The 72,089-nt window shown below is 34.8% G+C and overlaps 3 protein-coding genes across 5 annotated transcripts in view; 1 reads left to right on the top strand and 2 right to left on the bottom strand.

Annotated features, from left to right (window-relative positions):
- The window catches only part of LOC114358010 (uncharacterized), a 14,156-nt gene extending 1,570 nt beyond the window's left edge, over positions 1-12,586 (top strand). The window contains exons 2-3 of the mRNA XM_028311869.1: positions 4,667-5,688; positions 12,106-12,586. Coding sequence (XP_028167670.1) covers positions 4,667-5,131 — 465 coding nt within the window. The 3' untranslated portion in view covers positions 5,132-5,688; positions 12,106-12,586. The remainder of the gene's footprint in view (positions 1-4,666; positions 5,689-12,105) is intronic.
- Positions 12,587-23,468: 10,882 nt separating this feature from the next.
- Positions 23,469-33,902, bottom strand: LOC114358052 (THAP domain-containing protein 1-like). Of its 2 annotated transcripts, XM_028311927.1 has the most exons (3): positions 33,727-33,902; positions 33,093-33,294; positions 23,469-24,313 (listed from the first exon to the last, which is right to left on the bottom strand). In XM_028311927.1, exons 1-3 carry the CDS (start codon positions 33,876-33,878, stop codon positions 23,867-23,869), a joined length of 801 nt encoding a protein of 266 aa, XP_028167728.1. In that variant the 5' UTR covers positions 33,879-33,902; the 3' UTR covers positions 23,469-23,866. The 2 variants fall into 2 exon arrangements, with proteins under 2 accessions (XP_028167728.1, XP_028167720.1); XM_028311919.1 differs by lacking the exons at positions 33,093-33,294; positions 33,727-33,902 and adding an exon at positions 26,260-27,121.
- Positions 33,903-39,085: 5,183 nt separating this feature from the next.
- On the bottom strand, positions 39,086-41,346 carry LOC114358039 (uncharacterized). Of its 2 annotated transcripts, none has more exons than XM_028311904.1 (2): positions 40,745-41,346; positions 39,086-39,699 (listed from the first exon to the last, which is right to left on the bottom strand). In XM_028311904.1, the coding sequence occupies exons 1-2, from the start codon at positions 41,321-41,323 to the stop codon at positions 39,334-39,336; spliced, it is 945 nt and encodes a 314-aa protein (XP_028167705.1). In that variant the 5' UTR covers positions 41,324-41,346; the 3' UTR covers positions 39,086-39,333. The 2 variants fall into 2 exon arrangements, with proteins under 2 accessions (XP_028167705.1, XP_028167711.1); XM_028311910.1 differs by having other exon boundaries at positions 40,757-41,338.
- Between the last annotated feature and the right edge of the window lie 30,743 nt (positions 41,347-72,089).

Raw genomic sequence — 72,089 nt, 5'->3', positions numbered from 1 at the left:
TTTTAAAGATACGAGTATGTCTGTTATAAAGTAAATTATTCTGAACAACACCATTATGAGTTGAAGTATGTTTCGTAGTAACAACATTATTAATTAAAACAATATGATCAATGAATGTTATGAAGAAAAAAGATCTGAAAATAAAAATTATGTATTTTAAATGGTTCTTGGCAGTAACAGTATTGATTAAAAAATTATGATTACTAACTGTTATGAGCTCCGTTGGTAGTAATAAAAATTTATGAATAAAAAAAGTATGAAAAATAAAATTATGAAGAGAGATTATTATGAACACAAATCGGTAGTAAGACAAAGAATAGGATAAAGAATTTTATGTGAGCCAATATAGAACCACTGTTCACTGTATTAGGGCAGAGCACACACTAGCTCGCTCGGTTCGCGTGTGGCGAAACGTGAAAACAATTGATTTTAGACTTTTCAGTGTCTACAGTTTCTCTCTTTATCTTTCATGGATATGATACGGTTGTTTGATCTTTTTTTGTCAGACTGGCTGTCCTTTTCATTCAATATACATAAAGAAAAGGTTATTATAGTGTTATCTTAAGTAGGTATTCATTTTACTTGAAAATATGTCCGTAACCGGTGGCTTGCCGGGCGACTGATATTTATTTATTGATTCAATAGCCCGTTGCGTTGCTTGCCGCGTTGTAATCTATCTCCCTTGCCCTAAACTGAGTGAGTTCCTAGCCTACTATAGCGTGGGTTCGATTCCCGTGTATGTTTGAGTTCCTACTTTTGTAAGGCTGAGTTGTACCACCTAACTTTAACGGTAACTACTATGACGATAACCGGTGCTTTTTGTATGGAGTTTGTCAGATTTTTGACGTTTGTCAAAGTTAAAGTAAGATGGTGCAACCCACCCTATAAAACTTCTATTGCAATGTGGTTTATTTAGTTTGAGGATGCAGGTTTGGGATTTTTAGTATTTTTTTAAATAAATGTCTTTGCTTTCGTTCTTTTCTTTCTAGGCATTTAGGGCCCCAAAATCGGCTTTCTTTTTACCAAAAGCGAGATCTTTTAATAAGTTAGGGAGGATGCGGTTACGCCGGTCACCTGCTCTTCCTCGTGTTACGGCAAAATGACCAGGTACTGGTTTGCCGAGGAAATCGGTAATTGCATCCTCCCATTTAACAAACATCTAGTTTTTCAACGAACGGCGAATTAATTGCCCATCTAGGGTTCACACACGAACTTTTTAAATACCAGTTTTATGATAAACTATGTTTTTCAGCAGTTCTTTCGAAAGTTGTCACGGTTTATAAGCACAATAACTACAGTCATACAAACGAGGGTCTGTCTGTCTGGCCCAACTGGAAGTCGAACCTAATACTAGTGTTTACTGAAGACGATTCAATGCGCCATTAGACCGTCAAACTTCCTTTCGCGCACATAACACGCTAGTAACTGGCATTACGCCATTCACTGGCGGCGAGCGCGGTTCCGGTATTGACTCTTAGAGAGGTTAAGACCCAGTTTCACCATACAATGTTAACTAATTAACACCCCTGTTAAATCATTTAACAGACTGTTAAGGTTATTGAATGTCCCACCATGTTTTAACGAATGTTTAATATCCGTAATCCGTTGTTAAACTTAATTGCTGCTCATTAGGTCCGTTAGATGGGTAACAGGCTGTTAGTTTACTGTCACACAGGAACAGGATCGCAATGGCGTACAATTTTACTTTCGAAAACGAGGATCCTTTGGAAGTTTTAGACAATTTGGTCTATACAGTGTGTTTGGGATAGGGCTAGCGATAATATAATTTAAGGCGATGTTATTATGTAAATTTTATCGACAAAAATGTTCCCATAATATGTAGGCCTACCCCCCTCCTCTTGGAATGGGGGAAGGGCTTAATTTTTGAAATTTATTTCTATGTGACTACACAAAAATGTTATTTATTTCTTATGTGCCCGTCAAAACTGCACCTGCAAGCCCCATTTTATAAAATTTAATATACTCACTTTACCTAGCCTATACATTTTTGAAGCTTGTAAGTTCGTAAGAAGACACCCTGAATTTTACTCCCCTGTTAAATTAATCAGACGCAATAATCGTTATCAAAACAAACTGAAGGTACCAACTACTAAACTCGAATTATACTCTTCCGCGCCACACTCAATGTTAATAAAAATATATAACCACATCCCAAATGAAATTAAAGATATAGATAAAATATCATCATATGAAAAACAATTAAAGAAGTTTCTCACTCTCAAAAGCTATTATTCCATCTCTGAATTTTTTAATGAAAATATTATGTAGAATAGAATAGAATAGAATAATTGTTTATTTGCAATGGTCTGTCTTTGTTTATATAATAATAATAATTATGTAATTGTATAATTTAATAGTATTTAATTTTCTAATTTTAATGTTTATTTGATTTTATAATTTTAATGTTTATTTAATTTTATTTTAGGTAATAATTCTCTATTTTATTTAATGTTATTTTTAAGTTTTTGCAACGCCTTCACTGGGCGTCACATGTTCAATATTATGTTCCTGTCAACCCTTACCCATGTGACATGCAATAAATAATTTGAATTTGAATTTGAATTTGAATTTGAAACTGAATTTTTTGACAAAAACTAAAATTCATTATTTTTTTAAAGTTTTTTGGTCATAATTTTTCATTTTTAATGACACATAATTATTATTGGTTTACAAATGCAAATTTTTATTTATCTGTAAGACGGGCACATAGGAAATACAAACAATTTTTATGTATCCCAAACACACTGTATAGTACGACGACCCAAAATATTTAAAAGCACGGCGTCATTATTCGAAGAATATGTCGCACAAGATTTCGACTTTCGAAAGAATCTGTTTTGGATGTGTTGGAATCCATTGAAGACAATCTTGCTCAAACTCACAGACACAGTCACACAAAAAACAAATGTTTGACATTTATTCAACCAGCAGAATGAAATGCAACCCGATTTCTGATGAATTCTACAAAATACGTGGTATTTAAATCAGTCGCCTTACATGTCACAAAAATATTATACGACTGAAGAGAATAGTGCTCGTTTTCGAAGCAATTCTATTACATACAATGACATTTTGTTTTGGTCGGTTTAGAAAGTGAGTGAATGATTTGAGACTCCATTCACTTAATGTATGATTTCGTAATGGTCTGTTAAAATAATACCATGGGACACGAAAATTTAACAGTGCTGTTAGCACCCCTGTTAACTTTAATGACTGGTTAAGTAATGTCCCATTTAGAGAAAACTAACAGAGTATGGTGAAACTGGGCCTAAAGCCGTCTTTTAGTACCTAATAACGAAAAAATCACAGAAGATAATGTTGTCTGGTGACGAGTCTTCCAGCGTTTGGCCCACTTTTAGCCTGGTTCACGGGCCAAGTCGCTAGATTGCATTTTTAAATATTTTTCCAGTAACTGGACCCACTCTAAAATTCTAGTAGGTGTTTAAATTACTGAAACATTGAAGGTTGGCCAGCCACGGGCACAAATCTAGTGAAAAACTCTGCTAGATTATGGTTTTACTGGTACTATATCTAGTTGTTAAAAGAATAATGGTACAGTAATGTTATATTTTATCAGTAACGTGCCAGCCCTATCACGACAGTAATTAAACACTGTCATTAACTCGAAAAACTGGTCGAAAGTGACTACAATCCGATTTATTAACGGGTCTCGAAATGGAACTTGAATAACGAGATTGTGGACAATATGTGAAGATGGCTTGCTTGCATTCACAGTGGGGCTGTGGTCAGCAAGCAACATGAAATAATTACACAAAATGTTACCAGAACATCACAACTTACCTAGTCCTAAACCAAGCTTAGTTTGTTGGTACAAAAACGTCACGTGACATTAGAATTTGAAACCTCAACCGCACAACTGGCATTTTATATCGGTCGTTGTGGATAATAAAAAAGAACCACTAAGTCAGGGTACCATGATACAACATGCTGTCTAAACTTATGTACTGTATGGGGCACTACCATAGGCACTAGTCTATGATAGTCCCCAGCTCAAATGAATACTCATATTCTTGCCACCCAGGTACTTACCGGTTAATGATATAAAACTTACTGTTTGAGTTCTGCTCAGTTCGAGGTGAGCCTGCTATATCCATTCAATTATACTGTTACGGTGTCGTAATGGCGTCTTATAATTTTTGAAGACATGTCACGGTTTTTTGGATATTTAATTAAAATAATGACACCCCTATAACTTACCCATTATTGAATAGCTATTAAATGACTGAATTCCTTAATTAAATACGAGGTATTTTTATTGACCTTTATACGCAACGAAGAACTTAAGTAACCTTACTTCTAGGCAGTTTAAAGAAATATGTTTAAACTGCCTAAAACTACTTTTTCTTATTCATGTATTTTACTTAACTAGCTTATGCCCGTTTTCACCATCAATTCCTAATTTTTAAGTGACCCCTGCGAAAACAAAATTTATACATATTATGTGTTACCATAGGGGTCACTTCAAAATTAGGGATTGATGGTGAAAACGGGAATTACTCTTATTTATCTACCTTAAATACATGTTATCGTTTCAGTCAAATGACGTCCACTTCTAGGCAAAGGTCTCCCCAAATGTTCATCTAATGTCATAATAAAAAAACTAAAGTTTACCTTTTTTCCACAGTCGGTGGAGGTGAAAACCCAGAGGGAAGAGTCCGAGCACTCCTCCGACAACGAATACGGGAACCTCCACGAGGAGATCGTCATCAAGCAGGAGCCCGTCGCCGACCCTGAGTACAAGAAGAGGAACCGCCACTCCAAGCCCCGGCTGACCAAGCCGATCAGGAGGCGGTTCGTTGAGAAGGTGTCCACAACGGCCAGCAAACTCGACAGCAGACTACTAGAAACCCTTAGGTTGCTGAGAAGGTCTGATTTGTCCAGGAAAAAAGACGAATGCGACAGCTTCGGAGAGTACATAGCGGATTCCTTAAGAAAACACGAAGATAAAACACAGTCTATGATTAAACAGGCCATAAACAACATCCTATTCGAACAAGAGATGAAGAAGTATAATACAAACCAGTACACTGTGGTCATCAATGGCTGCCTCGACGAGAACCCCCTGACGTTGGACCAAGATGACAAATGATACCTAATGAGGTATGGACCGCAATTCCTTCGTAAGCTCGATCGAGTCGAATTACTTAGCGCAAGATAAATTGGTCCGTATTAATAAGGCACGATTTAGCTTGCGGTAAGATTGTGCTCAAGCAGCAAGTTAGTAAGCAACTGAATGTTTAATTGATACTGAGTTTTTGTATATTCCAGTAATTTTATTATTGTTGTTGTATCTTCTTTTGACATCAACTTGTGTTTATAGTATGGAGATGGCACTAAAACTGATTTGCTTACATAGTCACCTACTTGATAACTTCACTATCATTGGAATATTCGGAAATAAATGTTAGTATCATAAGTGTAACAAATTCTGACGAAGAATTACTTTAATTTGATTACTAGATTATAAGGTCACCTAGTTAGTGTTATAAAATTGTTTTTTTTTATGGACGACTTGTGCAAGATTGTGATAGTTTCGCTTATTTGTAATTTGACTGAAAAGTTGGTCAGAATTGACCACATTTTTATTAATATTAGAACTGACAAAGTTTTATTAAAAGCAAAATTCTACTGTTTAAAAAAGTTGAGTAGCNATTAAAATTAAAAACATAAGTCAAAAACTAATTGAAAATTTTAGTCAAATTAAAAATAAAAAAATAAATTAATATTTAATTTTATTAAAACTCAAATATAGTTTAAATAATGACCCCCACTGTCAAATCATACGACCAGCTGAGTGCAAACTGATTTATTTTCATATAGAAAACTACCTGCTACATAACACGATAATATTAAAGTAAAACTACCTTCTATAACTATAATATTCACAACTCCCCTTTTTTACTTATTATTCCAATCCATCATCCCCTCAGACAAATTAAATAATAATTATCACCTAACTGAAGCCACATTTGACTACAACAAACAAAATGCAACAAAAACAAGACACCCGATAAACNTGAGTAGCGTGTCAAATCATACGACCAGCTGAGTGCAAACTGATTTATTTTCATATAGAAAACTACCTGCTACATAACACGATAATATTAAAGTAAAACTACCTTCTATAACTATAATATTCACAACTCCCCTTTTTTACTTATTATTCCAATCCATCATCCCCTCAGACAAATTAAATAATAATTATCACCTAATTGAAGCCACATTTGACTACAACAAACAAAATGCAACAAAAACAAGACGATAAACTATGTTCTAATAGAAAACAATGCTTAAATTTCACATTTTGAATTTAAAGTAGTAATTAATTACATATTTTTTTTAATATCAAGTTTAGTCATTTAATAAGATATTTCAATTATTTGACCTTTCTTAATCAATTTGAAAGTAGGTAGGTATTATTAAAATTATCTCATGCAACATCCAAATTATAATACATTATCTTATTTATAATCTTAATTGTAATGAAGATAATTAATTACATATTGTTCTCATTATTTCTTTAGAGAAATAAAATGGAACTTAATAATAGCAAACATATTTATTATTTTTATGGAAAGCATTCCGATTATTATAAATTAGTCACAATTAGGATAATTTAATTATTGTGCATAGCGTACTACTACAATAAGGTTGTAGTAGTAGTAGGTATTATTGAATTTTATTAAAGATAACTTACTTCATAATGTACTTTTACATGATAGTAAATTGATAGTAAATTTTATTAAACAGCATTAATTACACATTATTAAATAAATAGATTCCAAATACATTCAACAAATTTAAATTAAATAATACATTGTAAATGTTGTAATATGATTTTAATAATTTAATTGCTTTTTATTTTTCTTTTTAACGTGCAATAACTGTAATAAATAATTTTAAATATGATAATTCTGCCTGGAATAGGTACATTTCTCGATGCAGGTATTGTTGTTAAGGTCTCTGCTCACGGCTCGGATACGCCCACCGATCAGGAGGTCTCACTGTCCTGCCAAAACGAGTTTTATGATAAGAATCATAATTACTATTTAGCGACACTTGCGATGGGACACAGGGGTCAGGAGGCGTTATATCTATATCATCGTATCGGTTGCTATGATCAAATGTATTTCCAGTTTCCTGCCTATGTTCCGAATCTTTAATTAGCTGACGCCTATTTCGCCTAAGGATATTACCTGATGTCATCTTAATTAAGTATGACCTAGGACCAACTATCTGACAAATCACCCCATTCTTCCATCCACATTCCATTCTCACTTTCACTTTCGTTCCAACTTCGAATGGTTTCAAATTCCTAGATTTTTTATCATAGTATTCTTTTTGCTGAAATTGACGTTTTTCTAAGTTATTTTTTACATTTTTATGAATTTTGGGTTTAAGTAACTTTGGGTTGCAGGGTAAAATACTTCTTAACTTTCTACTGTTAAGGAGTTCAGCTGGTGAGGGCAAATTACTATCTAGTGGTGTATTCAAATATTCTAGAAGTGGGATATTTAAATCGTTTTTATCGAAGCTAGATTTCTTTAATATTGATTTAACTATTTGAACCGCCCGTTCAACTTGGCCGTTAGATTGAGGATATCTCGGCGATGACGTCACGTGATGAAAATTCCACTCCCTACTAAATACTTTAAATTTATTCGAAGAAAATTCGGGTCCATTGTCAGACATAACTATCTCTGGTATTCCCTGTCGACTAAATATTTTCTTTAATTTATTTATAACCATTTCTGAAGTCAACGATTTTAATTTTTCAACTTCTATAAACTTGCTATAATAATCGATAACTAATAAAAATGATTCAGCTCTGAAATGAAAAATATCTACACCTATCTTTGACCATGCCCTCTCAGGTATATCGTGCTGAAGTAAACTTTGTTTAGAATTTTGTTTCCTATAGGCAAGCTTGACAGTTTGATAAATAATCAAGTAACTGTGTATTCATGTTTGGCCAATATAATATTTCTCTAGCTCTCAATTTACACTTTTCAATACCAAAGTGACTCGCATGAATATTTTTTAGCATTTCCGATCTTAAACACTTTGGTATGACGACTCGGGTACCTCTCCACGCAATATCATACGCTATAGATAACTCATCCCTGCACTCCCAGTATGGTTTTATAATATCACTTACGTCTTTCTTAGTAGCTGGCCATCCCTTTAACCTTTAACCGACGACGTGCGGTCTCACAGACCGCTCCGGTTTTTGAAATTTCTGGATTGCAATGTTCTACTTACTCCCGTGTCCCGAGCGTCTCAGTACCTTCGAGTTTAGCTACCCATACGCCATTACAGGTAGTGGTTACATCGATGAGGGCAGTTTTAATAAGATAATTCGATTCAAAGTTCAACAGCGGTCTGTGGGACCGCACGTCGCAGACTACGTAATATTTTTGTACTATACTAAAACTTGCATTTTTGTTTTAGACGACTGATTTTGTGTAAAAATGATGGATCCTGGGCCAACACAACCTAGAGAAAGACATTTCCTACTGATATATTGATATTAGGACATAATATGATGTAAAAGATGGTAGTCTGTAAAAAAATACCGCGGAACGGGTGGTAAAGCAAACAGTGACATTATTATTGGCTCTGACATGCTAAATCAGCCTGATGTCATTGCACCAGCTGCAAAAACGACGCACATTTTAGTCCACCTAAATTGCAAACGAAATTATCTTACAGGTGTTACCTATGCATACCGAAAATGCTTGGCATGCGGTAAAAAAATATGTCCAGATTATGCCTAATGTTTACCCTACGTCAATTTTATTTTGTTAATGGTAATGTACGTATCATTTATTTTTATTTTATTCATTATGTTCACTATATTTAGGAAGAAGTACAGTTTTTCTTGATTTGGTTAAAATTTACAAGTTTTAGAGGTATTATTGAGCTCTTGTGTAATTTCAATGAAATTAAGGGTAAAAAAAGTATTAGCTATATGTAAATTAATAATATACATTATTTCCTCAAAAATTATTAGTACGTTTATTTGTTATACTATAATGTTCTCAAAAAATATAAAACCAATATACTTTTATACAAAAAATTATTATTTTTTGAGTAAACAGTATAGCGGTCTCACAGACCGCACGTCGCAGACGACGTGACAAAAAAATCACGTCGTCGGTTAAAGGTTAATATAACTCTAATTAACTCCTGTAATTCTTTATCTTGCTTAGTAGCTTTTTGTATTCGTATGAAATGAGTGTCGGTCAAAGGGTTACTCGCGAGGAGCGCACACACCTGAGCCTGTATGTCCAGCTGGTCGCGCGGCGCGACCACGTCTGGCGCGCGGGCTTCCACTGCGCGTGACAGCGCGTCAGCTATGTACAAATATTTGCCCGGTTTATATACCAATGTAAATGTATACGGTTGCAGTCTTAATAACATTCTTTGCAATCGCGCGGGAGCATTTGAGAGTGGCTTATTAATTATGCTCACTAGTGGCTTGTGATCTGTTTCTATTGTTACGTCATGCCTACCATAAATATACATGTAGAACTTTTCACATGCAAACACACAAGCATAAAGCTCCTTTTCTATTTGAGCATACGCCTGTTCTGTTTTTGTTAATGATCGTGACGCATAACAAACTGGCAGGCCGTCCTGCAATAAACACGCCCCCAAACCATTTTTACTGGCGTCTACTGACAATGTAATAGGTTTTTTTAAGCTATAATATTGTAATACTGGCGGATTAGATAAAAACATTTTAATATCATTGAAACACTTCTGATGCCTATCCTCCCAGTGCCAATGTACGTCTTTTTTCAATAATTCCCTCAATACACATGTTTTTTCTGACAAGTTTGGTATAAAATTGCCAACGTAAGTGACCAAGCCCAAAAATCTTTCAAGATCTTTTATATTTTTTGGTGTAGGCATATTTCTAACAGCACTTATGTGTGATTGATCGGGATAGATGCCGGTTTGAGTGATTTTGTGCCCTAAATAAGTTATTTCTGTTTGACCTATTTTGCATTTTTCTTTGTTTAATTTTATATTTATTTCGCGGCATCTTTGCAACACTGCACGTAATCTTTGATCATGAATTTTTTTATTACTGCCATAAATTAAAATGTCATCAACAAATAGGGTTACTCCTTCTATGTCATCAAAGTAATTATAAAGTCTTTTATGAAAAACTTCAGATGCCGAAGAAATACCGAAGGGCATTCTTAAAAACTTGTATCTACCGAACACTGTGTTGAAAGTACATAAATTACTGCTATCTTTATTTAATTTTAATTGCCAAAATGAGTGTTTTGCGTCTAAGGTACTAAAGTATTTTGCACCCGACAATTTAGCAGTGACTTCATCAAGGGTTGGTAACCTAAAATGTTCCCTTTTAATGGCCTTATTTAAATCTTTAGGATCTAGACAAATACGCAGATCGCCGTTAGGTTTTTTAACGACAGTCATGCTGTTTACCCAGTCTGTTGGACCCTCAACCTTTTTAATTATACCTTGTTTTTCCATCTCATCTAGTTTCTTTTTAACTTGTTCGCGTAAGACAATTGGTAATTTGCGCGGGGAATGAATCACTGGTAAAACATCCCCTCTAATCTCTATTTTATATTCATCTGGCAAACAACCTACCCCTTCAAATACATCCATAAATTCATCCAAAATGCATTCATCATTCTTTCCATTTTCTAAAGAGTATATTCTTTTGATTAAATTTAACTCATTACATGACTGTCTCCCTAATATTGGAGTAGATTCAACGTCTGCTATTATGAAACTCAAAATAAATACATTTTCTTTATAAAATACTTTCAAATTGCATTTTCCTATAACTTCTATTTTCATTCCAGAATAACCCTGTAATTTTATAGATGTTGTAATTAAATCACTTTCTAAAATACCAACTTTATTTAAATATTTTCTCGGTAAAACGTTAACGTCTGCCCCTGTGTCTAACTTGAACGCAATTTTGCTATTATTTATTTGTAAAGTAACTAACCAGTCTTTGTTATTATTGACAGTGGTTACCTGATCAGTGGCCGACTCCTCCTCTACGGTATAAACTTTACTTGTACACACTCGCGAGTAATGGTTCATTTTGCTGCACTTATTGCACTGCTGTCCATAAGCTGGGCATCGGTTATACCCATGATTTAGACCACACCTTGAGCATCTTTTTACCGCGGACACTGCCGTACTGCGGTCCCGCGCACGAGTAGGCACTGATGACGTTCCCGAACGACTGCCGCTGCTACCTGCATTCCGATTTTTGTTGTAACTTTGACGTTTTCCTCTCGCACTCGCATTTAGTACATCAATGTTTGCCTCGCTTTTGTTTGTTTCATAATCTCCGTTTTCTTGTTTTATGTGTCCCGCCTGCACACGTGAGATCTCTGCCAGTCGACATATAGCCATCGCCTTCTCCAGGGTCAGATCTTGTTCCCTCAGTAGACGTTCACGCAGGGCCGCATCTTTCAAGCCGCAAATTAGGCGATCTCGAACAAGATCTTTACACAAGTCTTTGAACTCACATTTACCCGCCATCTTGTTCAGCTCGAAGACATATTGCTCAATCGATTCTAAGTCTTGTTGATTTCTTATGAAAAACTTGTGTCTTTCCACAGTTATATTCCTTTTCGGTAGGAAAAATTTATCGAATTCTTTTATTAAATCTTCAATTGACGTAAATTTTTCGGTAAATTGATCATAAACTTCTCTGCATTTTTCTCCTATGATGTGTAGTAATATGTTTATTTGTACCTTCGTTGGTTTTTTATCCAATTCACATGCGTCGTAATATATCCGGAACGATTTCTTCCATTTCTCCCATTCTTGACTTAAATTTCCCGATGTAACGTTGAGTAAATTATTTTCAAACCGAAACGGCGACGGTGGCTGTAGCACTGATTCCATATTTAACTTTATTTTAATCCTGCCGGCTGCGCCATGTCAAATCATACGACCAGCTGAGTGCAAACTGATTTATTTTCATATAGAAAACTACCTGCTACATAACACGATAATATTAAAGTAAAACTACCTTCTATAACTATAATATTCACATAGCGTACCTACTTGCATTTTATGTTATTCTTTAGTTAGCATTCTAGGTCTGTCTACGCCTACGGCTAGGTCTTTCCTGCTGTTCCTAGGAGCAAGTTGACATTTCTGTCGGACCGCCATTTACTAACAATAATATTTGTATCTTACCTAAACTACATTGTGATCGAATAAATATAGTATGTATAGTAAGTACAACATAACAAGTGACACTTGTTTATAAATATTTATACACTGTCCAACTTAAATAAGAAAAGTATAGAAAAAGCGCCATAAATACTCTTACCTAATTGTATTAGTATTTTTTTACTACTAGAAAGACAGCATGAAAATAATCTTTGTTAATATTACTGTAAAGTTAACAGGCAGTTAACTAAACCAACTAATTTGTTTGATTTTGCATGACATACAATTTTCTCGACATCCATTTTTTTTTCTACGTTGACATTTGAATGTATGAATAAATACAAATTATCTATATATTTTAATCTTGTTCTACTTATTTAAACCCCTTGCTCGCCTGTATGTTGAAAGATATTCATAATAATTGTTTACAGCTCGATTTAAAATTATACGGGGTTCGATTCCCCGCAATTCAACGCTTACTGTAGTTCTAATTGAGTCAAATTCAAATTCTGTGTGGTGATCATTATGGGACCGAATTTTGTCGAGAAGTCAATGGAAAACTATCTATTGTTTTCACATAATCAACTAGGTATATGAAGCCAAGTTATAAAAAACACAATATGAACTCTCCTGTACCATTTTTCTGTTCCAGGCAATCATATTGAGGTTTTATTACAACGCAAAGAAGGTTATTACCTCTCACGAAATTTTCTTTCAAGTATGAAGTACCCATTCTTATAAATGTCCTCGCTTTCATAACTCAAATGAAGATGAACAGTTATTTTCTGACGCACGTTGGATACAATAAACACCAAAAAGGAATGTGTTTACCCAGCCAAGCGTACTACATACAGCACAACATATACCTACATAGTACATGGTATATCCACGTACTATGTGTATCGCATTCCTAAACTGGAGATCCGCGGCAGAATGCCAAAAGCTCGGAGAAGGTCAAGATCTTACATAAACACGCTGTCATGTTGTAAAATACTTCAGTGAAACTGAAACGGTGAAAATTGCGATGATAAATGCGTATTCTGAACTTTTTCTTTTTAGCTTCTCTTCGAGGTTCAATGTCTCTGTAAGTAGTCGGTAGAGTTCAGTGTAAAATTAGAGTTATTCGTAAAACAAAATCTTTTCACAACACCCAATAATACTCACCATAAAACCACAGGCTATAAAAGCTTTTGGCAGACCCCAGGCACTTTTAAGGCAGATCCCAGACACTTCAAGGCACAGCTGGTCTCAAAATCTCGATGAAACGGGAACTAGAATACAAAACAGTGTTCATTAGATAAATAGGAGTTAATAAATAGTATATCAACAGCTTGACCTACCGCTAGTAAAACAACACGGTAAGTACTTACGATCAATGGTTCTGAAATACAGACATTGAGATCAATCAAATGAGCTTAGGAATCCCAGCAAAGAATTTTCTTTCGACCATGGTGGCTAATGGTTTTCCTCGAGCCACAAGACAAACATTGACCTAGCCAAGAAATTACTCCATAACACTTCGATAAACTCCGGCGAGTGCCAAAATCTCAGAAGCAATGAATTGCATAAATAAAAATGGCGTCACTCAGCAGTTGTAATTGGGTTGAGCCAATGGCCCAGACCGCAAATAGGTCATCATCGCGTTACGGAACCAAAATACGGCCGTTATAACACTTTTGCTAGTATTTTCGTGCTTAAAATGTCCTAATTTTCAAAATAGTTTCCGAATCAGCAGACGTAGAAAGTGTCAGACGCATAAATCGTTGTGAAATAAGTATAAAAAATCGAATCAGGAACAGTTCAGACAGATGGAGCTAGTTTAACTTTGAAAATAGTATGTATCAATTATTTTACTATTAGTCAGGAATAGTACAACAATGTAGGTACTACTGGAAGTAAAAGTCATTCATTCACAAGTCATGTCTGGACTGGATGTCTGCCTGTAGTACCTAAACCTTTATCAGCTAGATAAGGTGTTATTCAACGCATGATGAAATAGACGTGTCTGCGGGCGAACACGTAAACCAAAAGATAGTAATTAGTAACATATCACAATTACTACACTTATTTCATCACTATCTTAGGTCACCTAGGTCGCAAAACTAAAGGTGTGTCATTGATACCGTATTTTTTTTTACTAAATGGCGTCTACTGGTGGGGACTCCTCCAGGGATTGCCACAAAGACCGTAAGAATAAGATTTTTTTGGAAAATTTGGGAAAACTAAATATGCCTGAAAGGTGAAAATTCTACACAGTTACAGGAAAAAGAGCAGGGTAGGGTCCTAAACCTTATGCTTGAAAAGAATGTTTACGTAAAATAATATCAACTTTTATGGAAGAATTGAACAGACGCTTTAGATTCACCAAATGTTAAATACTCGTATATTATTAACGATACGCGGAAAGATGGTAGCAATAAAAAGTATAATAGCCCGGTTTCTCTTTTAGTACTCAATCGAATCTTGTAACTTCCACGATTTCGATACGAGCAAGAAACCGGTGATAATTAATGTGATATTTGCAACAGGGTCGTAACCCGGCTCTAGTTACACAGCAAAAAGATCCATAATTATCTCGTGACACGCCACATCACGTACTCCAGATGCACAAAGTTTTTGCCTCGGTTTTCCTCGTTTTTTTCAGTCAACATCTAGAACAGTGTCTACGTGAGTCTTTGCACGACTGTTGCTACTACGCTCACCGGTTTTTAAACGGGTTTGTGGAAATTTTCTGTACATTGACGAGTGATTACTGAGCTGATGATTGCTACGCCAATTTAAGCAGAGATGTAACTAGACGTTTGGATTAGAATTGTGTTTGTTAATCGATTCTAATGACGGCTATTAAGTGGTTGTAATTAGACTATCCGTCGCGTGCAAGTTTTAGTGTTTGTAGTATCTATTGCGGGTTTTCCTTTGGAACGGTATTTTCGCAGTTGTTAAATGTGTCAGTGTATTGTAGCTATTGAAAATAGCGGCTAGGGGTGAGGTGTAGGGGTACACGTGTCCTAAGTAGACTATATCACGCCATGCAACCAATTAGGCGCGATACTTGAGTTTTTATAGCTGCAACGTATTTGCATTATGCATAGGTTGCTATGCGTTCATGAAAAAGTAAACTTGTCTTTTTTAGGTTTTGTGACGAGTAATTATCATCAGAGATGATAGCAAAATAGATGTTAACTTACTTTACTCACAATGTGCTAATGAAATTTCGTGATGGTAATTAGTTCGTGTTTAATACAGGAAGGTTGAATAAATTTTACAGTTACAAAAATGTTTTAAATTCTGAGATAAAATGTACTATGTTAGGTTAAAACAGAAGAAGAGTATTTGCAATACCAATCGATACAAAATACATAAGTATATTATAAATTGAATCTACACCTAACTAGGTGCCTCAAAAATATTAATTTCATCCACATAGAATATTCATTAGTTGAATTAGTTGAAGCACTATTGTCTTAAAATCATTTAATCTTATTTCTGCTACAAGTAAATGTGTACAATAAAATATTGTACACACAAAAACAGTGACTAAGCGATTTTATTTTACGTGTATTTTTCAGACTGAAAAATAAAATTGTTAGAAAAAACTTCCGTATAATATTTATTCAGGAAAACCTTTTAACTATACTGAAGGCCAAATCCGTTGTTACTTTTATTTATTCAAAGTCCAATACTGATTAATATTCTGTCAACAATACGACAATATTTCCGCAAGATTATTTCTATAATACCTGCAACTATACAAATGTCTTTAGGTATTTACAAATCGACGACACTGGTTCAAAAATTGAAGACATATTGAAATTTTCGACAGATCGCTATAGAAGATTGTATTGTATCTCTCTCTGTTGAGCGAACTATTGAGCTGTCATGTGCAGAACTGGACGACTATGTTATTGTATGTGTATATAGACCCCCATCTAGTAACTATGAATTATTTGAAACCACAATGGAAGAGGTACTTAGAAGAGTGTGTAATAGTTCAAAGAAAGTAGTTGTATGTGGAGACTTTAATATCAATATAATAGAAGATTCCTCTCTTTCAATACGGTTTTTAAATTTATTCAAATCTTTTAACTTGTTAAATCTTTTCTCTGAACCAACTAGGGTGACTCCAACATCAGCTACTTGCTTAGACAATATATTCTGTAACTGCTTAGTGCTAGAGAAATCAATAATAAATTTTGTTAATTCTGATCATTGCGGTCAAATAGCGTCATTTCAACACCATTTTGTGCCATCGAGCAAGGAAATAGAATATAGACCAGTCACTGCATCAAAGTGACGTCCACTCATTTAACACGAGACATAAGAATAAACTTGCTGTTCCATCATTTAGGTTGCATAAGATAGGTAATTCATTCTTGGGGAAATGTATTACCATATTTAACAAAATACCACACAACCTTGTCGAATTGCCAATAAACAAATTTAAGATACATATAAAAAATACCCTTATGTCCAAAGGGTACTACAAGGTTCGAGACTATATTGATGACAAGGATGCGTGGTCAGTTCAGTCTGCACATATTTGATGTACTTAAATTTGACTATTCTTACCGTTAGATAATTCCTGGCAATAAGTGGTGACTGAGTTTGTTCCGGCGTTTCTTCTCAGCACTTGCCATATGTTTGTCTCGAAGCGCTGGTAGGGCCCAAAAGATAAGGAGACATGTAAAGTGCCCCATAAGGGCTACCTTTTTCTTTTTTTATTATTTTCTATTGACGTTCATAAGTGCCACTTGTGGTCTAAACTGAATAAATATTTTTGATTTTGATTTTTTGAAATAGAAGGATAACCATTAGGTATCCTTAGTTGTGGATTCGATCTGTAACACAGACGACTTTGAAAATAACAATACTTATTGGGAATGTTAATTGCGAGTAAAGTTAAAATCTCTAGTATTTCAGTCATAATCAAAGATATGTTAGGAATTTGGTCAATAATGTCGCGTGCAGTGTTACGCTAATTCACACTTCACTGGATTGATTTTAAGACTAGAATATCAGACGACCAGCGTTTCCCAGTCTCTTAGTACCGGCTGAACTATTTTAGAATAAGCTATTCGGCAGTGGGTTTTATTTGCATCTATTATTGTTTTCATTGACTACGGGAAAAACATATTGAAGTCCATGTTGCATCAGCCTTCAGACAGCGATAAAACACTTGACGCTCGCGCACACGTCGTTGCATCAGAAAATAATCATTCATCATAGAAGCAATGACGCGTGCCAGGCCTTGACTCATTGATGACTTCTGTCTGCCAATTTAATTGTATGGCCTGCTTGCATGGTACGGATTTTTCCCACCATGGAAAGTTCTGTCTGCAAATTGTGTAGGATAAATGTTTAGTTGTATGGACAAATCAGCCGATGCAACATAAATAAACGTGATATTTTGACCTTGAATTCACCTTTATTATCTCATGAAATAGAGTCACTTTTGCAGTGACATGTAATACAATCGAGTGTTCGAACATTCAGTGACATATTCTTAAAGCAAGTCATTAAGATTTTGTTGAAGTGTCCTGAAATAACACTCGGAAGTCGACGTGCCATTTAAACTAATAATAACAACGATACTCGGAAAATACAAACAACACAAACATTAAATGTGTAGTGGTGAGAATGATGTATGTAAAAATATCGATAGTTTAATATAACTTTTAGTCGACGAAATTGCAGGCTCTGTGATTTCAAACTATTCAGCATGAATTTTCAGCATTTGTAACTTACGTTTCCTTGCAGGTAGAGTCAATAGTGTAAGTATATGTAGGTACTCGTACTACATAATTTTGAAATGTTTTCAAATATAGTTATTTTGTAATAAATCTATAGGTACATTTGCTGTTTTCAGTTATTCTATCAATCATTTTGATTGACTATGGAGATGGTTTGTATCGATAAATTCAATTGTAAAGTTGTCTGTAACACAGCACTGAGTGTAACGTGTAATGCTATAGGGCAGACACCAAGTCGCCGATTGAAAATAGACATTGCGTAATTTTCAGCCGATCGAGTTTACTGCCACGGTGCATCGCTCTTATTGCTTAGGCATTAGAGCTCAGGTTGATAAGCTCGGCCTTGATCGTATCAGTGTTTTTATATTGTTATCAACAGGATGTACTTGTTGATTTCGATGTGATCTTTGCATCGTAATGTTTATTTTGTAGTTAGTTTCCTTGTTTATTTAATTATTTACATAGAATACCCTGGAGTAGTAACTATCTGAGCCGAAACACATAAAAAATAGTCAATTTGTCTATTCCAAGGTATTTAATCTGATATCGCAAATTAATCTCAGGCATTATTGGATTTAGTTGGCAGCGTCAACTGGTGTGTGACAGAGTGGTACCAAGTATAGGTAACTAATTATGTTTCAGAATGAATAATCTTTAAGAATACAAGTGACTACGTTTATTTACCTACCTACCAAATTTTCCAGGACAATAACATACTCTTTGTAGTGGAAAAATTATGAAATACCTACTTGATTCACGGTCTATGTTAATAAATCAAGTCTCTCACGACACATGTCACGACCAAGTCATGAACAACCCCGTGATTCCTTTAAAGAGTTGCCCATTCGCATTCCAGAACAAGCGACGAATAACTTTAATGTTGGGGTGTGAATATACAGATGAATAAACTGCAAAAAAGATGGCAATTTATAAATTCATCATCAATGTAAATCAGGAACTTACAGTCATTCCGGTGTATTTATTGCTTGCTTGTCCAGTCTAAGCCCACTAAATCACGATACGTACTAGATACGCTCCAGACATTAATTTAAACTCCAAAAATTAATGGTAATAGGACTTCAAATTGAGATTAAGAGTAATGAGCTTTTCCGCAAAAAGCTTAGCAGAGGAGGATGGTAGAGTCCCTTTAACTGTATTACTCATTAAAAACATTGCATGCCCCAGTTTATTAATTAATTCTAATCTTATATCATTATTATTTTGTTTTGTCAGCCGTTTGGTGTAGAACGGACTACTATGCCGAGAGGTTCCGGGTTCGATTCCCGGCCGGGCAGAAATTTAAATGATGATTTTTAATTTCTGTGACGGGTCTGGGTGTTTTCTATGTATAATATGTATTTATTTACAAAAAAAAAGTATTTAAGTATGTTTATATCCGTTGTCTAGTGCCCATAGTACAAGCTTTGCTTAGTTTGGGACTAGAAGCGTAGTGTAAAGTGTCCAAGGATATTTTTTTAAATTTTTAATTTCAGTAAATTAATTGCAAAAGGGTAGATACAGTCACAACAAAGAGAAAACACGTCTTTGAATGAAGAGTCGATGCATTATGCTGTATTTCCAAAATTCGGTACTTACCTAAATTGCACCTTTCATCTGGTAATAAAATTGAAGTGGTCATCTGCGGCGGACTGGACGAGGGTAGGAAATAAAGCAGCAAGCATTTAAAATGCCAAACGCGATTGACAAACGACTTTTTAACTGGCAGGTTTGATTTATTGCTTTTTGACAGATGGAATCGGCAGACATTTTGGGAAAAGGGTACGGCAATGAGCATGAATATTGGAGAATCGATATATTTTCCACGCTCTTCAAAGCGAATAAATTTTTATGTATTATTTTTATAGAACCTCTACTTCTAGAGGGATACCTACGACTCTGGAACTATGGATGGATATGGATATGGTGGATAAACGAAAACTAGGTATTTTTCATTACAACCAAGCAGCAAGTTATTTCAACATTAGTAGAGACAAAGTCCAAATGCTGTCTCAAAATGTTAATGTTGATTAAATGAATAAGTAAAGTCACATTGAAGTTGAATGAACATGTGTTCTGATATCCTAAAATAGAATAGAATAAAAACTCTTTATTTAACAGAAAGGTATACAAGCAAGACAAGTGTATTGTACATGAAAATATAAATAATAGCACATAACACTTGTCGCAAATATCTGATAATGAATAAGGAAAACATATTATGATTAATATCCAAAACTATCGCGACTCGCGCTTGACGCGTGTTTATCTGAGCCCTGGAAACAAGGCTAAATACTGGTGTACGTGCGATCCGACACGAGGCAAAATTGACAAATATTGTACAAGCTAATTTCACCACTTTCCCTTTTCAAAACACTACAAATAAAGTCCAGAATCCCTCAGCAGAGCGCGGAGCCAGGACGATGTATACGTATTGCATCTCCATTATAAGGGGCGATTTTCGCTTGGCAAAAGCACGAACGTAATGCATTTAAAATTGGCTGAGTTACTCGGTGTTTTTGCATAAACATGTTAAAGGAAAAATATAGAATGATACACGAAATGGTAAATTGATATGCTGTTGTTAACTGCGTTCGACAAAAAAATAACATGCACCGAAAAATTCGTGTACAAAAATTTGTCTTTTTTCATATTTACTTGATTCTTTTACAGTTGAGAGCACATCAGACTGAATTTTTAGCAGCTTAATAGCATCTATTACCACCGCATTAGATGCAATGGTGTAAAGCTTGATGTGCCATCGTCGTACATTCGTGTTGGGTGTTATCACATCTTTGCAGTCTGCAAACAAACATGCCATGCTTATCATAATCACAGAATAACATGGGTGCAACACTGATTGATTTCTATCAAGAAAAATAAAATATAACCCTTGTGAATAACTTAGCGTATTTTCAACCGACTTCAAAAAAGGAGAAGGTTCTCAATTCGACCCGTATGTTTTTTTTTCTATGTTTGTTACGCGATAACTCCGCCAATTATGAACCGATTTGAACAAATCTTTTTTCGGCGTATAGGTAATACCTCAAGGGTGGTCCCATTTAAATTTAATAATAGAAAAAACAACCCCCAAGGGTGGAAAATTGGGGATGAACTTTTTTATACGCAATATACTCCGCCGATTATAAATCAATTTGAACGATTATTTTTTGTTGAATAGGTATTATCAAAAGGGTGGTTTCATGCGAATTTGAAGAAAATATTTCACCCCCAAGGGTGGAAAATTGGGGATGAACTTTTTTATACGCAATATTTTTAATTTTTAGTTTTTTTTGTGTTCACGCATTTGAAGTCAGTTTTATTTTTAAAAAAAGTTAATAACATTTACTTACAAATTTTCTTAGCGGGATTTGAACTTGCGACCTTACCTGATGGTCAATGTACACATAAGTACCTAATTTAATGTCCAAAAAAGCAGGCAATCCTACCGCCCCGTGCCTCTATTGTATTAATACTTAATGTATGTATATTATTTATGACTGAACTGCGTTAGCATTAAATCTTGTCACCCGATCACAATCACGGTCACACTCATATACATAAAAGTTTCCAAAAGCATATAATTATGTAAATACTTTACCTGATCTTCACATGTAGAACTGCTACTTTACCTGTATCTTATATTTTGATAAATAGTGGGTCTCCCTCCATACCTTCATTCCATATTTAATTAAACAGCCTTCAAGTATTTTGACACAAATCTATTTCCTTTAACAGCACGTCATGCCTAATAAGTCATCAAAATTGGCATGAATTAAACAAAAAGAAAAGTTACTTTACATACAAATAAAGTCAATTTCCGCTGTAAAACTTTTATTTAAGTGCTAATGAAGTAAAACACGTGAAACTGCCTTTACATCATAAATTGCTTCATTTCAGTAAAAATAAAGAAGCCAAAAATAAGACAATGCTTTACGGCCCTTTGTGCGGTGGCCATTAGTCATCGAAATGCATTAACTCACTTGCATTTATTGTGGGAAATTTGGACAAAAAGTGCATTTCCAATGCACAATGCATTTCAAATTTCTTCGCGTTCCCATAACTTTTTCTTGATGCGATTGTAAACAATCGAATGAACTTTTTTAATTAAGTAGATAGCATTTCGCAGAATTTCGTTAATTATTTATAGTCGTAATTGATTTATATTTATTTGTTGTGCGTTTCCTTATTATTGTAGGTTTTTTTAGAGTTTATGTAACTACTAGCTGTGCCTTGGGCTTCATAAGGGTGTATTCATTTATTCTATTATCTCGTTTATAGTTTTACACTGTGTTTTATTATCTGCGGAATTTACTCTCCTAGAACCTCTAAAGTTGAACTTGACCAAAAACAATTTTTAGTTGGATATTATTTATTTCTAGACTTCTGATTTTGATTGTAGATAAGTAGATATTACACTACTAACTAACACAAAAGAGACCAAAACCAAACAGTGTTTCAGGTTATTAAAACAGTTTACATACAAAGTAGCACTATTTCAAACAGTAAAACATTAAGTTATAATTGAAATCGCTTAACTTTTGAAAGTTCGTAAGCGGCGACTTAAATAACTCTCTAATTCTATTATCTCAAAACGCCAGGGGAAACAAAATCCCACAACCCCTAACACACAAAATCTTAACCCTGCCAAAAAACCAGGGGAAACCAGTTGGTGAATCTCTAGCTCGTGCGGTCTTTCACCCCGATGCCCTTTCTCTTTTAGACGCTTCGTAACGCGTATCACTGTCCCTCTCCCACGCGGTTTGGTCTGCCTGCAGTCACGTAGGCAAGTTGGCGGAGTAATGAATGTAGTCCGGTGTTATTATGGGCCTGTAAACAGGAGTTTAGATTTTTATTGTTGGTTGGATAGATGGCCGCTTTAGGGTTAGTGCGTACGTGGCATGGGACACGTCACACGACGCTTTGTGAAAAAACACCACTCGGAAATTAAATCATTGCCTAAAATTACCAATGGTTTTGTCTTCAAAAATTAAAAGTAATTTAAGTAGTGTGTTATGGTATGTTTACCTATTTCAAAATCTTTTAATACAAAGGTCAAACTCCGTCATCGACTGAGATTGTCTCTTACATTAATAAACAAAACAATCGAATGGCATTTCGATGATATTAAGATACCTGTGTATAGGTACCTATCTTAATATCATTCGGGAGCACTTTATTATTGATTTTGTGACTTAATGGATACAAAAGAGTGACCTAATTTGTAAGCCCTCACTCAACAACACTCATTCATCATGCAGACAGACTTTATCTTAAATTAAATAAAAATATCTGATCATATTGTATTTGTTTACTTCTTTACGAGTTAGTAAGTTGTTTTTAAATACTATACAGGTTGGAATTTTATAATGCCACAAAGGAATGTTATCTTTCAGTTAAATTTTCTATCTACAGTATTAAGAGTACTTTCCCTCCAGGTGGCATTACAAAATTCCACCCTGTATGTACACATTCAAATAAAAAACCGGGAAATAAATATTTAAAATTGTTTATTTAACTAATAGAACGATGGATTACATACAACCGAACGATGGATAAATTACAAATAATTGTTAATATTGAACGCGTCTTCAATACCCAGCTGGTGGATAGACCATATGGATAAAATCAACTTCTCTACTCATAAAATTAAAAAAAAAATTGCTACTAGGGCAACTGGTCATATTAGCAGGTGTAACCCTTGTCTGAAGCAAAAGAGAGTACTTAATTCTGTGACTCAAATACAACAACTTTTATTAAAACTAAAAACTCGAATCCTCTAAAACTCACTTTTCAATCATCAACAATCACTGCATAGGATTAAGACACTATACCTTACCCTTCACATTCTAAATAATACCTAGTCATTCATAGTCCTAAAACCCCTCTTTTCAGTCAAAAATGTCGTCTTGACAGTCTAAAATTTCAGATGAAATCATGTTCACGATCTTTGGCTGCAGCATCAAAGCTTTCTTCATAGGCAGAAGCCGCATCAGTGACGCTACATATCTACCGAAGTTGTCATGCAATTCTTCTTTTGTCATATGTTGATTCTTAGCAGCATCTTCTTTGAGACCAGCTAGATTTGTGGATACTTCTTTCAGACTTTCTGCTAGAAGGCTCTCACTCCTCATTCGCTTTGGTGAGTTGCTGCTGGTGCTCGGGGCCGGTCGCTTGTACTGTTCATAATCGAAGTCGATGCTGTCGACGCAGGTGTCTGTGGTCTTTGGTAGCTCAGACAGCCTCTCCTCCTCGGAGCCCGGGTTGTCCCAGAGCTCGTCCGGGTCGTCCAATGGCTCCGGCTCAGGTTCCCGTTTGATTATACCGCCATTTATTACCTGAAATTTGATTTATGATAAGATGTTTGTTCGTTGGTTTCAGTCAAATGACATCCACTGCTGGACAAAGGCCTCCCCCAAGAGAAGATGATGTAGAAAAAAGTTATTTCTAAATGAGCGTAATAGATAATAACATTATACACTCAGCGGCACGGAATTTGGCCCAAGCCTAAACACCCAGATATGAGGCCAAATAGGTGTTGTATACCTAAGTTTCGTGTGACATGTTAACAGAACATTTGTTTTTGTTAATTTAAGAGGCTAGATTCATAAAAAAATGCGTCTGTTTAACTTTTTTGACTCTAGAAACGCATTTCATTGTTGGAGCGTAAAGAGTACGGGTAAGTTTAAATTCGATATTAAATGTTGTAAGGGTTTGGCGTTTTGTTTTTTGTTTTTAAATTAATCTTAGAATAATACTCGTTTCCATAATTTGAGAATAATGCCCATTACTCCAGCTCAAGTTGCTCAAATAGTGTTGCTTAGAAGTCAAGGGCGTATGCAGCGGGAGATGGCTGAAACTTTCAATTTATGGCGTACAAACTTAAGATACACATTAAAAAGGCATGACCAGACCGCCTTTTACACAGGAAGACCAAGAAGTGGGGAATTAAGGTGTATGTCAGCGCGCGATGACCCGATTATCGTGCTTGCAATATCAAGAAATCGGGTTCTCACTACGTTTGAGATACGCCAGCGTTTACAAACAGCAAGCTCATGAATGTCAGTGAGCACACAATACGAAGAAGAATGGAGGATCAGAACCTGCATACTCGAAGACCTGATCCAGGACCAGAACTTCTCCGATACCTTCGCGAAGTGCGACTTACGTTTTCTAGAGAACATGCAAATTGGACCTTAGACTAATGGTCGGTAAATTTTTTTATAAATCTAGCCTCTTAAATTAACAAAAACAAATGTTCTGTTAACATGTCACACGAAACTTAGGTATACAACATCTATTTGGCCTCATATCTGGGTGTTTAGGCTTGGGCCAAATTTCGTGCCGCTGAGTGTAGTATAAAAAAAGTGTTCTGTAACCTGGGAATCGAGTCCAGAACCCTGGGGAAGTCTCTAATCACTAGACTATTAAACATTTCATGGTGGAAAAGTTAAATTATTCCTATCAAAATTATCTACAATTCAATACTTTATTAGTTTAAGAACTTAGTCATTAAGTTCAGTTTCGGCGGTTTAATTAGAAATCGTAGATCCCATTTTCTAGTAAGTGATTGTTTGTAATTAATTAGTTTTTTGATCCTGTTGCAATTATACAAACAAACGCTTTAACGACATTAGCCATAAATACACCACTAATCGGTTAAGAGGGGTATTGTTGAGATAAAATGTAACTGATATAATGCTAAATACCCTACACTTAACCGCTGCGCCACAATGTAAATAGGACCAGTAGACGCGACCTATTTATTCTATCAAACGCATTAAAAATAGTGTGTTTTTTTAGCGCGATAACGTCAGCCAAGTCAGCATTTAAGTTTCGAATCCCATTGCGAGTATCTGTAACTACATTTGTACCCGAAGTTATACATTACTTTTATCTAGTGTAATTACATAAACACTATTTATACAACTATTTATATTTTTACATATTTAAGTATGGTTATCAGTCATCTAGTCCGTCACAAACAAATAATCTATGCTTTAATTTAACGTATAGTCCTAGTAAGTAGGTACGTCTCCCTTACTCTTAAACTTAGTTGTTGAAGAGTAAGGGAGACACAATCATGCGTACGAAACGAATATGCCGCTAGAAGTCAGAAGGGCCTAAGCCCTTTTTTAAATGGAAAATGTATGATAAACTGTCGACAGCACATCAGGCTATACATTTTTGTTGCAAAATAGAACCTAATGCAATTCAACATAAGATACTACCCTAGATCCTAATGTGCCGTCGCCTCGCTGCGCGTAAATAAAAAGAGACTAACCAACGTGGGACCGCTGGGGGTATAGTTGGCCTTCAGGTGCGGCCGAATGAACGTGTCCATGACAGCATACCACTGCGGCTTCGGCTTGGTCTTCTTCGGCGCGTCGTCGCCCACCCCCTGGTTCTGAAGCATGGCCGACTTCTTCAACTCCTGGCAGTACGCGTTCCTCAAGTTCTTAAGCTTGATCATGACATGTGACGCGTCAAAATTCGGTATGTTCAAAATTCTAGCTATCTTCTCGGCGGCCTGACGCCTCCTACATTTGATTCGGTGGCTAAGAGATGTTGTGTCCCATAAGCATTCCTCTTTCTTGTACAGCTCGACCAGTTCCAGAGTCTTTTGGTCGCTGATACGCAAGATGCTACTTTCTGAGGACGCCATGCTATTTTTTTGGGACACGCGCGCGTGGGTTCAGCGTCTATTCACTTGGCGTGGCCACGCCTCACTGGACGCCAACGCTTGGAGAAGCGAGACGGCCGTGGAGAGGAGCAGCGTGGCGTGGTTCGTCTCGCTCCCGCGCGCTCCGTGCGGACTGTGCGACAGAGACGCATGAGAGAGACCGCTTGTATTGTGTTACGCATTCTCTTTCGCTCTGTTTATCGCATTATTGACTTGCGTTTCGGAAACGCAAATACTATTTGGAAATCTAGTACTAGGTTACCTATATTCCTAACTAGTTTTGTTTTTGAAATTGCTCCTCTATACCAAAGAGATGTTTTAATAATCATTCATCGCAAAATATTTTATTTTCTTTCCTACTGCAAATACCATTTACTATTACTATATGAAAACTTTCTGTTACGGATGAAAGAGCCAATAGATATTTGAAATATAATTAAATCAGTGTTACATAGGTATTTCTCGGGCCGTGTACTTTAATTAAGTTAACCATAAAATTTAAAAGCACAATCATCAAACAAAAAAATGTACGTAATATTTCTGCGGGTTACTTATTTCAATTAATTTTTAAGCAGGTATCATGATTCATGAAGCAATGATTCACGCTGAAAGTTTTAAGCCTCGACGGGAACACGTATGATTGACATTATTTTTATTTTAAAGCACATTGAGGCCCTTATTAGTGACGCACTTAGATTAATAAAACCTAGATAGATAGTCAGTGCACGAAAGGTGAGGCAGATTTTAGTAAGCCAGAATGGCTTACTCGTAAACGTCACATGAACTGTCAAAGTGAAAAATTGGTAAACACGTCCGACGACTTTTAATTAATTAAGACGGTTTGTGCTGTGAAAGGGTGTCTAAATACATCAGAAAAACTAAAGAAAGTGACCAGTGTTACATTTCATAAGTAAATACTACGATTCGACGCGTATTTTGCTTGAATTTGGCTTTCAAAAATTAAATACGGGAATGATACCAGTAACAAGAAAATTTATTTCCCAATTGTTCGCCGTACAAATATGTACACCTCCTTTTTTTATGAAATCGAGACTTTTCAGTCGATTTATCTTATTGTAATTATGTAGGTACTTTGAATTCAATAAATAAGTAAGTACATGATGCGTTTTGTTTTTGTTAGTTATAAAATAATTAAAAACGTATTAAAAATTTCCCTACTTTCGGGAAAATCGCCTTCACTGTCTACACTCCCCAACAAAATTGACACTAATGACATAAGATTTTTGCCTCACTCTTGACGAAGCGTTTGTATGAAGACTATCCATCTAGGTTTTATTAATCTAAGGTGACGCACTACGATCAGATTCAAGCCTGGTACACCTAATTGATGAATTTTCCAAACTTATAAAACCCTACTTGGTAGGTACCCTCATAAAGGTAGGGCTGACCGCTGAGATGATGATGATGATGATAATGATGATTAATGAAAACCCTATTTATAGGCTTATGCTTGAAATAAATTGAAAGACACCCACGCTACGTTATTAACGTAAACTAGTCAATTCTTTGATTAATTTGATTAAACGAATTGACTGACCAGCTTGTACACCTAGTTTGGATTTATAAAACTATATCAACAACGTCAGCAGGTTTCTTTAATTTTATTTTTACACCTGAAAGCTTCCTGAAACTCAACTGTCTCAAACACAATGAAAGTTCTCAAGATTCAGAAAAATAAGGCAGGCGTAATAAGTAGGTTAGTATCTACTGACCGAAAAACATGTATTACAACGATATCTTTTATTTTCCTTCGTGTTGCTTTCCTCTTTCATCATCTGTAATTAGTGATCTATATAATGACCGATGTATTGCACGCATCATTATGCTCATTATGACTCGAGTGGCGTGATGTGACGTCACTAGGTAACCGCTGGCTTGACACACAATCCAATGTACACTCTAACCGCTACAAAACTAGCTCCAATATTCCGTCCTGACTGGTAATTGAAATTGATAAAGTGCATTTAAATTTAAACTGTAACGCATATTGACAGAGTCGACTTTTAAATGGATTGTATCCTGAATGCAACCGGCTTGTGCATTCAACTGAGCATAAAAGGGTGTGTCTCGATTTTGAATCGTGGGTCCCTTGTAATAAAGATGTAGGTTTAGACTAGGTATAGTTTGCCAGGTGCCATCATGTCTGTGCGGTTTTATACGAGAACGTTCTAATGATAAAGTGGCAAATTGATAAGATTGTTTCAATCTTTTGTACCTACCTACAAAGGATTATTTTAAAGGTTATGGAGTGGATACCTAAGTATAGATTGTTTTTATGTTATTTATCTTTACGACCGACCATGAGTACTTGAAAAGCTTTCGATCATGAAAATTAAGTAGCCAGGTAAAATTAATAAGGAAGACAATAACAATTTTGTTTTTGTCACCAGTGCAGTAGTCGATTGTAATAAATATGGAGGAATTTATTTCAAATTTGAAACGTCGCAGTGAACAAAAACAAAGGAAACTAATAAAATAAACAGCGAATTACAAATGCAACGTAAAATAAAATGAATCATACATATTGATAAGCGAACGGTGACGCAACCGCAACGCACCTTGACCCAATAACCTCCGGCAACAACAATAGATCACCTGAAATTGGCTTAGGACGCACTTACGAAAAGGCACACTCAATTGAACACATTTTGGGTAAGTTACTAGGTACACAACATTCGTAATAGCATATTATTCAATCAAATGTTGATTATCACTATTTGATTTTAAATATAAATCTTCAAATTGCTCAATTATTTCAACCGAAATCTCAACCCATTTTTACCCGACTACGGCAAAGCAAAAGGAATATTTTATCGACCGGTAGTAGATCCGCCGATTTTTATGAAGTTTAATAAATTGATACGAATAATAAAATCAATAGGAAATTGTACCGGCAAATTGTTATTAGTAAAGTCCTTAAACGACACGACTATTTATTTACTATACCCGCATAACCCTTTACACACGAGAATAAAAAAGTGTCAATATTTTAATAAAACTTTACTTAGGGGTTATTTTAGAGTTTAAATAAGATTAGAAAAATACTTTAAAAAATTTTGAATTTTCAGTTTCCCTGAAAGTATGCCCTCACGATAGTGAGGCTTCGGTATAATTTGTTAGTCTCACGATAGTGAGTGTTATACTATTTAGTTAATTTATTTAATGAAAACTACTAATTTATGAGCACATAAGTATTCATTTGGTAAGAGACCCCTATAAGTAAAGAGTAAGCTATTATTTAACAAGCAATTAAACCTCTTTTAGCAAATTGTCTTACAAAAATCGAATTAATTAAAAAATATCCACCTTTTGACAAAGGATGATGGGCACTTTTCTATGGAATCTGGGCGTAAAACCAACAGAAATGTAACTACTATTATTTGTTAGGACTTAATATCAGAAATATATTTTCATATAAATAACTACCAAAAACTCCCGGGTTTGCTTGGAAATTGACATAATGTGTAATAGTAATAGGTGCTTTATTGCGCAAACAAAAAATATTATTAATTAATATTACTTATCTACTTACATTTTAAATACATTAAGTTATTTANTGGTAGTAATAATTATTAATTTATGCAATGAAATAACAATAAAAGTATTCCATTCAGATAATCACTGTTTTCGTAATAAAATAAAACTATAACACTTATCCGAAAACAACAATAACCACATAAAATCAATATTTACACTGGCTGCCTCTCGTTCCAAAAAATGCAGTCAACTTTAAGTCCGAGTAAACGAGCACTGACAGGTCCCAACACTAAATGAGCGGCACTGTGTGCGAGTAAATATCTCTCACGAGCGATCGCTGCCGATTGCGGCCGCAAAAACAAGTTTACATGGGCATGAGATTTTTTCAAAGTTACTCTCACGTACGTGTATCGTCGTGTGTAAAGGGATAAAGTACACATAATCATTTATGTAAAATGACACGTGTATTGACAATCCTCAGCCAGAAATTTTCCAGAGACAATATGCAATTTCACCAAGGCTGATGATGATGACTCATTTCAACCTAGTTTCTGACCGCGGCTTCGCCTTTATGGGTTTCAATCTGTCGAAATGTAAATGGAAAATGCCTTTCTCCAAAAGGTTTCTGAGGTTTTAATCTACCTCTATGAATTACCAAATATGTAATTAATATTTATTATAGTAGTCTCTATCTATATATCATATGTAGACAGACAGACTTTTGCATTTGTACATGCTAAAATATTAGTGTGCATCATACAGTAGGTAGGTAGGTATATCGCTTTCAAATAAAACATGGAGCTTCAATAATAAACCATCAATTGCCACCGGGTACGCACTTCCTAATTGCCTATAGTTTATGCAAAGCACGCTCTTTAGCAGGATGACTGTAGTAGGTACCTAATCGTATAAGTAGGTAGGTATTTGTTTTATATTGCGCGTCTTAGTAGCTTTGTTTAGGTACACTTGCACATCAAGCGTTACATTATGACTAGGACCTTATTCCATGCGACATAAGAGTGTCTCTTGCATACAATGTTACGCTCAATGTGCTGTGGAGACTCGAGATTACTGTCTGACACCGTTGTTTATCTGCGTCGTACGATGTGCTGATACCACTGATAAGGGATTGGGGCTTTATTATTGATATCTACCAGTTATAACCGGTTTTACCGGTTCTCACCCTATTTTTGTTCTCAGTACCTCTAGCACGAAAAACTTTTGTATTTTTTTCGAATCACAATCAAAAGATTTAGTATGAAAAGTTAATCGTGAACGTGCCGTAAAGTGAACTTAGTATGAGAAATGGTAACTACTTGTATAGTACGAAACTAATTTTGACAATCGAGAAAAAATCGAGAAAAATCGAGTAAAAAATAGTTTTTAAAATATTTTTTATTGCTCTTCAAAGTTATTTTAATACTTAGTTATTTTTATTAATCTCGCGTACATGAAAAGGGTCTGTCAAAAATATTGAGAAACGCTAGCCAATAGTTAGTCAAAATTGTGTTTTTTTGTTTTCAAATAGACCGTTTGAAGCTATCTTGAGTCTATATTCAAAAGATGGAATTCTATGAGTTGCTCCTGGATTCATCTCCCGGATCCATCGGTCAGAAATATTGAATCTTCGAATAGTTTTACGACGAATTCACTCTATGTATGCTGTAACTAAAAGTAAAAGGTATTCTTCCATAGTCATAACACCTTCACTATCACAGTTAGTTTAAAACAAACGTTAAATTAATTATGATTTTTTGTCGAACAGACGGTCTGCCAATTACCATTTTGAAATTCGAAGGCGAAAGTATTTCGTGCTAGAGGTACAGGTCACAAATTAAGGGCGTATGATTAAGCGATGATTGATAATAATATCGAATGATTTTTGGTATCGTTTCCGATATTGTTGAGTTATTTCACAACGAAGCCATGAAGCCATGAGCTCATGCATGTGGATGGTACACGTTATTGCTCTTTCACGGTTTACCCACTCGATAAGAAGCTCGTGAAATTTTTATTGCGCATGAGTCACCTTGTCGCTATGTATTGCTATACCTACATTATAGATCCGATTAGACAAAATGGTGGAAAAAGTTTACTGGTATTGCAAAGAGAAATTAAAAAAAGAAATTGCAGCACAGCAGACTCCATTTTGGGTTCAATCAAACCTTATAGTTCTAACTAGCAGCCGCCTGCGACTTCGTACGCTTGGATCCCGTTTTACCCCCTTAGGGGTGGAGTTTCGTAAAATCCTTTCTTAGCGGATGCCTACGTTATAACATCTACCTGCATGCCAAATTTCAGCCCGATCCGTCCAGTGATTTGGGCTGTGTGCGTTGATAGTTCACTATGTCATTCAGTCAGTCACCTTTGAGTTTTATATATGATGTACCTATATATATTAATATTATTATATTTTATATTATATGTATACAGGGTGTTAGGTAAATGGGTATATGAGCCGACACTAGCCCATGTTAACATGGTCATATAAATGGTATGGTGAAGTCAGAAAATTTATATCTTCATTTTAGTTATTTTAATTTTCATACAAATCGCATTTTATAAAATTTATTTTGTATGAATATTTAAAAAAATAAAATAATGATATCAAATTTCTGACTTCACCATACCATTTATATGCCCATGTTAGCATGGGCTAGTGCCGGCTCATATACCCATTTACCTAACACCCTGTATAATATTATATAATAACATTATAAATGCGAAAGCAACTGTCTGTCTGTCTGTTACTCTTTTACGCCAAAACTACTGAACGGATTTGTATTAAATTTTGTATACAGATGGTCTAGACCTTGAGAAAGGACATAGGCTACTTTTTATTGCGAAAATTCCACGCGGACGAAGTCGCGAGTAACAGCTAGTATTTTATACGTTATTAATAAAAATATTGTTACTCATTTAACCTATTCACTAACCTCATCATCATTGTCAATCCGTTTTAATATATGTATAGTGGGGCATGACGTTTTTTTTAACAATCTCTTCTTTTTTGAAGGGTCAATAAAACAGGTACTTTCAAAATGAATTGAACAAATGGTACTATGTTTAGTCGGAAACCAGTCTTTCCGTCCCGTAGCTGCGATCCATTTTTCTTTTAATATTGCATCTTGTGGGAAACTAGGAAAAAAAAGACATATATGTAAATACTACAAATACACATTAATTAGAATATTTTTATTTATATATGAGAGTTATATTTTTTAATAATAATTAGTATCATTCGACTGTCCGATATCGATAAGAATCGATTATTGATTAAAGTAGTAGAACGAACAACACTAGTAGCAAAATTTGTTAGACGAATGAGAAGTTGCGTGTACGTGACGAAGTCGAAGCGATGCGCGACAGTGGCGCTTGTCCGTTATACATCGCCTCTTAACACATAACGACAGATCAAACGCTCAAAACAAACCCGGCAATGTATCGTAAAAAAAATTTTTGAATGGTAAGTTATAGGTTTTTAGGTACATTCTTGAAACCACAGCTTGGAATACTTAAAAAAACGTTTTAAAATGAATTAACACTTAATATAATATTAAAATAACTTACCCGTGATAGGAAATATTATGTCCTTGCCTTTGGGAGCTCGAAATTTTTGGCTTATTGCAATTAATTATCACACATTGAGGCATTTTTCTAGTTTTCGCGGCCGTCCGCATGCAACAACAGACGCGCGTGGACTGTAAGCAGCGGCAGCTCATTCCGATGAGTTATCGGGATCGGGACACGCGAAGTAGGTGCATTCACATCTAGGTATTTCTATATCTGTGGTTGTGTCTGACAAAATGCTTGACGAGGCGCTGTGATTGAAATTTATACCATTCGGGCCGCGTCAGGCATGGGTGGCTGACAGTTTTTTATGGGTATACCTATATCAATATAAATAGTAAAAAAATATTTTTTATCAATAACTATTCATTTCAAGCCATTACACATCGATTAGAAAAAAATTCAATTTTGGCGAATTAGTAAATTTACTTTGGCAGTCTACGTGTTAAAAAATCCCTAAAACTGTTTTTGTTTCAAGATAAAATGGTAATAAATCCATAATAATAAGGCCAGTCACGAACGTGGAACGCATATAGATGTTCTAGACTCTATGACTCATTTCCAATGATAGTACAGCAAGTAAAAGTTTTATGAGTGTCGCAATTATTTTTTATTGTTCATTTGCAAGTCGTTAAAAGTGTTGATTAAAGTATAATGTCTTTTAGATACGTCATATTATTAAAATCATGCATCATAGGTAGGTACCTACTGTAAATTTTCGTGTGAAACGAACAGTTTTGACTTAGAACCTAAATTTCTTAACACTCGAAGTACTCTACTGAAAAAAGTATTGCTAAACACACAGTGGTATTTTAAGGGTGCCCTTTTCCTTCGGAAGTCCGGAAACCTGAAACACGATGTTACAAAAGGATCTACCTGTGAGTAGTGAAGTGTTTCCGGAAAACAGGCGTGACTTCACCGCTTCTGTAGGTACCTATCTAATAGGCATGTGCTTATCACACATGCGGGCTAGCAACAGCTTATCAATTTGATAAAATTAACGAGGAAATGACGAAATGGTTATTCACATTTAGACTTTCCATTATGCAATTACTTAATCATTAAAATCATTGAAAAAAGGTAATCTTTTCAGGAAATATTGCGACATTTCGATCACTCATAATGAAGGTCTTATTTTATCGATAAGTATTATTTTTATTTCTGCAAAATGCTATTTAAGTATTAAATAATTAATATTTTAATAAATGTACTGAAAAATATTTTAATGAAAATTATTAAATGGATGGATTTAATTTCCGGATTTTTTTGCGATTTTGAAACATAAGTTTATATTTTAGTTATGCCTTTGGAAAAGTTGTAGGGATAATAATATTTGGCTACCTATGTGACGTCATCAAATCATAATTAACCAGATTTACGTGACTAATTTCATGAAATGTCTGCTGGTATGACTTACTGTCAATCTCCAACAACTACCTACAACTAACAGAGAAAACCATGAGTGAATTAAATTCCTACAGAGTCCTTAAATCATCCCGAAAATTCATTAAACCGAACCCTCCAAATCAGGTTCTAATTTCAGTCAGACCCTTCATAAACAGCAGTCGTAAACAGAGCGAGCCTGGCGTATGTATGACACCATGCATTTGTATGGCATGCCTCGTAAACTCCACCTGGGGTGGGTGTAAATTCTGGAATCATTTGTGCGATTGTGACGGTTAGGGGACTGGGCTGGATAGACGAGCAGGCACAAACAAAAATAAATCAGTTGAACAAAAATGATTCATTTACGGTACTTACAACTTGCACGGTAATGAGGGTTAAGGAATGATCACTTACATCAACAAAAGGAATTTCAACAGACACCGACCGACTACCCGCAGCTTTGGACCTGTAGAAAAAAAAACATGTTTTACTCGTATTGTCATAGGTCTGTGGTAGATGCTGAAAGAAAAGTGGAATGTTACATAATTCTTACTACTTAATAAAATAAAAAGTGGTTTGTTTCTTGAACACATTGAGTACATTAATCTAAAAAAGCATTTGAAACGCGGCGTTTAAATTCCCGCCTGTCTGCACCGCCCCTCATAAGTTACACAACGCGGCGATAGGCGATGATGCAGCCGCGGTTTTACGACCGCGAATAACCGAGCGAGCTTCTGTTTACACGGGGAATGGTTCGGGGGCGACTATCTAGACAACATGGCGGACAGCGAGGATGTTGGCAGGAGTGTAATGTATGATTCATGTGTTTGGTACAACTCTACAAGTACTAACTTCAACTAAGATAAATATGAGCAAGGAAGAAGTTCTCAATTCGGTTGTTTATTTTTCGACGCGGAATAGTTGCCATTTGGTTCCATAAAAATTTAATTTAATTTGGTTGAGTAACACTAACTACTTTAGTTTTTATTTTATAATCATTTTTAAGAACACTTTTTAGCTCTACCTACCGTTTTTTTAAATAAAGATACTTTTGATATCATTTTCCTGATAGCCAGTCATGTAATTACATAGTCCGAAGATTATGTTTCTCGTTCAGAGTTGTATATTCAACTAGAAATAAGTGAAAGCCTTTGAGTATGAGAGTATATTTATTAATCATTCAAATCCTTACATTTAACACACATTTTAATAGATTTCCATGAGGTGAAGGTAAATGCAATATAATGAAAAGAGTCACATTAATTTCGCACATCAATATAACTTAAAAATAGCTCTTCATTCGAGTAAAACACAGCAATCTTAAAAGCAACATGTTATGTTGTATGTCTGTATACGTACGTTATGGGTCATTCCATGACAAAAGTTACCGAGGGTTAAAAACTAAATATGTTCTTTTCGCATTAAATCTGATGAATTTTGAAAGTAAACTTTCCAAATTATAATGTGCAACAAAAAAAATCTGCAAGTAACAAGTAATTTTTAAGTTATTAGTCTTCAAAGTCTATACTTAAGTCAACTGTCTGAATGATCATTTTCTCTCTTATTATTGGTAATACGATTAAAAAAAAACTAACAATCTGTGAAACGTTTTGCCACTATAAGATTTGAGGGTATTTATCATAGTATTGGTAGATAGCGCCATAGTCCCAAAAAAATTGATAACCATCAAGTTTTAAGTGTGTTTTCTTGTTACTTCGGCGATGTAACACCCGAAACAAAAAAACAGGTATTTGTTTTATTATTGTACCTTACACATGGATTATGATAACAATATTTGGTAAAAGTAAGGGCATGGTAGTAATGATTTCAAATACTAACTAATATCTGAGCATGATACTAATTTAGTATGTTTCTTTTTTGATTAAAAACTGTAACACCCGAAACGTTTCGGGTATTACATTTTTATTTATATGTCGATAATGTGTGTATATTGCTTGGAGAAGTCAAAAAGTATTACTGTGAGTGTCCTTCGACCTCCCACTAGCGCTGGCGTCGGAAAAGGAGTCATATTTCTCTATTTAAGATATTTTTGAAATGTCGACTTAACACTAAAATGAAGGTATTGCTAAAAAGCCTCGATGTTTGACATTTCCATTAAATATCGTAATTAGAAATTAAAGTAATGCTATTTCAAGCCAAAAACAATAGAAAAAGCTATATTCTGAGGAAAAATTAAACTTGAACTTTGTATATTTTTTAAGAAAAGCTGCTTCGTAATTTCAAACCAGAATTCGCTCTATTTGTGTTTATTTGTTGTACTCCTTATTTTGTAGTACCTAGAGACTAATAAAACACCGATTTTATCGATAAAACGCGTTGCATTTTCGTACTCGTAACACCCGAAACAGAACCATTGTAACACCCGAAACAAAGAAAAAAATTATAAAAAAATAGTAAAACGTTTTATGTAACAGTGATTGTATGTTACATGGTTTGCAAATTTCATACTTTAGAAGTCCTGTAAGTTTTAGGTATGATTCCTTAAGAAAATTCGCTAAATTTCGAGTAAATGCAGAAACAGTCAGAACATAGAGGCAAAATCTCGTAACGCCCGAAACGCACACTTTTCGACTCATATTTTCGTTATCCTACATTCTAAGCTGCACAAACTTTATTATTTAGATAAAACAACTAAAAACGGACAGATTAAGGCACTAATATTATTAAAATACTATTTCAAAATACAAGAAATTGTTGAATATGTGTGTACGAACGTAACACCCGAAACGATGGAATGACCCTTATGCGTATTATACAGTGTGAGTCACGTTAAAGTGTACATATGAAAATAGATGAAACTAGACCTATTTTTATCGACAAAAAAGTGGTCAAAAATTTTTTGAGATTTTTTTTTAATTTTTTATAGAATTTTTTTTCTTCCAATTACTTATTGTAAAGAAAACGTAATAACTTTTAAACTAAGCAGAATATCCTGATAATATAAAAATAATAATAATGCTAAATAACAGGCAATACTAAAAAAATACATACAATACACAAAAAATGCCAACAAGTAATAAAAAATTAAACTTTTTGAAAAAAGACTGCTTAAAAATTCGTGTTTTTTTGGTTATTTGATAAATTTCTCCAAAAAATGCCCTTATAATAGGTGGTTTTTATTGTTGTGTATTATTCTCTATCGTATTACCTTTGTAAAACCAAAAATTGCATGTGTCTATCCCTATCACAACATTTGCTATGATAGTTTGAACAAAGGCCTACCACAACATTATTCTCCTCTACAGGTAGGGACAATTTTAATTTTAACTAAAATGCTTATTTTACTTCAAAGTCTTTTGTTTTTACTTGAAATCTAACTTGTCTTTATCAAAATTACAAATCTAGAGCCATTTTCAGTTTCGTTGTTAACGAAGCGTTGAATGGCGCGCCCGGAGAGGCTTAGTTCAAACGATCATAGCAAATGTTGTGATAGGGATAGAGACATGCAATTTTTGGTTTTACAAAGGTAATACGATAGAGAATAATACACAATAATAAAAACCACCTGTTATAGGGGCATTTTTTGGAGAAATTTATCAAACAACCAAAAAAACACGAATTTTTAAGCAGATTTTTTTCAAAAAGTATCATTTTTTATTACTTGTTGGCATTTTTTGTGTATTGAATGTATTTTTTTAGTATCGCCTGTTATTTAGCATTATTACTGTTTTTATTTTATCAGGATATACCGCTTAGTTTAAAAGTTATTACGTTTTCTTTACAATAAGTAATTGGAAGAAAAAAAATTCTATAAAAAATTTAAAAAAAATCTCAAAATTTTTTTGACCACTTTTTTGTCGATAAAAATAGGTCTAGTTTCATCTATTTTTATATGTCTTTAACGTGACTCACACTGTATTTAAGACCTAATGTAGGTATGTACCAACATGATGCAAATGCAATAAAACATTATGACTACATTTAGCTGCACAGAAACTTTTATATAATATACTTTTGAATGAAAGTTATTAAACATTTAACAGGAATGTATAAGCTCTACACCTGTGTAGAGCTAAACTTGTAGTCATTTTTGTACTCAAAAAATTACCATTCATTTGTGGTCGTTTACAGCAAATAATAACTAAAATCATATATATTTCTCTTACACACTAGACTATTACAGTGCTTACGAATTGAGTACATTGTGTTTGTGCCACCCTATTGGTGCCTGAATATTTCAGGAAAAGCCCATACTTCAGGTTACCAGTCCCGGTCCCCCGAAAAGGGCCCATTCCGTCTGTATTTGCCCAACCTCAAATCTACCAGTATAGTATTAATCCGATGCTTGGCTTGCAGGACGGCCATGTCATCCGTTGTCTGCCTCAGCTCCGAAGCAACGTACTGTCCATAAAAGTCGAACTCGTCTTTTTTAGACTCGTAGTAATCGCGTATTCTCTGGCGCCTGACCCATTCGTCGTAACCTTCTAACACCTCTTCGCTTCTCCGTTTGGCTCGGTTTCGGCTGCGTGACGGGCCCGGCGCGGGGTGCGAGGAACGTTCGGAAGTCGACCGGGATGATCGAGACTCGTCGGAGAACTCCACCTCCAGATAGTCGTTTGGGTTTCCCTGAAATGAAATAAAAATTGCTTAATTGCTCATTAGGTCATGTAAGTATTCAACCAACCTTACTAGATATCGGGTCAGCACAAAAATAACGTCTCAGGAAATAAGAGCGCACTTGAGAAGTGTTTTTTTGTATTTAATCTCTTTTTAACCGACTTCGAAAAAGGAGGAGGTTATATAAAAATATTTTTTTTTCGTCTGGCATCAATTTAATTTAAAATTCCCATGTACACTCCGCTAAATGTGTTAATTAAATAAAAGCACACTTTTCAAGTGCGGTGTAATTTCCCGACACGCATTTTTTGCGCTGACCTGATATCTAGTTGGTATTGTTGATCGAAGGTCAGACTACACCATTTTTGCATAAATATTGTTCTCATAGTCCATGGAATTCTATTACTACGTTTAATATTATGCGAATATGGAAAAGGTCATTAAAAATACTACTCGTAAATAACCAAGTTCACGTGCTAGGTAGTGATAAAATCGGCCACAGTAAAGCAATACGGACGATATATTTTATAATACTACGACAAAATAAATAGGTTCCTAGGTCGACTAGAAAACTGGATTGAGCTGAATAAAAAATAACACCTCTACAATCGCCTTCTTTGGAATAACATGTAAGTTATGTAACAAAAACAAAACGCATAAAACCTTATGTTATCAATATGGCTCGTCTATTCTATGAACCTGTATTACATTGAGCTGTCGTTAGTTGGTGGTTATCTTGGGTATACAAAAAGGTTTAATATTTTTGTTAACATTTAAAAAATTAAATTGGGTTTGTCATAATTTTCTTTAATGCGCGAATGCGCATGTCTTATGTGTTTTGCTGTTGGTGTACGATTAAAATAAAATAATGTCATCATGGCAATTGATTGACAAAACCGGACCATAATGTAAGGATGGGTTGCACCATCTTACTTTAACTTTAACGAACGCCAAAAGTCTGTCAAACTCTATGCAAAAAACACCGGTTAGCCTATTATAGTCACGATTAAAATAAGATGGTGCAACTCAGCCTAATATAAAATGTCTTGCTTACATTGTTGCTTACCGCGTTCGTCGTGCCATCGTTCCCGAATCCCCTGGTGGGCCCCGCGGGCAGAAACTTCAGCGCGTCGTAGAACTTCCACTTGATGGATTTCTCCACCTCGGCCATGTCCACGCCGGCCGGCTTCATCGCCATCGCCTTCTTCCGCTCGCGCGCGAACTGCGACCGGAGCGTATGCATCTTGCTCTCCACATCGTGCGTCGGTACCTTCAACAACTTCGCTATCTCAGCCCACGTGTCCAACTTCCTCGTTTTGTTCCTGTAATCTTTGGTCCAAGCTGAGGAGTCCCATAGTATTCTATTCTTCTGGAATAGCTCGATCAATCTGAAGATCTTGTCGTCGTCCCACACGGTCGCCATGTCTTGTTTCCCGATACACGTCTGTCGCGTAAACATTTGTTGCGGCACTGGATGACGCGAGCATCGGCGGGGGGCGCGGCAACATGCCAGATACACGTGATGCCGGGCAACAGCGCCCGTCTCGCTCGCTCGCAGGGCGCCGGCGGACGCGGCATGTTGCTGAGTCGCCGCGAGGGAGCGAAGCAACGTGCGGACAGAGTCACGTTCCATTTTAATGGTGATATGCAACTGTTATCGATTGTCTAGTTAGGTAGGTATAATTTTAGGCAAGTTGAATCATCATAATAAGAATACAGTCTATACTTCAATTTACAATTATTAGTTACAAGGACTGCTATTTTGCACTTGGTGTTGGTACTTAATATGCTAATAGAAAAGTACGACATTAATTGGAAACTCTATGTTAGAGATGAGACGTATTTACTAGAACAGGTCCACACACTAGGTATTTTACAGTACTAAGTGGCACCTATTCCAATTTTTAAAATACTTGATCCACTTAGTATTTTTTAAATTACACGATTTCCGACCCTACTATCAAATTAATAGAGGTTATTATTGCATAATACGTAGTCGTGTATTACACGCACCGCGTATTTCTCGCTAAGTATTTTTTAAATTACACGATTTCCGACCCTACCATCAAAGTAATAGAGGTTATTATTGCATAATCCGTAGTCGTGTATTACGTGCACCGCGTATTTCTCGCTAAGCTTATGTGCGAACGTAGAGATTCACTCCGTCTCTGTCTGACAAACAAATTTGAGCGCAGGCAGGTGTGAGATAGGAATAGGTGTTTGATGTATTACGTAATTTAAACTCTATTTGTACACAGGTAAGGTTTTGAATATTTTAATTTTTGTTCTCTCTCATCCAGCTCACTCCTTGTTGACTAGCCGGTAAAAAACCAGTTTTTATTCTTCCGACAGGTTTGTTTTGGTTTGTTGTCACGCGTCCGTGATAATTGCATAATTTGTATTGAAATAGTAATTTGATAATTAGATTAAATTGGAATAGTTTTCGAGTGTTGATTAGATAGAATTTAACTCCTGTTTCTGAGAAGTTACCCGCTAAAATACCGGTGGTGACAAAAGTTCCCAGAAATTTTTGGTAGTAGATGACCCATGGGGAGTTTTGTCACCAAGATTTTTTGTCTGTGTTTCTTTGTCAATTTGGGCGTGTTCCTTTACATGTATGGAGATTTGCTATTTTTGACATCAACGTTGATAAATTTAGCGATATCTGTGATATTTCTTTAATCTGTAAGCGTTTTGTGAGCGATGTGAAAAAATGTTGAAATGGAACACTCTCAGTTTGACATGAGCCGTCACACGTCCGATTTTTGAAGTGTTTATTTTTTATAGAAGAAACATTCTATTCTACAAGTTATTCAATTTCAAATTGCATTATTAATACTACGGTTGTATCTTTTCAAAGAAAATTGTATTTTAAAGTCATAATACGTGGATTAGTCCGCACTCCGCACTAGTCGCGTCAAGTATGGTAAATTACTACGTACTAAGTGGAACAGGTATTTGGATCACGTATTAATAAATACTTGGAATAGGTGCACCTAGTATCAAATTTACCTAGTATAGCCCATCTCTACTCTATGTGCATTGTGCATACCATGGACGTATCGCTGAAAGTATGCAAGGCTATGTAATTACAGGTCTTTGTCTTTATTCTTATTCATTATTAAGCAGTAAATCTATAAATCTGTTTGTAGGTACGTTTTCAAGCCGACAAATAACACAAAATGAAGAAAAATTGAAACAATCCAAATGGAGACGAATCTGGGGGCACGGCAGTGCCCCCACCAAGTCGAGCAAAAAAGCGGCACGGCCGTACCATCCTTTTCTCGAAGCAATTCAGGCCATTTTCGACCGCCTGTAACTTCGTTGTGGATAAAACTAGAAGGCTGAATTTTCATTAGCTATGCAGGCATTGTAAAGACACGGTATATTTAAAATTTCATTCAATTTGAACCAGTAGTTTAAGAATTATAACGGGTCAAAGTTACTTAATTTTGTCACTCACTGACTGACTCACTGACTCACTGACTCACTCACTGACTCACCGATCATCAAAACTCTAAGGCACTTCTAGCAGACCTAGAAGCTTCAAATTTGGAATATAAGTAGTGTTTGGTGTATGAATCAAGGAAAAACTAAAATATTTGGGGGCACGGTAGTGCAACCGCCAAGTCGAGTAAAATTTTTCAATTTCGGTCCAGTTTTCTAGATACATAACTGCTGTCTACAAAATACAAAAAGAAATGAGATCCCATTCAAAACAATACTTGTCAAAAAAACCAAGTCTCGCAACTCAGTTGTTCTACGGTAAAAAGTTGTGAGATCCATGTAATACCAAGTCCAGGCCAGGAAATCTTTAACGTTTTACATAAATATATTGACTTGGCCATCGCATGAAAACACGTGTAAATTAAATTATTTAGTGCGATGGCCAAGTCAATAATTTATGTAAAACGTTAAAGATTTCCTGGCCTGGACTTGGTATTACATGGATCTCACAACTTTTTACCGTAGAACAACTGAGTTGCGAGACTTGGTTTTTTTGACAAGTATTGTTTTGATGGGATTGAATTTTACCAAGATGCAAACTTCATGTAAAAAATGCTGTTGATAAATAATATAGTTTTTGATCGGGGACATGCCTTAAGAGCTTGCTGAAATTCAGGAATAGGTGAGGCCGTGAGTATAAGCTTATCAATGCAATAAACAATTATTTAGGTAACATAATAATTAATTTGTTCTTGTGGAAAATAGTTAAACGTCAGAGGAAATAATAATATTATGCACATGCTGATTAGTTAGTTAACATATTTTAATTAGTAAACAGATGACCTAGATTTTTAATGCTTGCACGTTAATTCATTTTAAATATATGACATTGCTCGTTCGAAACCTATAAGAATTGACTTTTAGTTTTTTTTTTGTTAGCGAACAAAGCTTTGCCAGAATGGATTTTGAATTTTGTGTCTGTAACTCTGTAGAGCAAGACTCAAAATCAATTAGGATGAGTTGCACCACCTAACTTTGACCGTAACTTTAACGATAACTGGTGATTTTTGTATGGAATTTAACAGATTTTTGACGTTAGTCAAAGTTGAAGTAAGATGGTGCAACCCAGCCTTAAATCTTTAAAATTACGCAACGGATTTTGATGCGGTTTTTTTAATAGATAGAGTGATTCAAGAAGAAGGTTTAAATATGTATAACATGCATATTATTAAAGAGAAAAGCCACGATATTCAATTGCACCCGTGCAAAGGGGCGTTCTGCTAGTTTTATACAAATACAAAGTTGCAAAACCAGACATATTTTAATCCTATCCTAGGCAAACATAATCTACTTGACCTTACATGGCCTGGAGAAAGCGTGTCCTGCGCATGTTGCCAACCAGTTTTTTGCTGTCTGCAATTTGTCTAGACCGAAATGGAAAGTCTACATGATTAGGCCGTAATATAGAGCTGGATGTTAGTATGTTTTAGGCCGTGAAATTACGTAAGTACCTTCTTGGAGACAGCAATTTTGCCTGTAAAAGGAAACACGCGACTTGATGTTTTTATAATTACAAGAGATATCATAAGAAGTTTCCTGTATTTTGTTTTGTTTCAGAGGCTTAAATCTAAAACATTTTGAATGTTTTTGATTTGAAAGTAAAAAAACTGAATAATGATTTGCTTCGAATTCCTTAGACCAAGTCTATCCAGACCAGTTTTTGGAGAAAATGGTCATCATCATACAGGCAAGCTAGAGCCACAAAAAGACATCAGACATGAAAAAATTTACATGAAATTTTAATTTTCTAGCTATCTAATAGCACGTACTACGTACTCGTACCTACTCGTACTATTTACACCCCGCATTCAATTTAAAAGAAAATAAAAATTCAAAACCGACTCTACATTTTAACGAATTTGCATCCGTTGTGTTTAAAATACTAGTTCGAGAAGGAAAAATAGCGAATAAAATTATGCAAAATTGATGGTTTTTTGGTATTTATTTTAAGACGTGATGCTCAGCTCAGCGAATGTTTTCGCCAAAAGTGGCGAATTCATTTGAATGATAATAAAGTAGGCAGGCCATTCACGGCTGCATTCGTTTGCATCAAATAACAATAGCTTGTCAATGGGTATCTACGAGTAGGTATCGATATTCTAACGTGTAGAGATCGTTTTTCTACTTTTTCCAATACCTATAAAAACACAGAAAAATCGTATCACATGGTGGGTGATGCAACAAATATTTCCTATTACAGCAATTTAACTAACTAAAATTTGAACTCTTGTGAAATTTTCAAAACACAAATTCATTCATTCATGTTAGGAGTTATTAAAAAGTTTCTACTAGAATATTAGAGTCAACACTGAAAAATAGAACTGAGTAAGTACTTAATTGTCATCAAAATTCTGCCTGTAATTTGGTCTAAATAATTTTCAAAACGTTCAACTAAAAGACTCGAATTAACACGAGGACTTTCTGGAATTCCTACATTTTTAGTTTTCAATAGTGATTGTTATCCGTTTAGAAACTGAATATAACAAGAACTTCAAAACTAGACAGGTATAAAGCTCTGGGTAATAGCAAACTATTATAGGTCCGGAACAAAGTATTTTCATAACATTACCTAGAATCGAACTCCTTCCTAGAGGCAATCTTGAACACGGATAAAACAATCGAATATAATCACGTCCATCGGCCATAGCAACACCGAACCGATTCGATTACTCGGAATCGGGGCGATCATCGAGATACATGTTGTTAGGGAAAACTTTAACAGTGAACTCGAATCGTTGCCCGAACTCGATTAATTAACTTTGTTTCCAGGAAATAAAAGGCGAATGTTTTTCACTTCATTTTTCACCCCTGAGTTACTTAATTTATTAGTTAAATTACCATTGTGTAAGATTTACATTGTTTCCTTTGTCTACATTACACTCCAAAACTAAAAAATACAATGGAAAAATAAATTTCTATTTATTTCACACAAAGCCACAAACAAATAAGACGATTTAATATTCAGGAATTTTCCGGAAAAATCCGTTTCCGACACAGACAGAAGTATGGACTGAAATAGTAGGTTCAGACTGCCAGAAGTGCCAGAACATGCAAAAGCTATTCGTTAAGTTCCGCTCCTGTGCAGATTGCACATTACACCCTGTATGTTGAGTAAGTCACGGAGCGCAAGCGCAGCGCGTTTTGACAACTCTTACTAATCGATCCGTTGCTAAGCAAACTAAAAGGTGCATGTGACTCATGCAACTACTACAGCTGAAATATTGAGGAAATGTATCACAATTCACACGTCTACAAGTCAGTGCCTAGTCATCGTAATTTTGGGGATTTTGGATAGTTTTTTATCACTGCCACCTGGCCTGGTGATTCGCGAAGTAACTTAAATGCCAGTATACTAATGAAAAACGTTAGTATGACGGGGACAATACATTCTAATTATTACGCAATTTGTCAATGGATCGAAACATATTTCACCCTGCCTTAGGTAAACACCGTCACAACTTTGTACCTACACTTAAACCACAATTTTCCCATCGACTCTTGAATCATCCGACCGTTATGATGAAATACGGAAATATTGTTGATTAAACTTTTCCGCGAAAATACTCGTAAAGTACCTAATATGAAGGTATATGGAGTATAACATTAGGTAACCTCGTACGTAATACTTTATTCATGTCTTTCAGTTTTATTAGTGTTAACTCTAAATGTAATTATTTTGTGAGGGGAAAACACTAATTACCAAAACAGTCCAGAAACGTAATTCATATCTGACGTTAAACAGACTTTATTCCGTGACTTGGAACTGGAAGCTTTTCCTGCTTTGAAAGCGTTCCACAAAATTGTTAGCGTCAGGATCCGATACCAACATGTTAAAAGTCGAAACACAAGATTGTGTTAGTTCTTTTACAAGAATAGAATAATAGTGACCCCAATTAAGAGTCCTTTATTATTATAAGTTTATCTTTTCAGTGCTAGCTTACATTAACGTCCCAATCACAGGTGGGGGGAATCGTGAAGGCAGCATACTTTTTGAAGAAGTCGGTTACAGAGAGAAAGAAAAAAATACTTGACCAGAAATAAAAATACAGAATTTAAAAAAATAAAGGTACATAGTAGTAATCTCGTAATGACTATTCTAAAATGGCAATGCCAGATTTTGTATGGAAAGTGGCGTCTATTTTTTTTCGCGCGGCCATCGACCAAACTTTGTTTTTTGATTATACAAAATAGTGTAATAAACCAAACTTGCTATGGCATGTATACCTCTAAACTCAGTCTGAACTGAGTTACGAGCATTAGAAGTTTGATGATTTTCATACTAGATTTGTTTTTTGTGCGCAAGTTTTGTAAGAAATTGCTACAAAATATTGCGCTATTTTTTTATTGCGCTGATTCTGCTCCATACTGATGTCTGGAGCCTTTAATGGATGGTATTGTTTGTTTACACATACAATCTCACTATTTTGTTGCAATTTCTTACAAAACTTTGCGCGCAAACAGCAAATCTAGTATGAAAATCATCAAACTTCTAATGCTCAGTTCAGACTGAGTTTAGAGGTATACATATCATAGTAAGTTTGGTTTATTACACTATTTTGTAATCAAAAAACAAAGTTTGGTCGATGGCCGCGCAAAAAAAAAAGACGCCAATTTCCGGCATTATTGTGGGTTCAAAAAGCGTTCTAAAATTTTGAAAGTCTGATTGCAAATAATAATTAATGACATTGATATTTCTTGAATGTTCTTTATATTTTAATCAGATACGCTATGACTACTAGGTGTACGAGTATCAAGCTTGACTAGCCACGTGGTGGTTTCAGCTCGACCTGACTCACTAACGTCCGCGACGTGCGCATGCGTCACAAACATGTCGACTCCTGTTGTTGCCATGCCGATGTAAGACATCGTCATTCAGCCCATTTTACTGTTTCACAATAATATATTACGGTATAGGTATGTTCAGTTGTGCAATCAAACTGAGATAAGAATAAGAACCTTTGAACATACATGTACAATTTTACAAATTATACCACCAATATTATAATTAAATAAATTATTTTTAGTGACGATTCTACTGACCAAAAACCAGATTTTGTGCAATATCACGTCAAAACTGAAATATTTATTGCTAACCATCAATACGAGTATGTATGTTATCATGGATTAATCTTACAAAATATTTTCTAAATCCCATTACAAATCGAACTTTAAGCGCGTCACACACGGCTAAGATACTATAATATTTTATCTTAAGATGCCCTAAGATAAAATATTATAGCTTCAAAGCTTTCACGTGGCGTTTCTTCATTGAAATTTTTCAGTGGTCTCAATTTATTTTATTCACTTCTTCATTGGAATTTTTCTTTTTCTTTTGTTTTTATAATTTAGTACCTACTCACTATTCATATAACATCAGTCTATTATTATAAGTTTTAGTTGCAAAATCCTTATCACCAAGGAAAGTGTCACAACAATGTTTAGCTTGATGTGCCCTCGTCCGTAATGGCACGTTTTTATACAATTAATTAAATAAGAACAAAAAATTTGTGTTTTGTTTCAGAGAAAAAAGGAAATATAAGGTGGAAGACTCATAAAACTCATCGATTTTTGCAAATAGGCTTTTAAAAAGCACTTTTACACGTTCCAGTATTAACCCTACCACTGCTTCGGGACAATAAATGGGCCAGTGCACAGTGCTGAGAAGAAGCAGCGCAAGAAACTCCAAGGAAATGCTCGCGCACAGTGTTTGAAAACTAGCTCTGTGAGCCTAATGTTCTCGGGAAGAGCTTTTTACCCGACTGCGCCAGAAGGAGGGTTATTAGTTAGTTAAGTCAGTTCTATTACAGCTTCTTATTGGTGCTATAGCAATAACCTTGGTGCGCGACACCCGTACATCATTTTAATGTGCAGATCACTAGCAACTAATAAAAAAGATAATAGGCATAGCTTGAAGCCAGTTTACGTGCTCGCTAGGTAGGTATTAGCATTAGTCATAGAATTATCTAGGTCACACCCGATGCCTTCAGGTCTAGGCTAGAGGTGACTCCATTCTTTGTTGCCTTTAAAGGCGTTTCTTTGTTTGCAATCTTTTGTTATAAATTGCTACGTTATAGGTAAAAATGCGACAAGTTATAGAAACGCTATCATATAGCTACCTATATGGCGAATCCAGCTGTGACTAATATAAAGTTGTTTTGTTATCTTTGTAGGTAATCTTTAGACTTAAAACTTACTTTGGATTAAAAGGATAATGTAATATATCGCCTTTGTCAGCAATAGGCTCTACTCTTGGGTACTAATGGATGTTGACTTTACTCCAATAAATAAGCAAATATACCAAAATGTAAGGAATTTTTTTGATGATTTTTCTAAACAACTTTTTTAAATGATTTATTTAGCAGTTCCTTAAAAATATTAAAAATTTCGAAAAGTAGGATATCGACTTCAAAACAAAATAGGTTCCTATTTCATTCCAATTAGCGCAAATGACATTCATACTAGGTTTTCCAAATTGTAGCTTCCCTGAGAGTGAGACAGACTGGACAAAATATTTTTTCAATTATACGGTTAAGTAAGCGCTCTTTGCTCGTTTAGTTAAGAGATACCATTATTAATATTTAATATCCATCACCGCGTACGTGACTCCTTGACCATCACATGCTTGCTAATTACTGATATAATTATATTATAACGTTATTAGAACGTGTTCATTGGTAGAAAGCAATCGTTTGATAACTTGTATATCAATTTTATGTGCATTAAAGTTCAGACTTACTTAATTAGTTCGATTGTATCTTGTATTACACGTTTAATTCACAGTAAAATGAGGATGTGGGCCCGAACATTGATTTAGAAGCCTTTTGGTCAATAACTCAAAAATATTGCCTACATATTTAGTGTTATTGTACAATAACACATTTTAAATAGTACATTCCGAATAGTTATGCACTAATTTATTTCGATGAATTGAAGTATGGCAAGCATTATTTGGTAAGACGAAACGTGATGTATTTGATTCCCGGGCTAATAAAAAATATTAATTATTTATTATAATGTTGACTGTCTCGTGATTCGAAAAATTTTAAATTGCACAATTAAAATTATGTAGGTACTTTGAGTTTGACTTTGAGGGAAGTTAAGTATTATTAATCTTGCGATGCTAAAAATAATGACGTCTAATTTAAGAGCGTTTACGTCTAGCGTAGCGTTCTGAAATTATTCTAAAAATAATTATTTTTGGCTTTTAGTCATTTAAACACTTTTTAAAAACGAGGAAAATAAGTAACTTGATTATTATAAATTATGACTGTTTTTTCTGTAAAATTGTTTTCTTGTGCCTTTAGGGAAAGAAATGGGTGTTTCCTCTTTTCTAAAATTATTATTAGTATTAAAACATAATTGTAATGTAACTGGTTGATGGTTAAAACAGGTTTGAAAAGTACTGTTTTTAAGCCAAACTGCGCATGAAAGGCGTAAACGCTCTTAACGTTTATTAATAGGTACATATTTCTAACACTTAATAAACGAGTCTAATCAAATCATATAATTTATTATTATTAATCGGTGTAAGTTATAATTTATCGCTTCTACAATGAACTATCACTCAAATGTCACCACAATTGTGCCACAATTAAGATACCTACCTACTCCAATTAAAATGATCGAAGATCCAACCTTGATCAATTGACATAATGATCAGAGTTCCGCTTACACGTGCTGATCGTTGTGTGATAGTGACTAATCGCTATAACGAAAAGATTTTACCGATTTCATCACGACCGCATAGCAACTGTCGTCGACGTCACATCGCGCGATGCGATGCAAGCGAGCTACATGACGGTTCTCACTCACACCCCCGTTATAATTTAAGGAGAGATTATCAACTGTATTGTTAAATAAATAAAGTTGAAATTGGTTTGGGTTGATGGAAGCTATGACATGCTTTGTGGCAAGCCCCCGAACAATTCTAATGCGCTTCTAATGACACGTAACTCTTTTATGTTAAGATTGAGTTTTTATTGAATTTGTGAAAGCTTATTTTTGTATCTGTTTGCAGTTTGTGCTAAGTTATTGGTTCCTATGGCTGAGGAAATAAAGGTGATATTCGAATGAGTATGGAGAAACCGTTTTTGTTGTCATATCGAAGACAGGCCTTTGTTGCATCAGACAGGCTGGCTTCTTTGATTTCTATGACATTTATGGGCAATTTTCTTTCTCATAATTTAGTACGAGTTTCGCCATAGCAGAGGAAAATGTTTGCAATAGATTATGGTGTAACGATGTGCTTTTTGTCGGTTTTGTAGCGAATACTTTTCGCATTGTTTTCGCTTGCATGACCTAACTAATGTGACCATTGTTAGCCCTTGGTCATTAATGAGTGCGTATGTGTTGCTATGCTCCCATACAATAGCACGAACACAAAGTTAATTTAAAACCTACTTTACATCTATAGTCATTCCTTATGATAACTTTTTATGCTTTAACAAAAATTAGGTAAGTAGGTACTTTCCGTGTCTTCAGAAATCGTTGGAAAATTGTCTATTTCCATGTGAAAAAAGTTGAGCAAACCCAAAATAAATAATGATACAAATAGGCCGAAGTTTTGTGAAAGTATCGTGTTTGATTTTTTCGTACGCATTGTCGTTATTACAAATTATTGTTCTTGTTTTAATTGAAAATGTCCGAATAGTGTAATTATTCGTTAAACAAACAACCAATTGGTCGGCACTATTTGAAGGTAAGACAAATAGTATCGTGATTTGAAATGTAATTAAAATATTTCAATAAAATGACAGTTGGACAATTTTCCACACTGTTCACACTGTTGCAGCAGATAAGTATGATTTAATGATCATTCAAATAACTGTTATTAAGGAACCAGACAATAATTGTTTGTTCGTTTTTCATTTAATTAAAAATCATATTAAATCTGGCGCCAGAGAGGAAATGAAGTGATAAGAAGTAGTAACGACTTAAAACGGTTACTTACTACCACGAGTGTTTTGGGGCAGAAATTATTATGAATTTTTCAAGGCAAAGGAGAAGAGATCAACAATAACAATAATTAATACTACTATAGTTAAGTTGTGGATTTAATTAAGAACTTACTGATACACGAGTGTCGCATTTTTTTTTTTTTTTTTTTTTTTTTTCGGACGGACTATGCTGATAGCCGTGAGCGGCTTTTTCAGCTTCACCGGACAATAGGTGAGCGCAGATGGCTCTCAACCTCAAAAAAAGAAGGGTTCACGAGTGTCGCAATCGATACCTCTGATTTTTATGATAGTCGGAAACCATAATTAATTGATTGGAGTCTTAGGGTAATAGCAAAAAAGAGAATAAGAAAGTGAGCTTTTTATGGCTAAAACCGATGTAAAGCTCACAGAAAACATCATATCCAGCGCTTATCTTACTACCCAGACTCGGGTCAGATAGGTACGTCCATAATCACCAATCAATATAGAAATAAGGTTACTTCTGACGTCGCAGGCGCATGATAACCGGGCGACTACCGACCGGTTCCAACCGGACCGGTCGCTTTGAGGGCGTGTTGCTACTTATCCATTTTTATTGCGCGAAACCGACGACACTCACATTAGTAATAATGTCTCATCGTTAATTATGTTTATGCATCGTAGTAAATAGGTTGAGATAAATATGCTATAAATGACGTAGGTATTTAGATAAAGAAAGTATTGATGTATAGTGAGAGGATTTTATTAAAAACGAACAGGATATAAAATAAAGCTTAATTATTTATTTGAAGAGCGGAATTTTACAAAAAAAAATCACAATAATGTATCAAATTCTGATGAAATATCTGATGACATTATAGTCATTTTGTAAACGAATTGGTAATAAATAAGTTGTTATTGTAACGAATTTTTACCTTAATCCCAAAATTATCTGTGTCAATGGAGAGTAAGAGCAGTCGACCGGTAAGCGAAAGGTCGTAGGTTCAAGCCCCACCTCAGGCAGTTAAGTTTTTAAATTAAAAAAATATGCTAGATTTCTACTATTGAACTAAGAATATTGGCTGGAATAAGTTTTTATATCGACGTATGCTTAGAAAGTACTACTGAATCTCATCAAAACGTTTTTCAGTATCAGTTACACATTTGAACATGGTGTCTATTATTGTAAAGCAATATTCTTCTCTCTTTTAGATTTATGTGTAGAACAAAAACCCGACTTTCCCACAAACTCATTGCCGCTTGGTTGGCGACGCTCTAACTCGACTAACCATAGTCGCAAACAGACACACCCACCGTTATTATAGCTATCGACAGGCCTTACAAGTAGCAGCACACCGATGATATTTTTTACGCGTAGGCTTATTAAAGTATCGTCGATGTAGATGGAATACCTCGCATGTGAAAATTATCAAAGTTTTTAGGATTGACCACAAATTTACTCGTATTTGAACCAAAATAAAGCACGTGCTGAAAAAAAAGCTCTTGTAATAAACACCTTATTACAAAAGAATAAAAATACACACGAGGACATGATATGGTAGTACTTACTTACCATGTCAAAACTAACACTCAAGAAGAAAAAAACTTTTAAAAAATACTTTACGAAATAACCTTCCGAACGGTCAGTAAAATGTTTAAATTTTCCATTTCATACAGTCGGAATTTTCCTCGTCGTTTATTTTAGTGGTCCGATTTATTTAAAAGAATGTTTTTGTCCGCCTATAAAGGTACGCTAGTGGCCCAAATCCATTTGCAAACCATACTTTTGTGTCATTATTGTTTGATGGATTAAGTTTTTGTGTCACTTTGACACGCACGCGCACGGGTTTCAGCGTGTGATTAACAATACAAGGGCTGTGCCTTTGTTCTGATGTAAAGTTATATGTAGAATGAAATCATGAAAATCAATATGCGAAATATGGCACAATATCACAATGCAAAAGTTTTGCTCATTTTAGTTAAAAATAAAATTTATAGGATAAAAAATATTTTTTTTACTTGATACTCAATCCAATTACGAGTAAGTATCATTAAAGATACGTAACATCAATAGTAAGCACGATTATTTACAAAACGATAGTAATGAATGTCCTATTATTTAATTATATTGTAACAGTCGTATCGATAAATTAGGCTTTTTATTACAAAGTTTATGTCTCGTATATAATTGGATTATCTTTTATCGTATTCAGTGTAGTTAAATTACATTTTCATAACAACATCAGACAAATTAATAGTAATGTTGCATACGCTCATGATCCGATAATCCAATTAAATTCCGCATTGGGTTCAATGGGGCAAGATGGCGGCCATAAAGAGTCGGTTCGAATTACTAACCCTACGAAAACCCGTAAATACTGGCGCTGTAATTATGCAAACCAATCCGGCGGCGGAGTGTTAGAATAAAAATAAAAGGCATCTGTCCACTCCCCTCGGAGGGGCCGAGTGACAGTGGCTGGGATGGACCGAAACTATTTTTTATCGATAAAATTATCATGTTAACGAATATACTTATTCTTCGGTAACTTTAATGATCTATTTTCATGTCTCAACAACAGACTAAAGAAAAACAGGAGTGAAAAGAAAGGTGGGAAGCATTGAAAAAGAAAAAAAGACGAGAATTAGAGATTGTTATTATAGAGTTGATAGCATAAATCAGACTATAGTAAATATTAAGGGTGCCACGGTATTTAGATTAGCTCGATGTCGACTGTCGACAGCCAGCAAAACTCCATACTATTGTCAGATATATTTTTTTTTAATCCAACCAAACAAAATTTTCTTTTGCAACATCGATAACAAATTAAATTGACTATCGATATCCTGTAGTAACCGTCCGATGTCTCATTGACTTGTTTATGGGAGTGGAAAACGGATCGGGGCGAAAATTGAGAAAAATTGCCCCAACGCCGATCGCGACAGACATTTTCCGAGAAAAATAAATTACATCACACTTTTATTTATGGAAAATTGTGATGGATGAATACTTATAAGTTACCACGTACGTTGTTGCCAGAAATAAATGTAATGTATAAATAAATAAGAAATAGTCGGTTAATACTAAAGTAAAATATCTCGCGTTGGTTCGCAATAATTGGACTAGAACTAATAATTAAAAAACCTAAATTCATACAGTATAAAAGCTAATTACATTATATTTAACAAATGTTTATTCAAATAAAATTAATATTGTGCCGCTTTTGATCACAAGGAAAAAAAATACACTTTTATCAATTATTTTCTACTTTCAGCAATTAATTGATTTTTCTCTAGTTGTATGATAGGCGGGTTTGCTTTGATATCACTTTAAATCATGGATTGAAAATAAACAAATAAATTGGAAAACAATGATTTAATCAAACGCATTTTAGTAGCGTATCAATACTCAATATTTTTTTATCACGAATAAGTCTCAATTCTTAAATATACTGTGCCAATTGAAAATGTTATTGCATCATTTACTAGAGTTAACAACGAGGGGCCGTATTTAGAATCCCGGGATTTCACGAATTTCGAAGTAAGACCCCGGGATCTCGGAATTAATAAACTCATAATCTAGATGATCGTTACCTTGTAATAAATTCTAATGTAGGTCATCATAATTTAATTTTTTAAACATCCCGTAAACGATTGTGTGATTATCTTTTAAATTCAACAAACTGTTATCAAATTCACGAACTGAATTTGTCCTACCTTGGAATCGAACCTCAGAAGCTCCGAGTTTAAAAAGTGCGAAAAGTGTTTCTCACTTCTAATTGTGTTATGCAAGAAAAGTTACCAGGACTCAGTGGTGCGTATCGGGGGAGGCCTAAAATAATTATATTGATGTGTCCCGGGAATAAATACGTCCCGGGATCCCGGCTGCTTGCTTGGAGGCACTAATCACTAACAATGACCACTTTTTGTGTGCGCCTCAAAAGGCGTGCGTATTGAGGTCTCCATAAAAGGAGGCGATTTGCATTGAAGTGTTAAAACGTCCATTAGTTTCTTATTTTGGCTTCCAAATAGATTTAGCTATGCTTATGAATATTCATGTTAGTTATTATTAACACTTTCATAGCTTGAGTGGAATAAGTTTTGAAGTAGGTAGGTACCTTATTTATTATGACAAAATAAATATGGCTTGCTTATTGAACAAGCACGCCAGCTGCGGGTTCTAATCTAGCACACAATCTTAGGTTTTCCATGATTGGCAATAATATTTCAATTAATTTCATACAGGACCTTATCCAAATTCTATTTAAAACATCCAATTTCGGCTTATTTTTAGATCCAAGGACTAAATCGTAATTACTGGACTGGTCACAAAAAATATTACCAAAGTTCAAACGAGTAATATCGGGCCAGAAATAAAATTGAGGGAAACCTCTTTGTAAGTTTCCACAACTCCATCACGGTCCAAAAATAACTTCGGACACCAAATGACGCCATAAAATTGTATAACTTGAATAACTCGGCTAATTTCACAGCACACCTTAATTTGGTTTTCTCCAAATCCATGTTCTTTGTTACACCTTTTAATAATCACCATTTCGTATTTCCACGGACTATTGTTGGGAACACAATCGCAATCAGAACCCCATATAAAAAATCATACATTGTTAAAAATACCCTCTATCATTATAGTGGTGAAGCGAAAGTAGAACAGACAGCCAAATTGTGGCGAGGAAGTGAACTGATGGTAAGTGAATACATTCCATTGTTTTTAAGTAGTCCCTTTATGTACTCTGCCTAGCTTTAATTTCTATACTTACCTACTTAGTTTCTTATTTTAAATTTAGACACTGAAAAATAGCCCAATATATGACGGCTAGTGAGGAGAATGGCTAAAGAAACCAATAAACTTTACATTTTACATGATTTTAGGCGTCGATAAAATGGTCTACATGAAGCAACTTGAATATTTGCACAAACGATGTATGAGTGCAGTGGCTGTTTTCCCGGCCCTGTGGCACAAATAAAAAGCGAACAAAGGCTTTCTGTTCTGCCTAGCAACAGTATATAATAATAGCGCGGTTTGCGCGCGACGTAGCGGTCGCTCGCCGGTCCGGACCGGTTGGCTACCGTTCGCGATCTCGTGACTAGCTATTGATCACTGGTCCTCCAAATCATGGCAGTTCATACTGGAACCGATGGAACTACGAAAATATTTGAAATAAAAAAATCTTTATTTGGTATCATTTGGTTTTTTTTTACAGTACTTTACCTACATATTGAGGCCTCCTTTTAGTGTGTTAAAAACCGATTTTTTCTTAAGTTTAATAGTAGCTCTCCAGATAGAGTAAGTACTCCACATAAAACGGTTTTATTAAAAATAAGTATGAAATAAACCGGTTTAAAATGTAGGTCACCATTATTTTTATTGAGTCCCGCGGCGACACACCTCCACGCGGCGGCATAAATAAACTTTGAACAATGTCAAAGGCAGTGAAAGTTGAAGACGTTTGTTGCTAAGTTAGATCTGGCTCACAGATACTTACTTCTCAAAATGAACATACGTAGGTACTAGGTACGTATACAAACAACTGTCCCTGACAAAAGTCTGGAAGAGATTGCTAGGTAGCGATAAGACCGACAAATAAATAGACAATTTTACTACGTACGAATGAATACAGTTTATCATTTGGGCTTTATTCCAAGAACATAAAGTAGTACTTAAGAGAGCCTAGAAATGAACGACTTTCTTTTACACAACTGAAATTCCTGAAAACTTCAGAAGTCTAGTAATGAAAAGTTGTAGTTATTAATCTTTAGTAGTCATCATAAGTGACTAATTTTCATTTTTAAATCTATGTTCAAAAAATCTTTATCCTCCTTTGTGTGTGTCGCGCAGTCGGGTAAAAAGTTGCACATTTCAGAAATATGATCTGAAAGTATTATTTTGTCCTCTTCATGAGGACATGATCGATTTCGTAATACGTATTGTATGACTGTTTGTGGCCTGGTGTTGTGTAATAAATGAAGGAAATGATAGTATAAACATTATTATGACAGAGTAGGCAATTGTACTCGTGTATTAGTCATAAATAAATGAAAACCAACTGAAATATCAGTTAAATTAAATAGTTCCTAATGAACTAAATCAATGTATCTTATTTGAAACAAGCTCATAAAGATCTTGTAATTAATACGTAATTAAAAAGTTACGCAGCATTCGCCTACAGTTTTATACTAACACAGTGGCTGGAATATTATTATAATATTAAGACGGTTCAATGAATACAAAACAACTTACATAAAATAAATTATTTTTCTGGATATTGATAAACAGTATTAATAACTGAATTTACGAACGAGGAAAAGCGTAATCCCTATGTCAATCATAGGTGTAGTTCTTGCGTCATTTTTATATTGGTATTACGTCAAAAAGTGGAAAAACAAGAAGTGCCCGATCAGGAACGAACCTTGGACTTCCCGGACATTCCCGAACCCGTGACGCGGGCGGCGCCCGAATATTTTAATTTATTTTTAAACATCTGTTTTATACACCACGGCATATTTGATTTGACAGTTGTTATAAAGAGCACGCAAATGACGTAGCTATCCGCATCTTGCTCTATAGTAGCTTTGGAATGTAAATATGTATATGTATAGTTGTGGTTTGAGTTCGAATCTCGATGAAAGAAGAATAAGGGACGATTCTCATTGACCGGCTCGCGTCGTATATACGGCCGTAAAGAAAATAGTATTTTATTAACAGTTCTTGGAGTCGTAATTACTCAAGGTTCGGCCAAACCAACGCGATCACACGATTTAAGTCTGGTCGCCATCGCTGCATGTCGGCTGATCGCTTGTGATCGTGTTGGTTTGGCCGAACCTTTACAACTGATACATTTCAATCCGATCGGATGTGCGAGCATGCGTTGCTCGGAAGCCGGTCGGCTCCGAACGTATCCCTCGGAACACGAGCGACTGCGCTCGGCCGCCGTCGTCTCCGGTCGGCTACCGTCGCAAAATTGCAAATTAATGCAAAAGTAACTCGTGTCTGTCTGTGTCGCTTTCACGCCTAAACCACTGCACCGATTTTGATGAAATTTGTGTCCCGGGAAAGGACATAGAATAGTTTTTATCCTGGTTTTTGAAACAGGGACGGGGACGCGCGCGTTAATGTTTTTCTGTGACAGACAAAATTTCACACGCGGAATAGCTAGAGAGTTTTGACAGTTCCAACTCCTTGCCAGACAATCTTTTGAGGTTAGCTGTCAAAACCACGATGACCCAAACTTCATGATTCACCAACATTCTAACCTATATTGGGAGCATACGCTGACAAACTTTCAGCTTTTATAAATAAATAAATAATAAATAAAATAAAATAAATCTTTATTTCCGAAAGGTACACAACAAATACAAAAAAATAAATAAAATGACGTAGGTCTGGCATTCACCAGCTCTTAATCTATAGTGTAAGTACATTTTTTTATGTTAATAACTAGGTATAATACTTACATTTTCATTGCTCTTAAATTACGGACTTGTTCCCTTTTGCGTTTTAAATTTTGTCGCTTGGTCCACTTTGGTTTACTTTTATTGCCCATCTTTTTCACAATTTACACTATATGGTTGTACAGGATAAATAGTTAATATTCACGACACAACTAAAGGTTTTCATGAAAATAATTTAAGAACGCTGTAGCGTAGTCGATCGACGATATTTTATTGTCAGTGCGATCCGTGTCCAGTTCCACCGAGCGCAGGTCCGTCGTCATCAAAGTTTTTAGACGACTGAATACCCCGAACACAGAGGGATAGAGATATGACTTCTCCGTGCGAGGAAAGGGACAGCAATAGCGCGCGCGGCGCAGAATAAAATAACGTAAGCGACAAATCGGAAATCATTATTTATTTATTGAAAAACCAAACTATTTAAAGAATATAATTTGGTCAATGTTTAGAATCGGTTATTAACTTACTAATATACAAAATTTGGGATTCAAATATTAGCACATCTGATTATAAAACGAAAAAAAGAGTAATAGAAGGATCATCTTTCGGTCTTTTTTCTATCGAGAACTTGTTTCCATTTGTGTTTCAGCTTTAATGAAACACTTGATTTATTATTCAATATGACATTAACATTTTCAAATTTCAAAAGGTTAAAAAGAAAAGTAGGATTAAAACCTTTTTTTAAAACGCTAAATATTTGCAAGGCATATCTATGAAAGTAAGAAGGCCCCACCTAACTTTACCGATAATTAACTATAACGGCAACCGATGTTTTTTGTATGGAGTTTGACATATTTTTGACGTTTGTTAAAGTTAAAGTAAGATAGTGCAACCCAGCCTAAGTAACTAGTACATAGCCCTTTTTTATGATCTAAGTACCTAATTATTAATGTGGAGAACACTGTCACGTTACAGTTCAATCACCGTGTATGTAAGGCGTTTTATAACATTACTAGCTTTTGCCCGCGGCTTCACCCGCGTAAAATTCATTTTGTCACAGACCGTCATAAATTATAGCCTATAGGTTTATTCTGGGTAATAAACAATAATACTGTAAAGTTTTATCAAAATCCGTTCATTAGTTTTTGCGTGAAAGAGTAACAAACATCCAGACATCCAAACTTTCGCATTTATAATATTAGTAAGATTATTAGTATGGACTGGAGACATACTCGTATTTTTGACGTTTATTAAAGTTAAAGTAAGATGGTGTAACCCAGCCTAAGTAACTACATAGCCCTTTTTCATGATCGTAGAAGTATAATTAAGATTAATGTGGAGGACACTGTCACGTTACAGTTCAATCAAAGTGTAAGGCGATTTATAAATCATACAATTTACAAAATGGTTAGTTCTATTGGCGCGAATCATGTATGTATTATGTATTGTAGTGTCAGAGCGAACAATGTCGGTGTAGAACGAAACACATGTATTTTGAAACAATGGGACAGCCGACAGGCGTGTTTTGACGAATTATAAATATCGATGATTTAATTCGTTATTTTCATAATTAGGAATTCTTGTTTTTCTTACTTTTTGTAAGATCCTTGTACGACCGGTCTTTGTTTGAGGTTTTTATTTTTTTGTTCAGCTTATGTGCCGTCATAACTAACAGTAAACACTGTCAAGTACCTACTTACCTTACTTAGTAGGTATTTTGGAAAGTTGACAAGACTCTGTCAAATATCGGGCGTGGTGAGATTGGCGTGGTTTGAGTTTAGTGCGTTCTTTTATCTTTATTTATTTTGAATCTTTGCATAAGACAGAAGTTACAGTTCAATGTCAAACCACACCAAAATCTTTACCCCATTAATCATTTAGCCAGAGCTTCCATACTCGCGACTATGCCCTATCTTAACCTTTAGTGTTTCTTGTGAACCCGCTGGCGGGTCGCCAATACGAAAGTGTACGTAACTGAAGTGGCTTATATCACTTGTGTCAGTACAACTACACTCACCTTGGGGGTCTCTGTGTATAAAGGAAATACTAACCAGTAGCTAGAAGATATCAATCAAGAATCAAATATGCAATTTCAAAAGTCTAACCTGGTCAAAGCTGCTCAATATCAACATTGAAGAAAGCTCATGATTAAAACACAATGACTTTTTTATAAGTTTCAGTTCATTTAGAACATAGGCTCGCATCGCAAAGCATGTCAGTCCCTACGATTATTTATTTCTGGATGGCATTACATTTGATTATGTAACTAAATATTTTATAATGGATCTTTTCACACTACTCAGTTACTAAGGACTTTGTTCTTTTGTAACAATGTATTGTTTTTAACCGTTTGTTTTTGACAGAATTTGCAAATCCCAAAACAATGGTGACGTTGGCCAACAAGCCTACACCGGAGACAAAAGATATAAATGCCTATTACATGAAAGCTGTTCTATTGAAATTGTATATTAAAAGCAGACTAGACTAAACCCAATAATACCGAAATTACAGCCCCAACCCCAAACCTCATATTCTACAGGATACAAGTATTAATCTTCTGACGTCTATCATTGATTTAATACGTGTTTATTATCTCTTGCTGTTTTTTCATTAATGTTATGCTGCAACTTTACTAATTGAGCGTTAATAAGTTGCAAATAAATGCTAGCTATCTGTCTATCATACGGTTTTACTCGTTTAGAGACCTCACCTTATGACCCATCATTATTTCCTATGCATATACCTACTTAAGATTTCCACCTTGCTCCAGGGTTCCCCACCACACGTTGTCTGCCAAGTCGTGGTCTCCATCCAAAACACATCTACCTCATCTATCTTATACTTAGCTATAATAAATCTGTAGAGAGGTCAATTCTGTACATGAAATATATTTTCAAAATAACTATCAGGGGGTGATTAGTGATCGATACTGATGCCAAAAATGCAATCAGTAAAATTTTTGTCTGTCTGTCTGTCCGTCTGTATGTTCCTTATAGAAACAAAAACTACTCGACGGATTTTAACGAAACTTGGTACAATTATTCTTCATACTCCTGGGCAGGTTATAGTATACTTAGGAATTCCCACGGGAACAGGAATTAGCGGGAAAATCCTTTTGTATGAAAAATCTAAACTGCTTAAGTTAGACGCTGGAAATTTGGTATGTAGGTACCTTAGTAAACTTAAAGCTTAGTTACAACAAGGAATTCCCGAAATTCCCACGGGAACGGGAATTCTCGAAAAAATCCATTTGTATGAAAAATCTAAACCGCTTAAGTTAGACGCTTGAAATTTGGCATGCAGATACCTTAGTAAACTTAAAGCTTAGTTACAACAGGATATTGCAAAATTCCCACGGGAACGGGAGTTAGCGGGAAAAAACATTTGTATGAAAAAATCTAAACCGCGTAAGATAGATGAAGGGCGTAAAACGGGATCCACGCGTACGAAGTCGCGGGCGGCCGCTAGTCAGTTATAAATTCTGTGGCAAATGTAAGTTAAAAACCGGCCAAGTGCGAGTCGGGCTCGCGCACAAAGGGTTCCGTAGCAGCAAATATAATAAACTTATTATGTCAATTTATACACCTGGTGAATGGAGCCTAAACTCTCCCGATATTTTGCCTTGTACTTTTATGTATGAATATTAATTTTATATATGTATTTATAAATATTCCGAGCTAAAGAGGTGGCAAAAGCAATGGCAAACAAACCACAATCAATAGTATTCGGTTGTCGCTGAACACTTGGAAACTGAATACATGACTCCGATAGATACGGAAACAAGGCTTTTACATATATTTTTTGCGATTTTCCTAGAACACCAACAAGACTATCGTACACACGCAGTATTCCATTAATGTAATAAATACAACTCCAGTGCCCCACTAATCCCACGTCACCGTCATAAATTACTTGAAGGTGCGTCTCATTTTTAGGTACAGGTTCAATCAGTTCAGGGTGTTGAAATAATTCTAGCTCACGCGGTCTAAATGATGTGCACCGAAGTAACTTTTCATGAAATGCGCGAACCACATCATCTTCGATATAGTTATTATAATTCAGAATGTAGGAAAACGTATTATCTAAAGTATCCATTGTTAGATGATATACAATAAGCTTTAGAAATTTTAAAAACCTGCTACGAAACACTAAAATTTGCACCAAAAACAAAGGAATTTATATTATTGGGGGATTTATTAGTACGTGACCGGTTTAATAGCACCTATTAAACCAGTATACCTACTTACTTATTTTTTATAATAGGTACAATTCAATATTAAAAAGTCTCAACGCCAAATTCGACTTGCGAAAGAAGTAAATGGGAACGATGAAATTCTCTTAGCGCGCACAAGTGACAACGACGTCTGCCCTCACGTGTCTGCCCGTTCGGGTCGACGCGGTTAGCTATCTTATCCCCGCTCCCGCGCGAGACCACGCCCCGCAACTCACGCGCTGCAGCGCAGCGAGCGACCGATCTTCTTGAATCGATGTAATAATAATCTATAGGATTAACGCGTTTTAAAAATATTGGTTCGATGGATATGTTTAACCTATTATTACTCAACAATCACATTTGTAATATTAAACTTTATCAAATGCACAATGTATTTAAGGTACATTACTGGATAAGGATTAATGGCGTATTGCTTGAATAAGCTAATATTTCTCGTAAAAAGTACCTACATTATAAAGATTTTATATCATCGCGGATTTTAAAAGGTGTACAATACTGTAGTATATTTTTTGATCTATCTTATAAGGTTCAGCCATCGTTTTCAGTGTAAGCACAATAACTTAACCAAAATTACAGTTAAATCAACCTATCTCAAAAACTATAAGAGATACTTTGATCAAACCAAAAATCGTTGAAAGAGTTAATTAGCATGCATCACCTCTATTTTTTTTAGAATTTTATACCCCGTAGTTATAAAAATAGAGGGGGGGGGACATACTTTTTACGACTTTGAGAGCTGATATCTCAAAAACCGTTCACTTTAAGAAAAATGTTTTTTAGAAAACTTTATATCATTTTAAAAGACCTTTCCATTGATACCCCACACGGGTATGTACATCGAAAAAAAAATTTTCATCCCTCAGTTACATGTATGGGGGGCCCCACCCCCAATTCTTTTTTTTACTATTTAGTGTCATAATTTTGTAGCGGTTCATACAACACATATTCCCATCAAATTTCATCACTGTAGTACTTATAGTTTCCGAGTAAATCGGCTGTGACAGACGGACAGACGGACAGACGGACAGACGGACATGACGAAACTATAAGGGTTCCGTTTTTGCCATTTTGGCTACGGAACCCTAAAAATCTGCCTCATTTCCACAGTCAGCTTCCTAATTGTGTATCTCAGAGACCACTTATAGTTTGAGATAAATTACTGTTACTACTGCGTTACAAATCTGAGATGAGACTAAGGCTGAGTTGCACCGCCTAATTTTAACAGTAACTATAACGATAACCTGTGATTTTTGTATGGAGTTTGACAGATTTTTGACATTTGTTGAAGTAAAAGTAAGATGGTGCAAGTCAGCCTAAGGTTTTATGAGCTAATGATGGATGAACTCACAATAATTATTGCTTGATGATGCTAAGACTTACAATTTTGATCCTCTTTCCATCATAAAACACTTTTCTGAGCACTAATATTGCTAATGTGTTTGACTTTGTAAGTATTTGGTCTAAACTACCGTGAATTGACTTTAGAATTTCAAGGAAAGCAGCAGGACCGTGCTTGAGGCAGGAAAAAGTTGGAACCACAAGATGTAACTTCAGTTTTGTCTGAATATAAACCTGCTTATGAATTTAAAAAAGTCTATGTTATCTCTTCAATTACATTTTTGGTTTAATAATAATGTACGTCCCACGACCAGATAATCTAACTTGAAACGATCATTATTCCTTTATCTAAATTGCCAAATCGATACCTCTGGGCTCAAAGGTCGTAAAGGACAAAGTACGACTTTTCAGGAGAAGCAAAAAACGATTTTTTATTTTTTTATTCGACAATAACTTTTTTGTTTTTTGAGCTATTAAAATATGACCTAAGAAGAAAGTGCTTAGAATTCACAGCATTTTCCGAGGAAGTATTGAAAAACTGGACTAGGGCAGTATTTACTGAGATAGATTTTCTTTACGCCCTCAAAATTACAATAAAAAGACCTTTACACCCTTCAAATTTTCGTNTAATAATGTCTACTTTGTGGGCAGGCCTCCTACTAGGTGGACCGACGATCTGGTAAAGGTCGCGGGAAGAGCCTGGATGCGGGCAGCGCAGGACCGTTCATTGTGGAAAACCTTGGGGGAGGCCTTTGTCCAGCAGTGGACGTAATTTGGCTGAAACGAAACGAAACGAATGTCTACTTTACACGAAAAGCCGAAACCAATTTAATTTAATTTATTTATTTAATCATTATTATTGTTTCGAAAAACTACAAATGGCGGACTTAATTTTATAGGGCAGTCTGTCAACCAGTTGACCTTATGATACTTCAGATAGGATAGAATTATTAAGGACAAACAAAAACCAAACTATGATTATTCTAAATAGATTAAACATTGTTATTCATAATAGCTTGAAATTATGTCATTGTACTTGGTACAAAAGTAGAAATGTTAGGTAAGTAAGATTACTAGTAGGAAGTTTTTCATTCCAGTAAAGTATATCCACTTACTTTACTCTTACATAATACAGTTTTTAAAAGCCAATTATTTTTAATATAAAAATATAACTTCGAAAAAAGTGCATTCACGCTTTTTAGTACATTAAGTTTCAACTGACACTATAGTATATATTTTCCCATGTTAAGCGTAAATATTTTTCCTACTAGTGATACTTTATTAGCTGATCCAAATAACTTTAGAAACTAGACTTATTTATTATAATTGTTACAGTCAAAACTCAAAAGAACGTTAGTCAAAATTACTAGGAAATCATTAAAAACAATTGTAAAGCGTAGCATTTGTGTGATTTATGCATACAAAACATACATACACTCGAAAAAACATAACCCTCCTTCTGCAGTCGTGTAATAATGACACCTTATGGTACTACAGTAAGGTGACTTCTTTTTCTCATCTAGCTTTTTCATTTTTCAAATTTGTATGATGACTATCCTAACTTAATTAGGTAATACGTTATTTTATAGCATGTTTTCATTTTGTTATATCATCTTTTAATTATCTTTTACCTGACAAATACCTAGTTTCGTCAAATATGAGAAATAATAAAAAGCTTCATTACTTTACCCGATGTGGATAGATGTCATAATTTTTTAATGTACAAATCACATAATCGTTACACTCTAAAATAGTTTTATTACATATTTTTGATGATTTTTTAGTTCTTTCGTTTGTTCTAAACGCACATACTTAAATACAATATGAAACGTCTATAAAATTTACCTACTCAGTTGTTTTAATATCCTCTCTTTGTAGATTTTTAAAATATTTGTTTAGATAATCTAAGGGCGTAAAGGACAAATTATTTAGACTTTGGTATGAAAATTTGGGTTGTATAGGACAATAGATTATACTACATGTATGTACATTATACGCCCAAAAATTTGTGTTTACTTGTTCTATACTACCATGCTAACTGTACTAAAAAATCAAATGGTATTTACATCCCAATTTTCACGATGAATTCTGTTTAGCTTATCAAATATGATGGGTCGTAAAGGCACTTTTTTTGAGAATTTCGACAAACTAAATATACAGATCGATAGATAATTAAATTCTGAGTACAACTGTATAAAAAACTCATTTTCGGTATTTTGTCCTTTACGACCTTTGAGCCCAGAGGTATCGAAATACTATGTCATGGTATAACTAAATGACCTGAGATGATACTCGTAACTGTTCGCCACACACATTCAGAGATAATAATTATTAACCAAAGATAACCTATATTACTAATATCGTCTGACTTTAATACGATATTAATATCTTTTCGTATTACTACCTACCTATAGGCTGTCAGGGTTTTAGTTTGTAAAAATAAAAGTAAATTTATACCAGTAACATATTTATTTCCAAATATAAAACACGTAAATACATAATACGATAAGTTGTCCAAATAGAGAAATGATAACAGTGTTAAATATCGCTTATCGTAAAGTTCTTTACACATTATTTAAGATATTCAAACGAAGCTGACGACACAGCACATTCAAATAACACTTCCTTAAAAAATATTGATGTAACAGTAACCATAAAGGTAACAATCAATAATCCTTTCAATGCATAAAGCTAAAATTCAAATCGAAAGTTCATTTTATGGTGTCTAAACTTAAAGCAAATGTAACATTGTAAAACATTACAATGGGCACACGTGTCGAGTCTCCGACTAAGAAACTCGGCATAAACAAAACGGCTTTAAAATTGCTAATGACTATTGCCTAAACTTGGCACGATGTTTGTACGACTTGAATACTGATTACGGCGAGCGCCCGCCATACAAATGAGCTCCAACCCACACGAATGAAGACGTTACGAACACTACACACGCTAAACACATAAACGAAACTCCTTTAATCGGCCGATTAGCCCAAACAGAAGCGTCTGATCGTCTATTTATAAATAGTATAATAGCAAACAAAGCATGAGACCACCTAATGCATTATGGAACGAGTTAATTAAAATTTAACATTCATATCTTATAATTCGTCTGTTTTTCTGCTTTCGTAATTTAAAAACATACATATCGACGGGTCCGTAGAACGAACACGTATGTTACTATAAGACGAATTATAGTTTTTTGATCAAATGTAATAAGTATCACAGTAGCTATATATATGTGTAATTATTTTTTAAATATCATTTTTACTTTATGAAATAACTAATTGAACATCACCTTATCTGAAATATATTCCGACGAACAATCTCGTAACATCAGACACAAGTTTGTACTCCGCAGTGACGGTCGATTTTGGAGGTTAAAACTATTTCTTTATTCTGAGTCATATTAATGATAAAAAGTGTAAATTCAGTGTCACAGTATATGTTTTACGATGTCTGCATCATCAAGAAAGAAAATAATTTTAGATTTACCGCTACAAATGGATAAAAATGATTGTTGTGATACTACTTCAAACGAAAATAACAATAAAGCAAATAATAATCTGGGTAAGTTCTTGTATAATATTTTCAAGTCAGACGCTTTTTAAAGATAGGCTAGGTGTTTTTTACATTTTGTTTAATATTGCAAGAAAAATACGACACACATTAAAATTGCCGACGTATGTGACTAAAATATTTTGTTCTACGATAACTGAAAAAAATGTGTTTCTGTATTATTTGAAGTAGTAATTTAATTCTTAAGAAAATCCACAAAAGAACAACTCGTTTCGATAAAAAATAAATTTACCTTCTTATTTTCACTTAGGTTGTTGTTCAGCCAAAATTACCCTAAAACTTTTAAACGCATGTGCACATACGATGTTGTTCAACGTAAATTTAACAAAAAAATACAGTCGTATGTTATAATACGATTTTGTTCTTTGTAAAAACGTTTACATGAGACTTTGTTCTAAACAAAAAAACAGCATTAAACACTATTAAAAGGTTTTTTTACTGGTAATAGGATAGCGCTTAAAGTAAGGTAATACAATTTAGAACTTACATTGGATAATATTTGACTATAATACAGAATCTACATACACACGAGACATCCATACTAGCTCCCCGTTACCGTCAGAAACCCACGCCCTCATAGAGCGCTCGTCTCACTCCAAAACAATTTATACTCCCGATGAATGGCGCCTGCTTGTACGATGGGCAAAAACAGATGGTGAACCATATTTAGTCAAAGTTATGGTGCAGGAAAACTTCTTTAACTTTAAAACTCATGTGAATGACAAAGTATGGAACAAAAGATCATATTGTGGACTAAAATTAAACAAGTTTTAGTTGATAAATTTGAACCAAATAAATTGTACTTTAAGTATGCTTTAAATGAAGAATCTTACGAATGCTTAGTTATACGGAACGATACAAGAAACTCATCTTTAATACCTGTCTTGGAACGTACTTACTCTTCACCACTCAAATTAACAAAAGATAAATATAATGATCTAGAAAGCATGTGCAAAACGGGTGTTATAAATGCTACTAATGCAGTATTTTTTAGATCTTTACCCTACAAATCTAGCAATGCAAATGATGACGACTTGAGTAGTGAAATTGATGAGTATCTACATAATACACTTATTAACTTTTTTTTATAAAAGAAACAGGTAAATAAATACGTAATTGTTGATTACCTAACAAATTAGTAGAGTAAAATAAATAAGCAGAGGTTAGTAAATTAGTGATTATAAGCAATGATTAAAATACAATTAAAAAAAAACTACTACTAGATAATAATTTCGTCGTTATAAGGTTTAGTGATGACGTTATAATGTGATTATGTTGAACTTCATTAAACTATTTATTTAGTTTCAGTCAGACATAAAAAATGAATGTTGTTACAAAGCCTGTACGAACATTCATTTTTAATATTTGATTGTAAATAAGTAAATAGTTTTATGAAGTTCATTAATTATTTTAGACTAACGCTATTTGTATGGAAAACAGGCCCAAAGACGGGGTTCTTAATGTTTAAACGTAAAAGAACAAATTTATTTTGATACTAGAAACTTTTTGTTTTGTTTAACATTTTATAAGGGATTTTTAGGGATGAAAAACATAATTTTATTTCTACCGAATGTTATTTGTCGATATATTTACCACGGATAAGTCAACTTTTTTCCACTTTGGAAGCGTCTGTCACGCAAACTATTCGGTTTAGAAAAAAAATATTTTAGAAACCTCGATAACATTTTTGAAGACCTATCCATATAGATACCCCACACGTATGTGTTTGATAAAAAAAAATTTTGAGTTTCAGTTCTAAGTATGGGGACTATGGGGAGCCCCCGATATTTATTATTATTTTTTTATTTTTGCATCAAAATCTTAATGCGGTTCACAGAATACATCTACCTACCAAGTTTCAACAGTAAAGCTCTTATAGTTTCGGAAAAAAAAGGCTGTGACATACGGACGGACAGACGGACAGACAGACAGACATGACGAATCTATAAGGGTTCCGTTTTTTGCCATTTGGCTACGGAACCCTAAAAATGATTGTCTAAAATAGTTTTCCTTTTACCATCTACATTTAGATACGATAACGGTACCTAGATTTAACACATACGACTTTGGTATTGAGTCAATATCGATGTACATAGTCTCTTGTACACATACTACTTTTTGTGACTATAAAGATTCCATAAAACAAAGTCTCATATGTAGTTAAGTCTGAGTTTATTCCAGAAAACAAAGTCTTACTGTTACATAAGAATCAATTTTAAATAAAATACATATTTAAAACAAAACACTACACAGCAAAAACAAGTAAACAAAAGAAACAAATACTTTTTACTATAATTTACTTCAAATTATGATGTTCTGATACGTAATTCACATGCGTAACTTTAATGCTTCCTACTGCAACTAGACAACTTTGAAGATACGACTTTGTTCTTGGGACCCGTCGATATGGATATTTTATTGAAATTCGTAGGATCCGAAAAACCAAATAAGTAAATTCGGAAATTTTTTTTTCAGTAAGTTGAACAATATTTGTGCAACTTGTGTGACTTGTTAGGGACGATTCGATCCCGGGACAAGTTGAGACTAGTCGAGACAAGCGATCGCGGGGGACTCGTACGTCGTTCGACTTTTTTCTTTTTCTCGAGCGGAAGGGGCGAATTGTGTGCAACTTGTTTGTATCTGTGGAAACAGGTTGGGGATCTCGAGTTGAAACATGAAGCGCCGGTTTGATCGCTTTCTGAGGATGCTACGTTTCGAGTTTCGATCTTTCTGAAAATGATTCCATGAACCTTATCGTACTTTATTCGTGGGTTATGTTTGTAATAAGCGAACTGCCGCGAATCTTGGGTTATCGTGTGGTTTGCCTCACGGATAGTTATGAATACGATGTTGTATCCGACGCGGGATGTTTGTGCCGTTATATCACGCAGATAACAATGGCCATACCTATAACTGTATGACAAAGTAAACACTGAACGTGGAGTTTATCTTTCCTGATAATTTCACGCGAATAACTAAATTATAGAGGAAATAATTTTAGAGTACGAAAGCAGATAAGTAAAAAGTAATAGCGTACCTTTTTTGTAATTTTTGAGACAACATTTTTTGAAACACAATTTTTACTGTATGGGAACAAAACCAAAAAATTGGATTAGTGGTTTAGCATTTAAAAATCACTGACTCCTAAAAAGCGATTTGCAAAATGACAGTTTTGAAATAATCTTTTTATCGACAAGTGAGTGAAAAACAGAGATAAAAAATTGCGTTAGGAATAGACAATGAGACTTTGTAAATAATATTTTCGTTTTGAAATTATTTTCACATTTCGGTAATTTTCAAAGATGGAGATTATTTTTTGTTTTACGTAAAAAACTTAAAGAAGAAGAATACAATTTAATTGAAAGTCATCATCGGATAGGAAATATAATAAGTAATAACAGCGATAAAGCCGCGACTGCGTG

The sequence above is a fragment of the Ostrinia furnacalis genome, unplaced genomic scaffold (assembly GCF_004193835.3).
Source record: "Ostrinia furnacalis isolate ACB-3 unplaced genomic scaffold, ASM419383v2 OfSCF0267, whole genome shotgun sequence".
Taxonomy (NCBI): domain Eukaryota; kingdom Metazoa; phylum Arthropoda; class Insecta; order Lepidoptera; family Crambidae; genus Ostrinia; species Ostrinia furnacalis.
Note: the sequence above shows the minus strand (reverse complement) of the source record. Positions and strands in the feature narration are given on the sequence as shown.

Bases quoted from the DNA above. Each gene is read 5' to 3' on its own strand.
- LOC114358052 (XM_028311919.1), bottom strand. From the start codon at position 26,640: ATGGCGTCCTCAGAAAGTAGCATCTTGCGTATCAGCGACCAAAAGACT. The intron at 24,314-26,259 runs GTTAGTCTCTTT...ATCAAATTTCAG, and splicing joins CCCCCAGCGGTCCCACGTTG to GTAATAAATGGCGGTATAAT.
- LOC114358039 (XM_028311904.1), bottom strand. From the start codon at position 41,323: ATGGAACGTGACTCTGTCCGCACGTTGCTTCGCTCCCTCGCGGCGACT. The intron at 39,700-40,744 runs GTAAGCAAGACA...ATTTCATTTCAG, and splicing joins CGAACGCGGTAAGCAACAAT to GGAAACCCAAACGACTATCT.